The sequence below is a fragment of the Ochotona princeps genome, chromosome 16, assembly GCF_030435755.1.
Source record: "Ochotona princeps isolate mOchPri1 chromosome 16, mOchPri1.hap1, whole genome shotgun sequence".
NCBI classification, from domain to species: Eukaryota; Metazoa; Chordata; class Mammalia; order Lagomorpha; family Ochotonidae; genus Ochotona; species Ochotona princeps.
Window position 1 is genome coordinate 45,406,858 of NC_080847.1, and position 60,948 is coordinate 45,467,805.

Sequence of the window (60,948 nt, forward strand, 5' to 3'; positions counted from 1 at the left end):
TCTCTGTATTTCTGACTTTTGAATAAAAATAAAATTATAAAAAATAAGACCTGCCCCCACTTCCCATCAAGTTTCCTGCTAATGCATACCCTGGGAGGCTGTAGCTGATGGTCCAAGTACTTGGGTCCTTGTCACCCACATGGGAAATCCAAATTCCATTCGCAGCTCCTGGTTCCATACCTGGCTGCTGCAAACATTTGAAGAAATGAGCCAGCAAGTGGCATCTCGCCCTCTCTCTATCACTCTGCCTTTCAGATAATAAACAAGTCAATTTTTAAATTAAAAAAGAGGGCCTGGTGTTAGCCTAATGGCTAAGGTCCTCACCTTGCACACACCAGAATCCCGTATGAATGCTAGTTTGCGTGTCCCAGTGGCCCTGCTTCCCATCCAGCTCCCTGCTTGTTTCCTGGAAAAGCAGTCAAGGATGACTCAAATCCTTGGGACCCTGTGCCTGCATGAGAGACCCAGAAGAAGCTCCTGGCTCTTGGCTTTGGATTGGCTCAGCTCTGACCATTGTGGCCGCTTGGGGAGTGAACCAGCAGATGGACGGTCTTCCTCTCTGTCTCTCCTCATCTCTATATATCTGACATTACAATGAAACAAATATAAAAAATGAAATAAAAAGATATACACGTGATGGCAACATTCAACTCTGTAACATGAGAAATAGTTTAGCTTTTATTTGCATATGATGATTTTTTAACTTGCTTTTTCAGAAAAACAGAGACCAAGAAGAGGTTAGAAGCAAAGTCTGGCATAAATATCAACATCCCTCATGTGGAGACACAGCCAAAGGCAGGCTTTTCTTCTCTGCCAGAAATGTGTTTCTTATCTGCAGTGAGCAGGAGAGACCTCACCCTACAGATCAGCAGGAGACCCCGTTTCATACCTGCAGCCAATCTAACCTAAAGAGGGGTGACTCTGAAGATGCTAGTGTAGGGGGTGGAGTCAAGCAGGCAACACCAAAGTGACGGTGCAGGAGAGGGAAGACGAGGCAGAATATTGAGGGAAAGAAATCGCCAACAGATTCGTGGAAATTGATTGGCTCCTTTCACAGCAACTATCACTTCCGTGATTCCTGAGAAGGAATCACAGGGCTATTTCCAAGTGCATTTGATTGCTGTGTAGAATGGCCTCTAACGAGACACAGCTTCTAGCCAATTGGATTTCACACTGCTCAGTGCCAACCTGGCAATTTGTTTTTGCATTGAACACCGCAGTCTGTTAACCTGGTGAGTAACTACCCTGGATGAGCAGCCAGAATCCTTGTGTTTTTTGTTTTTGTTTTTGTTTTTGTTTTTGTTTGTTTGTTTGCTTAAAAGACAAGGGAAATGGGGTGATAATGATGGAGAAGATGACAAAGACAATGGGTCTAATGAGGTGACTACCTGGAAGACTTGTAGTCAGCAGGCTAATATGATCCAGACAAGGGGCCTTTAAAATATATATATGTATCTTCTGGATCATTCCAGGAAAGAAATCATTCCGTTTTTCCGTATTTCTCTGCCATTTGCTCTTGTGGGAAGTACTAGGCTCAGGATAATTTAGCATTCTAGGATGAATAAGACAATTTAGAAGTTTGGTCTAAAGCAGATTGAACCTGGGGTGAGGAGACGGGTAAGAATTTAAGAATAAAGGCACCAGACTTCCTTAATCTCAACTCCTGTGCCTGACACCAACAGTAAAATAAGATTTTTCCTTCTTAGGGGACAGGGAAAAAAAACAATCCTCCCCAGCAGAAACAATCTGTTTATCCTCTAGTTAATGCACATGAACTTGAAACCTTGGGCTGAGCCAAGAGTCCAAAGCCCAGAGTATGGTTACTGGAGCATAACCAGAGTCCATCATTTACTCAAAATGGTTTAGGGCCAGACCCAGCACGGTGGCCTAGTGGCTAAAGTCCTCATCTTGCACATACCAGGATCCCATGTGGGCACCATTTCATGTCCCGGCTGATCCACTTCCCTTCCAGCTCCCCGCCTGTGACCTGGGAAAGCAGATGAGGATGGCCCAAAGCCTCAGGTCCCTGAACCCATGCAGGAGACCCAGAAGAAGCCCCTGGCTTCAGATCAGCTTAGCTCCGATTGGTACAGCCACTTGGGGAGATCTTTCTCTCTGTATCTCTTTCTCTAATGTATCTGCCTTTCCAATAAAAATAAATAAATATTTTAAAAAAGAAGAAGTCTGGGGTCTCCCTGCCCATGTTCCTCCTGCCTCATTCCAGAACAGGCAAGAATGGGTTTGTGAGCTCTAACAGCAGAAAGTATTTAGTAACTTAAGTCTCTTCTCCTTCCACGATGGGACACTTACAGGGTGCAGTCGAACCCTTTTCCCCCAGGTCAGGAAGGACAATCCTGGGAACCAGACTCTGCAGAGGCTACACCTAGTTTTCTGAGTTTCAGCCACAGATTCTACTCCACTGAGCACTGCCCAGCGCTCATCAACACCATTGGACTACAAAAATGACATCGTGTAAGCTAGGCTCCAAAAACCAACTGAAATGACAATAATGAAAGGTTTGGGTTGCAATTATAACACATGTTTTTTGGCTCATTGTGGGAAAGCAAAAAAGGAGGGGTATGCTTCTTAGTTTAAAGAAGTCAGGACAGAAACGCGTGGGCATGCATATGCGCATGTGTTTGTAGATGTTATGTGCTTGAGTGTACATGACAACGTGTGTGTGTAACTTTCAGAGCACCAGAAGCCCAAATGTCCATTGATTTTCTGACAAGCTGCACGGTCCGCTTCAACTGCCAAAAACAGAAGAGTGGTGTCAGGAAGCTCAAGAAATACACACCAGTTCTTAATTCAACTCACACTGCAGCTGATTACAGTGGGGTGTCTGCTCCACTCAAGGTCAAGCTCTTCCCAGTGAGTGGCCCCTTAAGTCAAGCCAACAGCTGCATAGCTCATTGGTTTTACACCAACAAATACTTATTGAAAAGATGCTCTTTGGGGAGCCATGAATTGTTTTAACATGTTTTGCGATCCATTCTCTTAAGATTTTAAATGCGGTCACTTTCCGAAAGAGGATATTGCCCCTCCAAGAACTCAGAGTTTGCAAGCCTTTTGGGATTTCTTCGATGATGTGTGTGTGAACTGGTTCCTTAACTTATGAAGCAAGCACTAAGGTAGTGTGTGGCTCTGGGAAAATTAACTGACCAATCAGAACTATTTTGGAGCCCCGTATAGAGGACTAGGCCATGAACAACACAATCGGCACACAAAGGAACAGCCAGGAGGCAGGCCGATTCTGAAATACACAGACACACTCTTGTTAGTGCACTTCAAGGAACTTGTCTTGTTAGGCCATTTTATACAAATATTTTCCAACATTCAATCAGCCCTCTCAAATTGACACTGTCATCAACATCTAATCAATACCTCTTGTGAGGGAGGAATAAGTATCTTATCTAATGGTCAACTTATTTGAGATTTACAATGCTGGTTGCTATTACCAAAAGGCATTTCTCAGTTATTTACATTTAACTCTACATCACTTTAACATCTGTATCCACTGCATTTGGATAAAATGTGAATTTCTAATTTAATTTTGTTTTGGATTTCCTATGATATATCTATCTATGCCAATTGTCAAGGAAGAAAAGGCATTCAGTAATGATAGTTATGGAAAACACTTATCAAGCACTTTTAACATGCCAGGCTCTGGGCTTGAGCCATCGCTGGGACTGTCTACTTTAATCAGAAAGCAAGTCTATGAGACAGACATAGATTGGTGTCCCCATCTTATAGCTAAGGGACTAGAGCCGAGACATTAAGTGTCTCATGCTGGGGATTGGACCCAGGCAGTCTGACTTTAGAGTCCTGCTCCTAACCACTGCATGGCTCCACTTAGCAGCTTGAGTAATTCCCAAAAGAGAATTCCTGACGATTTCCTCCTACTCTGGAGTCAGCATTAATCAGAGGTCAATGGACATTAGCAAAAGGATGGATCTAAACTAAAACCCAGTCCTTGAATAAGGTTGAAGTCCCTTCTGCCGGCCATTCTTCTCCGCGCCTTGATTCCCTTCGAAGGCAGGCACCTCTTTCCCAGCGGCATCATGTGTGGTACTGTTCCATTCCCCACACAAAGCCCGTTCTCTGAGTAAGGGTTAAAGGAAAGGAGTGAGACACGCGAATATGGTAGCGCGTGTGGAGGAAGAGCGCCTGTGTCAAACTCAGCCCAGCACCTGCAAGGGTTTCCTAAAAGTTTCTGGGGGAAATGGAATGAAAACATAAGTTCATGTTGGTGCAAAAAATTTTTGAATCTATGAATATTTTTTTGCATAATTTTTTCTGTGAACTTCTCAACAACTACCTGGATAGATACTTGTGTTTTAATTTTGTTTTCCACAAACCTTTTGAAGTACCTCTGTATTCACTGCACATTTTGGAGTAAGGGTGAATTCCTTGTGCCTCAGTTACTCTAATCTGCATTGTGCGATGATAGTAATTCCTCTGCAACACGGGGTTAGGAAGGGGGTTGTAGGGAACAGCACCCGTTAAGCATGGAGTAAGTACCGACAGAGTGAGTACCCTCTTCTGTGACGACTCCTGATAACCCTTGGGGAGCCCATTCCCCCACTGCGCTTTGCTTATCTACATCTTCCTCTCCACTGTAACAGTCACTCACAGGCCTGGCTTCTGCCTCATTCATCTCAGGCTCCCAGCCCCCAAGACTTCTCAAACTGCAGTTGGCGCTCATGAACGCCTGCTGTTGGAACACATGATTGTGCTTGCTCCAGTCCCAGCTCACCGCACAGACAGGGCAACCGACTCCCCGAGGCCCCATGGCTGAGGTCATGGACTGGAGGAAGGCAGTGCTGGGAGGTGGACACAAGCTGCCTGACTTCTAACCCAGTGCCTGCACCCCACAGCAGAGGGCCTCGACATCTCCTTTACAGAACTGTTAGTGGGGCCCGGCGGCGTGGCCTAGCGGCTAAAGTCCTCGCCTTGAAAGCCCCAGGATCCCATATGGGTGCCGGTTCTAATCCCAGCAGCTCCACTTCCCATCCAGCTCCCTGCTTGTGGCCTGGGAAAGCAGTCGAGGACGGCCCAATGCATTGGGACCCTGCACCCGCGTGGGAGACCCGGAAGAGGTTCCTGGTTCCTGGCTTCGGATCGGCGCGCACCGGCCCGTTGTGGCTCACTTGGGAAGTGAATCATCGGATGGAAGATCTTCCTCTCTGTCTCTCCTCCTCTGTGTATATCTGGCTGTAATAAAATGAATAAATCTTTAAAAAAAAAAAAAAGAACTGTTAGTGACCTCAAACCAACAGGACCCCCAAATGTCATCCATATTATTAAGCCAGGGACACATTCAGAATCTGTTTTGCTAACTTCCATGTCAGCAATCACACAGACTTTTTAAATGTTACAAAAATATGGGCCTTAACACTGTCAATGTTTTGCATCTTAACATCTTATGTAATTACAGAATATTGCCATGATAATCTAATAGCAATTGACAAGATAAAATGCATGGTAATCATCTATTGTACCTGATATATGCAATACTGCATCACCTACTACACTGCCTTTTACACAACTACTTCATTACTTGGAAGCTCCCTGATAATGAATATGCTATTAAGCAGGTGTTTTTAATTTGCATGTTTCTCTCACAGTGATTCTTCAATAAATTTTTCTGACTTCCTTCATAAATAAGTTTCATTATTCCTCATTATTTTAAAAAACAACCACCTTCTCCTTTCTTGAAAGGACACCATATACTAGATGACCTTCCTATATAAAACCGTAAATGAAAAAGGACTAACCAATAAGAAAATAACCAGGCAACAAAGCACTAGGCATCAAAAAGAATATTTTACAACACAAAAGCCAAATGAGAATTTAGCTTGACTACATCGTGAAACACACCCCAGCTTTTGCACAATTTATCACTGACTTCTTCATTTTTTGTTGTTTTAAACATACCTTCAAGACATGCTGGATAACCAGTAAAAAGCATACACAATTCAAATGACATTTCAGATAAGTTTTATTGACTTAATGCTCTGATAATAAAATTATAACAATCAGTATTATTCTGATTTATTGCAATTTTTACTTTCACTTTGTAATGGACTTGGTGCATCACAGAATTGAATGTAATGTTGCTGCCACCTCAAGGTCAGTCCCTGGAAATGAGACGGCTCCCTTCAGTCTAACACACTACAGTAAGTAAGGAACGAAGCGCTTTATGGTTGACAAGACCACTTTGTGGTCACGTCACAGTAAATCTAAACTTTTATTTGCAATGAGACAATAGGCTCATATGAAATTTTCAATGAAGACATACTCCAGGAATGCGGGGATGGCCCTGCAAATTCCAGGTCTGTGAGGGGAAAGGCTTCTACTGCAAGTCTAGGGGAAGGACCATCAATCCATCAAGAGGCACTGAAGAGCCATCTGTATATTGGCACGGTATAATCCAGATACAGTGGTTTCCTTAGAAAGGGAAATAGTCCTGAGTGTATCTCCCCTGGATAGAGCTTACTTGGCTCTTTTCCTCTCGCTCTTCGATCTTCGCCAGTTGGTGACCTCCAGGAACCTGACACTCCTCCATCTGGATTGATCAAAACTCCCCCTAACATGAACAAACAGTTCACCGAGAAGGAAATGCCAGCAAACTCACTCACTTCAGGAGATACATGTTTTGCCTAACAGATTGTCAAAGATCAACTTTGGATAACACTAGTTTGGCAAGGTGGCACTGGAAATTAGAAAAGGGGGAAATGTGATGATATTTTCCAAATTTTAAAATGCCTATACCATCTGACCAGCTGTTGCATTCTAGGGGAAAAAAAATCAGATAGACACAGGCAGGTGCACAAAAATGTAGATACAAGGACATTTATGTCCCAAAAATCTGAGAAACAAACTCAATGTCCATCAGCAGCAAAACTCATACAGCAAATCGTGGTGAAGTCAGAAAATGGAATATGTGCCGCATTTGAAATCAACAAGGCAGTTTTATACATACCAATGTGGCTCCATTTCCAAGATCATATGGTTACGTGGGGGGAAAAAAAGCAATGTGCAAAACTGTGTATAGTATGCTTGGTATGTATGTATTTGCATAGAATCTCTTTGGAAACAAATACGACAAATCATGAGCACCAGCTCCTTTGTAGAGGACCTGGGGACCGATGACACGACTGGAGGGAACTTTTGCACAGACCTCCCGTTATTGTCTTGAATTTTTTAATGCAAAATCCAATTTATATATAAAAATACTAAAATGTAGACTTTAAAAAAAGAAATGTTTTTGGGCTCGGCGGCGTGGCCTAGTGGCTGGGGTCCTCGCCTTGATCCCATATGGCCGCTGGTTCTGGTCCCAGCAGCTCCACTTCCTCTCTGTCTCTCCTCCTCTCAGTATGTCTGACTTTGTAATAAAAATAAAATAAATCTTTAAAAAAAAAAAAGAAATGTTTTTGAGTTGTGATTCAAAAGGAAAGTCAATCATTAGGAAGATAAGACAAAGGAGGTCCCCAGGAGAGGATAGAGGACGAGATGGCAGTAAGGGGAAGAGAACCACCAGAGGCCGAGCTTCGCTGCGGGTGCTGCCCTGTTTCTGGAGGCCTCTGCTGCTTTTCTGTCCTGGTCCTCCTCTGACTTCCATTCGCCTTTCCACTTCCCTTCCTTGCTTGCCGAGTAGGCACTGCGCACTCCCTAGAGGAGCGCGCGAGTGGAGAGCAGCATTGCCATGAAGAGCCCCATCTGCCATCCGCCCTCTACTGGAAAGCAACTAGTATAGCTGCTTCTCTGTGTTTAGCGGCTTCTCTAAGCCGGGCGATATACAACGAAACTGCACTGGCCAGCCAGCATGTGGAAGCAATGCACTTGTGTTCTGGAGGTAGTCCGTGAGTTTGCAGAGGAATGGGGAACTCGGGACCCAGGGTCAGCTCGTACACACCGGATACCTGTGTATGCCATTTCAGTAAGAGGCAAGGAGGGGAACCAAGCACAGACGATAAAAGAGGCTCAGGGAAGGAAGTGTCTCCAGCTGCTCTCCATGCCACGTGTTTATTTGGTTTAATTCGCTTTCTCCCTTTTCTGCTCTTATTAAAACAAATCTCTTGCTATTTTTATAACTCCTTTCAATGACACATCATTAACAGTGAAGCCCAAATTCTATTTGACATTGCTTAATAATTCAAATTCCATCAAACATCCATCAAAATATTTTTATAAGCACCGATGCGCGGCATTTTAAAAGCATAAGTGTTTTCTCCTATCTGAAGACACACGTGGGGTTGTTGCGTTTGCCCTTGGTATTAATTTAAAACATTGCTACGTGGATCCAGGGACTTTTCCAAACTTCATCCACTTTGAAGACATACATCATATCAGTGATATTTAGAGGTTACTGAAAACGTCAGAAACCAACCAATGAACAGTTCTGGCCTTCCTGGGGTACCCTGGCAGACTTTCAGCACATGGAAATCACTCTCCATCTTTTTCATGGACACCTCGCAGGAGAAAATCAGCATACTAAGTCTGCCACCCCTCAAAGGAAAATGGTGCCATTTCCCTGTCCTGCCTGTCTCTGAGAACCATCCACTCTAAACTTCCACAACATGGATTTAGAGGTAAGCAGGGAAGAACAGGGAAGCAAAAATGCAGAACAATGAGGAGTTTGAGAAGTTTACATCCAATCAGGGGTAAGCCACAGACAAAAATATATATATATATATAAACTAATGCTGTTATTCCAAATACATTGGTATGAATCTAAGACTATTTTACTGAATAGTTTTGCCTCAAGTCCCTTTTTTCTGCCTTCTGTGTAATTACCTACAATCATCTCAAACATATAAATAGACACACTTCAAAATACCCCCACCTCAGTAGGCATTCCAGACTTGGTTGTGAGATGGTTCTCAAGAAATCCAGGACTTCCCAAGGATTCCAGTGAGTCATGAGCGAAAGGATTCACTATCCAGATCTGATCTTCAGTGAAGACCGGAGCTTCGGGGGCCTGCGTCACAGCAGAGTAGGTTAAGCCTTTACCCTATGGGTGCAATATGGACGCCAGTTCATGTCCCAGCTGCTCCACTTCCCATCCAGCTAATGCCCCTGGGAATGGCTCAAGTGCTTGGGTCCCTGCACCCATGTGGGAGACCAAGAAGAAGCTCCTGGCCCCTGGCTTCAGATCAACTCAGCTCTGGTCATTGTGTCCATTTAGGAAGTGAACCATTGGATGGACGATTTTTCTCTTTTTCACTCTCTGTAACTCTGCCTCTCCAATAAAAGTAAAATAAATCTTCAAAAAATAAAGACTGGAGCTTCAGGAAACTGACACCAGAATGGAACAAATAAGTATGGTGGCTGCCAAATTATGACTCATGGGAGAGTTGGAGATGGGATTAAGAGATAGGTTTCTCTAGACAGAACTTGGGATAGAGGAAAGAATTCCTCAGAAAAGAATTCAAGAAAGCTGCTCTGCAGGGAGGGACTGGCCTCATCTGCCAAAGAGACTGAGATAAGCCTGGTATGAATAACCCAACGGTTGCCATCTGATGCAGGATCTTCCGATTGACATCTCCAGCAGGGCACAAAAGCAGATTGCACAGAATTACTGCAACCATCGACGTTATGGGGTTTCAAAAATTTTTATGCCACGTTTGAGAGATTTACAGGAAATCTCCAGGCAGTTAAACAGAAAGGCTGAGCTTGTCTTTCAGTTGGCTCGAAGCCAGTCATTTGGAGGGTGGCTTTAATTCCTGGGATATGGAGTCATACAGTCAGGAAGCAGCCCTGACCCTGGTAAGGTCAGAGTCATGGCCAACTACCCTGGGCTCAATTTAGAGACATAACTATGGCAACGACTGTGCCCAATCGGTTATTAGAGGAGATTTATTGACGGATATGCTTGAATAGCAGAGCCATTAATTGCAATTACCAGACAAGACACTCTGTTCATCTCAGGGAACTGAATGCCAAAATGCCCTAACAACTTTAAAATCCCATTTTCTCCTAGGCTCTCTGCTGGTCTCATTGCACCTGCTGCAGTTTCCCAGTCCTGAACAGCAGAGGGGAAGGGACTGAGTTTGACATAGCACCAGCTGGAGAAAATGGTGGGGCTGGGCCCTGAGACATAAACGGTAGGAGCTTCACGGGACTCCCACACAGCTCCTATCCAAGTCCCTTCTCTGGGTCCCACCAACAGAGTCCGGAACTGCCTCCCACCTTCACCGCACCAGATCACGCCCATTCTTTTCTCCAGGATGTTCCAGGTCCTCACTTGGCTTCCAGGGCTTGGCATTGCTCAGTCCAGGCTCTCTTCATTTTGTGGGCCCTCCAGCCTGGAACATTTGCACCCCTGGATTTTATTCTTGTGATCCTTCTCCGAGTAGCTTCTCCTCCACACATCATTCTCTACAACGGGGACCCCCACCAGGTGCCTCTATCTCCTGTCTCCTCTTCGGGAGTTTCCCCCTAGCATTGAAATTATGCTAGGTCTGGGTCTGCCCGTTCACCTGTTCACCTCTGTCTCTTACTAGATCTTAAGTTTCACAAGAGCCAAGGTTTCATTTGAACTTTCCACCACTGTATTCCTAGCACCTGTGCAGTTCTGGGCACACAGCAGATACTCAAGAAATGTTTTTCTGAGTGAATGAGTGCACTCAACATATACTCAAACATCTGTATTTGAAAGTCAGAGTTATACAGAGAGAGGAATGGAGAGACAGAGATCTCCTACGCTCTGGCTTATTCTCTGAGTGGCCAAATGACCAGAGCTGGCCCAGTGTGGTAGCCCTCATGGCTAAAGTCCTTGCCTAGCACGCGCCTGGATCCCATTTGGAAGCACCCTGCCTGTGGCCTGGGAAAGCAGTCAAGGATGACCCAAAGCCTTGGGACCCCGCACCCATATGGGAGACCTGAAAGAAGCTCCTGGCTCCTGGGTTCAGAGCAGCTCAGCTCAGGCATTGCAGCCACTTGGGAAGTAAACCAATGGACAGATGAGCTTTCTGTCTGTCTCTTCTCTCCTCTCTGTATATCTGACTTTCCAATAAAAATAAACAAATCTTTTTTTAAAAAAATGACCAGAGCTGGGCCAGGCCAAAGCCAGGATCCAGGAACTTTATCTAGGTCTCCCTCATAGGTGGCAGGGGCCCAAGTACTTAAACTATCCTCTGCTGCTTTCCCAGGCCCATTAGCAGGGAGCTGGATCAGAAGTGGGGCAGCTTGGACATGACTGGTGCCCATAGAGGATGCTGGCATCGCAGGCAGCATCTTGACTTGCTGCCCCATGACAGCAGCCCTGATTCATGCATTTGCACTTGTAGTCTCTCTCTCTCTTCCAACTTCCCTAAAAAGCTGCAATTCTCTCCAAGATTCACAGCATCTTCTTCAGGATCAGGCACACCACCTGAAGTGCCTGAAAACGTGCGAGAATGGGGGCTTGTAAACTGTAAGCCCCATCTATGTGTCCACGTGGGCGAAAGAACACGTCCCACCACTTGTCAAGGAGCAGTCCTAGCTAACACGTGAAGAGTGCATTCTACAGAGACGCTCTTGCAAGCACTCCCCAGGCTGTCCGTTGCCAGCACTCTTACCATAACACTACACGGTGGGCAATGTCACTCTTTACGGGTTAGTGGGAAAAACTTGGATTATTCAATTGACACTGATTGAGCCAGGAAACAGACCCAAGCAGCCTGGCACCAGAATCTATGCTCTTCAGTTCTATGCTATACAACTTCTCTTGCTTTTGAAAACTGCCATGGGAACAACCAAAAAAAAATGTTCTAAAGAGAAAAAACTTGGGGCACTAACATTCTATTCCCTTGAGTTTTATTTTTTCCTTGCAAAGCAAAATGCCATTAACAAATCTCTGCTCCAAATTAAGATGTTTCTTGATAACCTTGGCCCTACTGATAGATAAAGCAAGAAGACTATTCTGAACCCAAGGTTAGTGAGGCAAGTGGTGTTTGGGAAAGTCCTTCCAAGCTGAGCGAACGTGTATCTTCCTTACAGCTGTGAGATGCAGCCCCCACTTCCTGGACGCTGACAAGGGTCTGCAGTGCAAGAATCCTGAGCTAAAATACATGAACTTCTTCATCAATTTAAACTTGGCCATTTTGCTGTATCATTTCATTGTTAAAATGTGAGCGTATCATTGATCAACAAGACAATTCGAGTTATTGGAACTCTTTACATTTGACACTTTTGTCCATGAGTTTCTACTAAGAATTCATTCCAATCACAAGTTCCTCGGTGGGTCCTGCAAAATACATAAGTGTAAGCATGTGATCCAGCATTCAATTCTTTGCTTTACAGAACTAGGTAGAATGATCTGATATGGTGGTGAAGACAAACTCCATGGCAGTCATTCATTCGTTCACTCACTATTTTTTTCTTAACATCTACTAATGCTAAGTACTATGTTGGCCCAAAATGGTGGATGATCTCACAGACACCAGAGTTAGACGGGGCTGATGGAAGCCAATGGCTACACAAACTGACCATAGCTACCCTAAACAGCTGTGAACAAAAGGTCATAAAATATTAAGAGACACTAAAAGGACATAGTCTGGCCACAAAGGTCAGGGGAGTCTTCCCAGAGAAACTATCTCCTTTGTTAAGACCTTAAGAGTCAGGGGTAATCATTTGGGGGTGACCAGGGAGAGGGAGTTTAGTGTTGCTGGGCAACCAAAATGTAGATGAGTAGGAATGGGCAGGTGTTATGGGACTGAGCCTGGGGGCAGGGTGGCCAGGGACATCAGACTGCAGAGCAAGGCTGTGTAAGGTCTGGGTCCTTATTAGAAACCAATGAAGACTTTTAGAGCTCTTCAGAAACACAAAGTTCAAGGACTGCTTGAAAGGTGGACTGGACCACCTGGTATCTATCAGTTCTGCACCATATAATTGCCAAGTCAGGAAACTGAACCGGCACACTAATGAGGGAAGAAGAACATTAACAGCAGGGAGTACCACAAGAAAGATTTCCTGGTCCATTTTAGGATAACCAGAAATAATCCAGGCATACATCTCCAATGTGGGACAACTAGGCCAGGTCTCACCAGCATGAGCTAATTCTATACAGATCTGCAAATATTCAGAAACTTCCCAAGCTGACAATGCCAAAAAGCATTACCTAATGCTCACAGTCACCTATTGAGATGTGGTCCATCTTGCATTACCTTTGCTAAAACAAACAAAAAAATTATAGTGTTAGCATCATCATTATGCAACAGTATGGGAGAGCACTAATTGTATTTTACCCCAAATCATAGGATTTTTATGTTGAAAGAAACCTGAACCATCACCTGAATCTTTGTGGATTGTTCCAGTATGTTCATAGAAGTTTTCATGATTAGTTTATTTCCTGTGAACAAGTAAGTCCAGTGTGCTCTAAATAAGCTATTTGGGCTTCATGACTGTGCAGCAGATTGAGCTTACAACACTAGCAGCTCATTTTCAGAGCACCAGTTGGAGTCCTGGCTGCTCTACTTCTGACCTAACTCCCTGCCAATGTACCTGGGAAGGTAACAGATGACCTTGGTATTTAGGTCCCTGACATCCACATGGAAAACCCAAATGCGGCTCCAGGTTCCTGGCTTCAGCTGGCTCCCAGTTCCTGGCTCCCAAGTCCCACTCATTTTGGCCATTTGAGGAATGAACCAGTGAATAGAAGATCTCAGACTCATTCATTCTCTCCCTGCCTTTCAAATGAACAAACAGATCTTTAAAAATAAACGAACTGCATGTTTTTGACAGACTGGACCCTTGTGCATTTTCTTTCAGCGTTCCCTCATTCCCACCACAAGGACACACACAGGTGTGCAAACACACACACGCGTTGAATACCCAGTAGGTGTTCAGTCAATACTGCTGGTGGACTGACAACAGACCAAAGGTCACCCCTAGTCTAACATTCAAAATCATAAAATCAGGAGGTTGGTCAAGTCTCCATGAAAATCCAACAAAAATGCAAGGTAGAGATAAGGAAACCTGCTTAACATTCGTCCACTGACTCCTCCAAGAATGGGGAAAACTAGACATAGCTGGAACCCAAGCCTCAGTGCTTCTCCATGCAAGGAAGGGCTTCTCCCAGCCATGGGAAGGAGTGGCTGTGGGGTAGACCAGAAAGCTGAGAAGGACACCACTGACAGGTATTAAGCAAAGTCATTAAGCAAACTGACAGGTGTTACAATTTTAGAAGGAGAATTATTTCCGTGGAAGCCAGTTCAGCCTTCCCCTTTCTTGAATCTGTCAGTGTTGTTCAGGTCACCAATGAAATCTACAGGGGCACTTGGGATTGTACTGTGTGTTGCTATTCCTAATTTTTTTCAAATGCACAGGATACATACCTAAGTTAAACCTGTAAAAACCAACCCCTAGGTGTCATTGTTGCTGCTGAAATATCAAATCTTCAGTCTTCAGGTTCTTAAATCTAACAGAGATAGCAGTGTTAATCCAAATAAGCCACTTAAATAATGCAAATTCAATTCACTTTCAATGTTTCAAAGCCAAGTCCAAAGTCTTCTGGACTTCTTAACCAAAATGTAACTAAATCTTAGGGTGTTAGCACGCATTCTGTTGCCAACAAAATTCGCATTTAAGAAAAACAGGCTGAAAACCCACAGAGTCATATGTGACATTACTAACATGCCCACATCAAATTCCACAACCCATGAGCTGATTATAGAGTGACTGGATTCTGACTCTTCTCCTCTTCTCCTTTGTCTTTGTATCCTCTGGCTTCCATGCTGGCCTCTGCCATTGGTGCCCCGGTACCTGGAGCCCAGGCCTATGACCTTTGCCAATAGCAACTTCCAAACAAGGGTACTCTGAAGAAACAGAGGTGCTTACCAGCCTTCAACTCCCCACACCCTCTCTTACAATTCATCGAATGTTAATCATTCTTTGATCACAGTAAACTTTACTCCACCTCTTTCTTCTATTTTATACCATCCCAGCCTGATCTTTGCAAACATAACCCTCTTTGAATCAAGCACAGAATTGCTGTGCATACATTGTGTCCTCAGATAGGTGTCAGGATCCCCATCTTATAGCTTAAGTAACTAATGCACAGAGAGATTAGGTCCCTTGTCCTGGATGACAGCTGCTGAGTACTGACAGGTTCTCACAATCGGGGGGAACCCAGTGTGCACCCGGGTTCCCCCTGAACACATTCCTAATTGAATGCTGTCTTTATTGCCTCTCCATAAGCCCCAGCACTCAAACTGTCTTCCCACAAAGGAATTTTTGTGAAGCTCCACCAAGGAGGCTCATGCCTGGGAACACATCTGCTTCCATGAAATCCCTTTACCACCCAATTCACAAGGTATAGCTACATTCAGGGTCCTGTTCTCATCAATGGGGGATATTAGGGAGCCAGACTGACAAGCTACATGGGCTTTTCTCAGGTTATTCCCTACCAGGGCAAATAGATGTTGGGATGATTGCACATGTGATTAGTGACAACAGTGTTATGTCCACAAAGATGTGTGAAATAACAAAACTCCAACACAAGGTGCTCCACCAGGAAGCCCTCAACAGATACAGGCTCCCTGTTTCTCTCTGGCCCAGCCCTGGCTCCAACATGGCCATCATTCTGCCTATTGCCCATGCCAGGCCAGGGGGATTCCCACCATTATCTGATTTCTCCATTAACAATGGTTCATCTTCTCCCATATGCCAGGCCGACTTACTCATGAGCCTATTCAGGATCTTAACACACATCAGCTGCTCCCAGAGCTCTGCCTCCATGTGACGACCCAAGAGTGAGAGATAAGGAAAACAAGTAGCTGCTAGAGGAGTCACCTTCTCACGAGGCTCACCTGGGCCCCTGCAGCCCTTCTCATGCTTGGTCCCAGCTCACAGAGTTTGGGTGGGCTATCCCACTTAACAATGTGGTGGAATTTACAGCAAGCCTGAGAAAGCATGCACACAGGAACGTGGGCCCTCTTAGGATGCTGTTGTATGCATTTTCCCCTTTTCCTCACTCAGGTTTCCTTCTCAAGGAAACAAGGATTCCCCAAAGGTCAAGCACTATAAATGCTCCCTGCACACGGTCTTCCAGAGCCCATGAGGAGCTCAAAGCTGGAGGATCTTAGAACGCTTGCTATCAATGGGTCTTTTGCTGGTGTCTTACAGGAGCAAGAAGTGGGATTCCCAGTTGACAATGATACTAGCAGCACCTCCTAGTCTATCACCTCAAAAAGGAGCTGTCAAATTAACAAATGACATATTTTTAGGTCACAGGATTATCCCTCAGCTAGGCTCTCTTGGTTTGATTAGCAGTCCCTTTCCCTCTTAGCGTCTTTCCTCGTCGTCTTCTCCTTCTTTTCATTTTCTTCCTCTGCCCCTCTCATCAATAAAGGTCACTGTTTTAAGGAAACCGCTGCTCTGGGAAGAATTTAACAGTCTCCTATTACAATTGCATTGTCTTATTCAGAAGCAGGTGGTATTACCTGTCAACCGGGTTCGGAGCATAGCAAATAGCTACTACCCCACTCCACCGCGCTACTTACTACCTGGCTCCTGGGCAGATAAAGTGGCAAACGGAAAGAGGCCTCAAAATCTCATTTTCATTCCCCTTGCAGAGAAGAGATTGCCTTTATTGACAGAGACGACTGAAAATTGCTTGAGCGTTCCAATAACCAGTCTGCGTCGAGGCAGAGAGACAGTCTGGCGGAGGCGCGCTCCCTGCTCCAGCGCGCAGCTCCGCCGAGCCACGCTGTGCTCCAGCCCAAGTCTGTGGCATATGCAGACTAGACTGTGAGGAGCCTCCTCGCGTCCTCAAAAGCAGCCCCTCTCCACCTCCACTCCCAGCCTGCTGGTGCATTTCCTGGATCCCTCCCATAAATCAACATGAATTCAGGGAATCCCTGCCAGAAACCAAACTCTCAGACAGATTCAAGGGCCTGGGGTCAGGCCTGGGTTAGCTGGGCAAGGCAAATGTCCTCCCGCCCACCGGGAGAGCTCTAGGATTGCATATTCCAACTAGGCCACTAGGTGTCCCCATCCTCGATTCCAAGTCCTGAGCGTAAGGCAGAGTTCTGGCTAGAACTCAAGACAATTCCATCAGCCCTCTAGCCTGCGCGTCTGCGATACTGGAGCTCCTCTGTTGGATTTTGCTCAACCCGTTAGCATCTCAGATGCAAAAACAGTGAGCAGCAAGTCTGACGAGGCCAGTGTTAACTAAGCAAACCCTAGCCCTCACACCCAGCTCCCCTGCTCTTCTTCCTGGTGATTGCCATTGTGTATCCGTTTGGTTTATTGCAATAAGCAGTAAATTAGTATGTGTGTCTTGCTACACCAGGGATTTAGATGTCGAAGGGCTGCTGAAATCATGTAAGTCTGTGGCTTTTAGCAAAGAATGAATGAATGACAGATGGATAATTTATGATGATTCCTGAGACCTAAACTATAATTACGAAGTATTTCTAGGTATATATTCAGGCTGCAAAATGTAAGGAGCCCAGAGTTAATGCTAATTTATTACTGACAGCTGTACATATAATAATATGCCATGTCTTTTAATCTTACATTCCGTCTGCCTTACATCAAGCAATCTTTTCATTCATTAATAAAATCAAGCCCCGCCATTATTCTTAATGATGAAGTCCCATTTTGAACTTGGAGGACTCCTGCAATTAAGTACCATATTTCCATACACCAGACATCTGAAGCTTTAAGAAAAGGGAGCCCTGAACTCCTTGTGTTACAAGTAAGGTGAAACATTAGAATGATGGAGCGCACCTGCTCACAGTCCTACGGGAGCTACCGAGAAGAATCGGGAACAAATTTTCAAGTTCATCTTCTGAGTTCACACTCCTACATCCTTTCCCTTTTAGCTCTCCTGCCTTCTCTTACCCTTCCTAAGTCTTTCCTTTTTTGAGACAGCGCATTTTTTTTAAAGGTCATGACAGCTAAAATTACAGGCCACATGTCTCATCCAATTTTCTGTGCTGTGCCAAAGATGTACATGATTAATCCCTTCAAAAGAAATCTAATCTAATCTTATTACTCCCAAGACAAGGTGTCCTCTGTGAGTATTGTGGCCAGAAGCAAGCTGGTCTTCCTCAGGTTTCCACTGGTTTGGTGTCTGTTCAGGTCACAACCAGCTATCACTCTGGCCACTTACCGACCGCACTGTCCTTGGCATTTCTAAAATGTAAACAGTGCCCTGGTTCGAGTTGTAAAGCACTAGATATTACCAGAGCCTGGTCACTTTAGGAGATACAGAGCCATAATAGTTGCAGAAAAAGTAAAACCTTTCACCTCAGCGGCTAATGAATGGCCCCAAAGTAGAATAATGAGGTGTGTGGAGATAGAGACGCAGTTATCTGGGTCATCTTTCATCTGGAGACAGAATCAGATCCCACTGAAGAGGTGCTAGGTAATTGAGTAAGCAGGTTTCCTATCTATAACACTAAATCTCACTATGATTGGTTAATTAAATCATGATGAATAACGCGCTGCAGCAGGTGTAAGGTGCTGAGTTTAAGTGAGAGTACCACAAGTTCAATGGAACAGCGTCTGAACGTCTCGCCATGCGCTGACTTTGAAATGCTAAATTTTCCGATGAGATTTAGTTGTACAGAAAGAGAAAGACTAAGGCTTTCTGATGCTGGCTCTTTCAAATGCTCTAGGCATTTCAGATTTGGCATCTGAAGACCTTCTCGGGTTCCAACAATGAAGGCCGAGAGCCAGCATTGTGGTACAGCAGAGTTAAGCTGTCTCTGGATACATCCATACTCTACATCAGGCCACAGGTTCAAGCCACTGCTCTGCTTCGGGTTCATCTCCCTGCTGATACAACAGGAAAGGCAACAGATGATGGCCTAAATACTTGGGCCCTTCCTGATGGAGTTCCAGGCTCCTCGCACTGGCCTGAAACCGACCTGGCTATTCTAGCCATTTGGGGGAGTGAACAGGCAGATGGGAGATCCCTCATTATCTCTGCCTGTCAAATAAATAAATAAATAAATAAATAAATAAATACACTTTTCTTAAATGAAGCCCCCGAGTCTTTTATTAATACCCCTTCCTTTCATGTAACTATTTGTTTCTTTTGGCTCTGCCTCTCACGGTTACTTCTGTGTAGGAAAGCACCAGCCACGGCTGTGTCACACTTCAGTAGCAGCTCCAAGCCTGAGAAATATCTTCACCTTCCAAACCCGCTGCCAGTCAGCAGGGGCCTGAGCTCATCACCATCACTCTAAGATGCAGGGGTCACCGTTTCAAACCCTGACAGTCATCAGTCCAAAAGAGAGAAGTGCCCTGGCAGGTCAATACTCTGAGTATGGAGGTCACGGCCCTCATTTCCACACACAATTCATTAGCCAACTCCAGCATTAGGCCGTTCAGCCGGGCCACACCAGGGCCAGGAAGTTCCAGCTAACCTCGTGCTGGAAGAAGCATGACAAACAACTGGTGAACCCCAGTCATGACTGCCACAGACAAAGGCACCTTCCTTCACTTGCTTGGAGTGTCCTCATGCCCTCTAGGTCATATTCTGTTTTGATTTTGCACATTCTCCTGGTCAAATCTCTCACTGATGTTCTATTTTCAGATTCATGGACATGACAGTTAAGATATTACCCCAAAAGCAACCAGCGCTGTGGTACCACAGGTTAAGCCACTGCTTGCTAGGCCAGCATCCCATATCAGATTATCTGTTTGGGATCAAGTGCAATTCAGTTCCCCTCTAATGGGCTTTGAAAGGCAACAGAAGATGGGCCAAGTACTTGGGTCCCTGGGACACACACAGGAGTCCAAGATGGAGTTCTTGGTTCCTGGATTCAGGCTGGTCCAGACATAGATGCTTCAACCGTTTGGGGAGTGAGCCAGTATACAGAATTTCTTTTTCTCTCTTCACAAACTACAATTGTTTGTGCTGGGAGTCCAAGGAAAAGAATGACATTTTCATACTTTTTATTATTCAACCTTTTGTGCTTACACCTTTTGTATTTCAGTGTTTTTCTCCTGCTCAGTTTCCTAAGTTTTGCCATGCCATCTTTTATCTGGACGTCACTTCTCCACTGGTTCACTTGGTGAGGCGTGGGAGGAATGTCAGAATTCTAATTTCCCTGGTTGTCCCATGTCCAAATTCTAGTGAGTTTCTATTTCCAAAACAGTGACTGTAAATTTTATTCTGCAAATTTGGGATATCTTCTATTGGATAACAGACAATCCACTACAACGTCCTCTGAAGAGATCTGGAAACCCTAAGGTGTGTCAACCTCAGTCCATCACCAGGAGTATGAAAAGAATCTTTAGCTTTGCCCACTCCCTCCTGTCCACGGCTTCTCTGCTGACTTAGAACCCAAGTACTGAGCTGCACAGTTCATTTTGTTTCATTTTTTTTTTTTAAGATTTATTTTTATTGGAAAGGCAGTTTTACAGAGAAAAGGAGAGACAGACGGATCTTCTGTCTGCTGGTTCCCTCCCCAAGTTGCCGCAATGGATCACATCCTAAGCCAAGAGCTTCTTCCGGGTCTCCCACACAGGTGCAGGGTCCCCAGGCTTTGGACCGGCCTCTACTGCTTTGCCAAGCCACAAGCAGGAAGCTGGATGGGAAGCAGAGCAGCCTGATTTGAACCGACACCCACATGGGATTCTGGTGTTTGGATGATGAGGACTTTAGCCACTAGGCTACTGTGCCAGGCCCTGCATTCGTTGTTAGTATACCCAGACTGCCTGTTACTCGTAGTAAAGTGGGGTAAAATGCCACACTCTGTATTTTCCCAGTTAGCAGGGGAGTCCAAAGAGGACTGCACACCCCGGTGTTTGTGAAACAGATCCAACCTGAGCTTAAGAGGGCTGAGGCTGTGTGACTAAGTCAGCTTACCAAGCTGGATCCTAAAAGGCCTGAAAATCGTCACATCTCTCAGACAAATACATAAGCAAGGCGCTCCTGAAGTGAAGCCACCGCCCTCCAGGTAACCAAGACCAAAAGAAAAAACACAAATTCCACAAGCACGGGAAGGAAACGCACACCAGTACCCATTGCTGAGTGTGGGTGGAGGGAGAAAGCTAGGCCCCAGATGATTCAGGCGGTGTGGGAAGACCCCATACTTCTGGACCCTGAAGACCCCTGAGAGGGTGACAGGGGGAGGGAAGCAGCCGTGAGAGCCGCCCACCCCGGACCCGGGAATCGCGGCCAGCAAACGTGATAACCTGCCAGGTGCCCGCCCAGCCTCAGCCGCCCCGGGATGCCCGTGGGCGGGGCCTGGGCATCGCCCCGCCCCCGCCGCCCGCCACTCGGGTCACCTGACCTGCCGCCGGCTCACGTGATCCGTCCCCTGCGCCGCCATTTTGGAGCTCCGAATGAGGAGGGGGAAAGCGGGGGGAAAAAGAGGGAAAAGAGCCGGGAGAGAGGTGGGCGAGGACGAGGGCGAGGGCACGGCCGGGTCCTAGCCGGCTAAAGGAGGCTCGCGGAAGCAGCAGCCGCCACCCGACCGCAGGTACCGCGCCCCGGGGCCGCCCCTCCGCCCGCTGTGAGCGCCGCCGCCGGCCATGTGCATCCTGCCCCTCAGGCCTCTGCCGGTGCTCGCTTCCTCCGGCCGGCCGACACCGTCCCGGGGCTCGCCACAGGCCCCCCTCCCGTCCCCCCAAGTAGCGTGTCCGCTTTCTGTCCGCTGCCGCCGCCCAGGGCAAGGGCTGCCGAGCTCCCGGCGTGGCCCGGGCGCTGGCCAGCTGCTGTCACCCGCTGCTCGGCCTGGGCGCCGTCGCCCCAGCTCGCTTCGGCCCTGCGGGGGCACAGGGCAAGCTGAGGAAACGGGGCACTTTGTCCCATCCTCTTCAATGACAAGAGCTGTTTCTGGAGGTGTCTGAAGCTGTTGCGGGGGTGGGGAGCAGGCGGGAAGCGCTGCATCTTTGACACCCTGGGGGTGGCGGGCGTCCGGAGTGAAGGGTTTGTGTGGAAGTCCTCTGTCTGTCTCCCCACCCCCAGGGTCCCTTGGCAGTCTGTTTCCTCATCCTGGCAGTGGGTCGTCGTTTGGCCATCCTCCGGCCTGCTGCCTCCCTCACCGTTGTCAGGCTTTTATGGATTTCTCACTTTCTTCGCTGCTGCCCTGACTCAGTGTCGGGGTTGCGTTATTGATTAAAAGAGAAAGCCGGGCTCTCTCCATTCCTTTCCCTCAATAGCTTGTTGAAAATTAACTTGAGGCCCACCAACAGTGCATCGGGCCCTGGCAGTGAAGTGTGTGAACTTCATCGCTCAGGTAGTCTGCCTTCTAGCCAAAACAAGTGAGCGTTCTTGGATCTTCTAGGGAGGGTAAAGCAGTGTGGCAGCTGGGTAGGGAGGAAGCCGCGCCAGAGGGTAGGTCGGCCAAGCCTGTGTGTCCTCTTTTCTTGCTGCCTTTCTGCTCACTGTGCTCATAAAAATCCGCCTAATCACTCACCCTTAGGGTTGTATTTTTGGTTGAGGTTAGAATAGTAATTTGCAGTTTATTTTTCCACGTTCATTAGGACATGATGCCAGCAAAACCAATAGTGCTTTGAGTCAATTATGTAAATTCTGAGGTAACACACAGAGTATACAATTACCCTGAGGAGTTTCCAGAGCTGCTTTTTTTGTTGTTGTTGTTTTGTTTTCCTAACTTGTGCACAATCCTCAAGACTGCTCACTAGGTAAATTCTATAAATTTGAATCACATAATTGGTTTGCATGTACGTTCCTTTGAGTTTCTTCTTGATGTGGGATACTGGGAAGTTTTACACTGCCTCTCTTCCCCTCCCAAAAGAAACAAAACGCATTACTGTGTTTCCCCCAGGAAAGGCAGTGTTTGATATACTGTGCTTTCATTCTTGGCCACAGCTGGATTTTGAAGATTGATCCAGGGGACTGTATTAATTTCAGGAATTGATTTGAAAGACACTGGCTCTGACAGTTAACAGCCATGTAACCTTGGGTAAGTCACTTCGATTACACTGAGTTTCCGTGTTTATACAATTGTATAGCGCCCACCCAGGCTGTCCCGAAGAGTTCTGAAGCACCTGCACATGCGTGGTGAAGGCCAGCAGTGAGGCGCTGATACTTCCCAGTATGGAGGCCTTACACATTTGTATTGGAGAAAGAGTGATTTCAGAATTATTACATTGGCCTTGAGTACTGTTGCTCCATCAGTTACTACTTTCCACCTGTGAGGTTCCTTATCTACAGAAAACCAGCGAGTGCTTCCAGGATTAGTATGAGTATTACATAAAATCTACACAGGCACTGCTCCTTGGACTTGGACTTCGAGGGCAAGGATTTCCTCTAACCACTTCTGTGATTTCCAACACCGCTTGGCACACTGGAGGTGCTTAATAAGTGAGAGTAAATCTGAGTGTTGGTTAATGTTAGTTAGACCTTATGTCTTATTTGCAGCTGCCAAATTAGAATATTGTCTAGGGCTAGATGCCAGCTAAGAAATTCTAGACTATGGAATTCATACATGCGATATTTATACTTGATTTTTTTCTTAGTGGCAATTCATAATTGTATTGCTAAGGAGATTTTAAAGGAGATGATAGCTGACAATCCTAAGGAGAATTGAGAAATAAATGTGTAAGCAGCTGGAAGCAGCTTCCAGGCCACTTAATGTTTGTAGTTCGCTTGGCATTTTGTATCTGTGGACCGGGAAGCCCATAGAGAGAGTGACTTGCCTAAGGTCACGCAGCTGACTGAAGGCATTTAGGGTTTATGCTGGAGCAAAAGAAAGCTTTGTATTTCAGAAAGATAATCAAATAATCAAGGAAGGTGCAGAATTAATCGGCAATTAGATTCTGTAGCACTTTTTTTTCCAAGTTGGAATAAAGCAAATTCTTGATCTAAAAGAGGAGGTTTGTTTCATACGATACTGTCTTCATGTGTACATGAAAATTACAGGCTTTTCTCCAAGCCAAATGAATTGTTCAGCTAGAGTTTTTTTAAATTATGTTAACAATACTGTAACTAAAAAAGACTAAGTAAATAACAAAAATAGGCCACATAGCAAATTAAAACACAATGAAGACAACTGAAATAATGTGGTCTTAACTTTTCTTACCAATGACATTAATTTAAAACATTTGGAATATTTCTGTCTTGGAAAAATGTAAGACTCTGAAAAACGTTGTAAGCCATCTGCACTTCAGGATACAAATGTATTTACTGTTTATTAGTAACAGTAAGTTTCAATTGATCTGATGTTATGTCTACAAATTCCAGACAAGAAATTTGTTTTGCTAATGCCCCTAGTCTTCACTCTTTCCTAGTAAGCCTTTGTATTCAGCTGTATTAATCTTCTCACTAACCCCAAACAACATGGCTATTTTCACTTCCAAAAATACAACAATTGTTAGTCTTGTCCTTGTGTCAACAACATTCCAAGGAAGCAAATGGCCCACTGCAGTGTAGGTGATGCACAGAGATAAAGAACGCGATTAAAAGATACATTTATTTGGAGTACAAAAAGTATCTGAAATTCTTACGGGTTTTTTATACAGACTGAGCCTTGTGAAGACCGCTCATAGAAGTCTCTTGCTGAACAGCCTGCCTAGAGAAAAGTGTCCTTCCGTTGAGAAGCTCTGCCAGTCCAGGATGATCTAGGCAACCAGGGCGGTTGTTCTACTGTCTCCTTGGTCATGGCTCTCAGTTGGTAGAAGTTATTGAGAAACAAGAAGCCAGGGCAGCCTAATGATATCATCCCTCTGGGAACCTCAGGCAGACTTGGGAGGAGGATATCATGAGGCCAGAGCCCATTCTTTGGGACCAGGACACATCTTACCTCTTTAAGAAGCCTTTACTTGCCTTCATAGCCCAAAGGAGCTCTTCCTGTTGGGATTTAATTCTTGGTCATTGCCTTTGTTCTGTTTTTATCTTGTATACTAACTGCAGTGTTTAAAACTGTGACTTCATTTGTTTTTTCTTGAAATTTATGTATTGAAAGGAAGAGCTAGAGAAGGAGACCGATACCTTCCATTCTCTGATTCCTGTCCCAAATCGCTATAATGTCCAGATCTGGGCCAAGCTGAAACCAGGATCCTGGAACTCCTTCCGGGGTCTCTCACTTGGGTGGCAAGGACCCGGACACTCAGGCCATCTTCTGTTGTCTTCTCAGGCACGTAAACAGGGCACTGGGCCAGAAGTGGAGCATCCAAGACTTGAACCATCACTGTTGGTGTTGCAGGCAGTGACGTTAACAGCTGGACCACAGTGCCAACCCCTACTTCATTATTTTTGACTTGTAAATGTATTTTCTTAGTCCATTCAATTTGATTTAAAACTATAAATACCGTGTATATTTTTCCATTCTTCCTGATAACTTTGCTCTGTGTCCTGTAGACAACAATACTTACATATTTATACAAAGAGTTAAAATTGGCACAGTGAACTTGCAGGTATTCATCACGCAACTTCCATTACAGAATCGGCCGTTCTTCCTGTGTCCTCACTTTCTGCCCACCACCTCCCTGCACCACCACCAAGATAATTGTTTATAATTTGTTGTATTGATCTCTTAGGGTTCAAGGAGAGTATATACATTATCATAATATCTACATTGTAATCGGCATTGGATTATTGGGAGTTTTTGTTCTTTGTTTTCTTCCCTTATTCTTTAGATGAGTTTTATTTTGCCTGCCATGCAGACTGATAGATGTCTGCATTAGTGATCTAAGTAAAATTTTCATGAGAATTTTAAGTTGGCTTTCAGAACCCCCTCCCCCACCCCACCACCCCACTGTGTATACGTTATTGTGAGTTATCTAACTTTTTTGTTGTTGTTGTTTCTAAACAGAGCCCTGTCTTGATGAGACTTATGTAGTGCGTTGATTGTTACATGTGGGCCCAGACTAGTTTTTCAGGTGTTTCTTGGTGTGTTTTATGTTGTCATATCTGCTTTATCGTTACCATTACTGTACTTAATTCCCAAATGTATGCATCCTCTAAAACGAGATACTTCCGTAAATGTTGAGGGAAAATTGCAGCATCTGCTGTGAATTCCCATTAGCTTTTAATGCCTGAGCAGACACAGCTTTCAAAAGGCTGAATATTTTGTCAGACTCTTGTGTACTAGTCCTTTTTTTTTGAGCTCAGATGAACTCCTCCTCCTCCTGTTCGTTTTCTTAAGTACATGCTGAAACGCTGAATGGAGGTAGTTCACATTCTCTGCCTCCTTTCTGTGGTGTCACTAAGTAGAAGAGAGGTGCATGGGTCACCTTCATAACCCTGTGGGTGTGTAAGGTCTGTTGAGAAAACATTCACAGTGTTAGCCCACCCCACCCCCCATGATCAGTCTACCTACATGAAGATTACATTTCATGGGAGAGGAGACCTTAGATCCACAGTAGTCCTACCTTTGTCTAAGAACTTGAATGTTTAGGGAATCCTGTTATTAAATGAATTTACATTTACCGTTGAGTTAATGAGTTAATGATCATAACAAAATCAGTAGTCAGATGAAGAGCTACAGCTCTTCTCGGCCTAAAAAAATAGAATTCTAACTGTCTTAGGAAATTAAAAAGTGTATTTCTGTCATAGCAGATTGTTTTTACTGTTGGTCTCCTCTTCAGGGACTTAACATTAAATGTAGAGTCTTAAAGAGACTTTGATTCTATCTATCAGAAAAATATGTAAAGGAACTAGTATTTTTGAAAGGGTGTTTAAAGGATAGAGTATCTGGCCTTTAGAGCTAGGATAGTAATCTCAATGGCAGAGGAATGCATTCCCTTACCAAGAGGGTAGGCACAGGCACTGAGCAAGGATAAGAACAAAACTGTTCCTTCAGAGGAGAGAATTGGGAGGGAAGGAGGGAGGAATTAGGACCAGAGAATCTGGAGTAGAGCGTTTGCGTTTTTCCCTGATGTGGACCTATTAGATACAGAAGGCTGGTTTGCCTGAAGGAACACAGTAAGTGGTATCCATTGTTGTCATATGGATGCTCTGGCCCGGTAGCAGATCAGGACACAGATGGGGTCTACCAGAACAGTTGTGGTATGATCCTGGCCACAGCCAAAGACCCATATTTATTGATTTAGCCATGTGGGAAAGAGGAGCCATGATTCACCACTTAAGTGAGAATTCGGGGCCTGCGACTAAAGTTTAAGAATAGTATGGTCTTTGGTCTGTAGCTAGTGCCACTAAAAATTCTGTTGGCATTTATTGGATGTTGTGGGTAAGATTCCAGAATGCACCTAAAATGTGGAAAAACAAAACTTGTTGCTGGATAAAAGCCTAAACTTAAAAATGTGATCCAAGTCAACAAATTAATCTCACTTAAAGCCAAAGGAAATGTTTGAAAGAAAAGTACTGCCAGGAAATATTAAAAAAAAAAAATTTCAAGCTTTAGGCAGAAAGGTTTATGACTATTTTATGTTTGGTGACTTCCTTAGCCATAGTGCATTATTGGAACCTATCGAGCACCCATCTGTAGACTCTCTTCATTTCTGGACTTGATATGTAAATGGGTTATTACATTTCTTCTCCCTGATGCCTCTCTTTCAGAGAAAAAAAAATACATACATGTGGGTATGAGAGATGGTTGACCACTAATATGACCTCTAGTACAAAACCACAGCATACTTTGTGGTTTAGCTCCAGGAAGATGAATCAAAGGAAGTAAAAGGAGGAACTGGCTCATTGGTTTTATTTAGTTTCTTTCTGTGGTACTTCCCAAAATTCACTTGTGCTCTTTATAGGAGGTTACATGGACTATATTTTTGCAATTCCAAATGTTTGGTGAGAAAGAAAGCAAATTTGTAGTTTGAATAATATAATCATAGTTACAGTTTATGCAAAAAGTAGTTTCTCAAGAATTTCATCAATCACATTGGCTGTATGGGATGATGCTTCACCCTAATTTAAAGTGGTTCCCCCAGCGAATAGAAGTCTGTCTTTGTTTTTGTTTTGGATGTTGTACAAAAGGGAGGGAGCACAGCTAGGGTGAAGAATGTAAGAAACAGAGGTAAGGAGTGTGAGAGGTCACTACCAAAGACAGAGATCTCCAGGCTCTGTCTCTATATTCGACTGTATTCCTGAAAGAAAGCTGAACTGTTTCAGTCTCCTGGAAATAGCTAGATATATTGCTATGGAGCTCCCAACTTAAGAAATCCTTAGATTGCCTGTGTTTCCTCAATTATCTCTCTGTAGTTATCCTGCAACCTGGCATTTCTTTCTATTTTACTTTATCCTTTATAGATATGGAAGACGGCAGCAGTGTTGCCATGTTGGTGCCAGATATTGGAGAACAAGAAGCTATATTGACTGCTGAAAGTGTCATCAGTTCCTCATTGGAAATTGACGATCAAAGAAAAGCTAAAGAAGATCCATTGATCCATGTTATCCAGAAGTTAAGCAAGATAGTGGAGAATGAAAAGTCACAAAAATGTCTCTTAATTGGAAAAAAACGGGCTCGTTCAAGTTCCACAACTCGCTCCCTTGAAACACAAGATCTGTGTGAGATTCCAGCCAAAGTAGCCCAGTCACCTGCTGCTGATATTAGAAAAGCTGAAATGTCACAAACAAACTTTACACCCGAGACTCTTACCCAAAGTGATGGCAAGGCTATGTCTTACCAGTGTAGCCTCTGTAAGTTCCTCTCATCATCTTTTTCTGTGTTGAAAGATCATATCAAGCAGCATGGTCAGCAGAATGAGGTGATATTAATGTGCTCAGAGTGCCATATTACATCAAAAAGCCAAGAAGAACTTGAAGCTCATGTGGTGAATGACCATGAAAATGATGCCGACGGTCACACCCAAAGCAAGACCCAGCAGTGCGTGAGTCCGTCGGCCTCCTTATGTCAGAGGAGCATAGAAAGAAAGGCTGAACCCATTCCTGATGTCCCAGTAAAGGTGGACAGTCCACAAACTCAGACCGTCCAGAGTGCACCCGTGGCAGAAATGGGAAGGAGGAAATGGTATGCGTATGAACAGTATGGCATGTATCGATGCTTGTTTTGTAGTTATACTTGTGGCCAGCAGAGAATGTTAAAAACTCATGCTTGGAAACATGCAGGGGAAGTTGACTGTTCCTATCCAATCTTTGAAAATGAAAACGAGCCCCTGGGTTTGCTGGATTCTTCGGTGACCACCACACCTGGTAGGGTCGACGCAGTAGTGATTGCTATCGGAGACAGTGAACTGAGTATCCACAATGGGCCGTCGGTACAAGTGCAGATTTGCAGCTCAGAAGCACTATCATCTTCATCTCCTTTAGACCAGGGTGCAGAAGGAAGAGTACACTTAAGTCGGTCAGTTACCCTTGACCCTAATGAGGAAGAAATGCTAGAGGTAATTTCTGACACAGAGGAGAATCTCATTGCTGATAGCCTGCTTTCCTCAGCACAGAAAATCATTAGCAGCAGCCCAAACAAAAAAGGGCATGTTAATGTGATTGTGGAACGTTTACCAGGAGCAGAAGAAAGCCTTTCCCAGAAACATTTCCTCATGAATTCTGACATTGAAGAGGGGAAGAACCTGAATCCAGCCGAGGCCCCAAGCGAGTGTGAAGGCACAGAGGACATGTACCATGCTGATAAATGTACTGTTGATATCGGGGGCTTGGTCATAGGCTGGGGTAATCCAGAGAAGAAAGAAGAGTTGATAAATAAAAGCCTGGCCACTGATGAGAATGCCCCACCAGGCCGCAGAAGAACAAATTCCGAGTCCCTCAGGCTACACTCCTTAGCTGCCGAAGCCCTGGTCACAATGCCTATACGAGCTGCAGAGCTAACCAGAGCCAACCTTGGGCACTATGGGGATATAAACCTCTTAAATCCAGACACTGGGCAAAGGCAAGTGGACAGTACATTGGCGGCATATTCAAAAATGATGTCACCGCTTAAAAACTCTGCAGATGGGTTGACTAGTTTTAACCAAAGCAACTCTACCTTGGTAGCACTCCCAGAAGGAAGACAGGAACTGTCCGATGGGCAAGTTAAGACAGGTATCAGTATGTCCTTACTCACTGTAATTGAAAAATTGAGAGAGAGAACAGACCAAAATGCTTCAGATGATGACATTTTGAAAGAGCTGCAAGACAATGCCCAATGCCAACCCAGCAGCGACGCGAGTTTGTCAGGCAACAACGTGGTGGAGTATATCCCCAGTGCCGAACGGCCCTACCGCTGCCGCCTGTGCCACTACACGAGTGGGAACAAGGGTTACATCAAGCAGCACTTGAGAGTCCATCGGCAGAGACAGCCCTACCAGTGTCCCATCTGTGAGCACATAGCTGATGACAGCAAAGACTTGGAGAGCCACATGGTCAACCACTGCAAAACAAGAATATACCAGTGCAAGCAGTGTGAAGAGTCTTTCCATTATAAGGTGAGCACTGGTTTGTGAAATCTGCTGATAAGACCCTAGAGTTAGGAAAGGTTTTATAGAAAAGGAACTGAAGCCCAGGAACGTTGACTCATTGGCCCCAAGGAGTACTAAAGTCGAGACTAGGCCTTTTAGAGTTTCTGTGGTAAAATTATTTCCCCTGCCTACTGCCTTCATGTGTTAATGTATCTTTTTAAAGGGTGGGTTTTCATTCGCAAGGAAGCGTGGGTGTGTTGAAACACGTATCTGTCACACGCAAGTTTACATCCTCAAGGCAAACAGTGTGTACTCATCCTCCATGGCCCCAGAATGCAGATGACTCACTCCAGCTGCTACACAGCCAACAGTGATTTGTAGCATTGCAGGAAGAAAAGTGGGCTATCTTGTGTTTATTGAAGAGCAGTACATTGGGTGTTGAGCCTTGAATACTGTTTAATGGGCATTTTAAGAACTTAGAAGGGTTATTTTGGCCATTGAATTTTCATTCTAGAGGCTGACTTTAAAGCCAGTACCCAATATGAAATGCTGTTCTGTTTAAAAAAAAAAAAAAAACTTACACTCACTGAATCATCAAATTAGAACCTTTCTCCTTCAGTGGTCTCAGTAACACGTTGAAAATGTTTTTAACATGTGTCCTAAAAGCTCACTGAGATGTAGGTGTTTTCTCCCCAGTGATCCAGCATTGGGATCCAGCCGATGGTAAGAGGTGATGAGGAAGGTAAAGAGTTGGCGTCTGGGACCTAGTGCTGCTTGTGCTACTCTCATGAAAATCCAAGTAGCATATCCAGATTGCAAAGAGAAGTTGCAAACATTTCCAGGAATTTCTTTTGCTGCTGTGGAAGTGGGAGGGTGGAAATCACTGAGCGGTTCCAGTTAAGGCTGTCTTAAACACTCAGCTGGTACATAAAGCACAAAACTTAGCAGAAATCCAGCAGTTACTGACTGGGTTTGTTGCATTATTCTGAACACTGCTGTTGGCCTGTCTTCATCTGCTGCTGATTGAGGAAGTCCACACCTGGGTACGGAAGCCGTTCCTGAGACAGTGGGAACTTCTTTCCAGAGAATACCAAGAGGAACTGCCTCTGATAAAATTGTGATAGCTCGGTGTATTTTCTAGAAATTTCCAATTTGTTTTTGTGGGGTGTTTTTTTGTTTTGTTTTGTTTTTGGTAGATTTATTTATTTATTTTTACTGGAAAGGCAGATACACAGAGAGAAGGAGAGACAGAAACATCTTCCATTCACTCCCCAAGTGGTCACAACGGCCGAAGCTGAGCAAGTCCAAAGCCAGGAGCCTGGAGCTTCTTCTGGATCTCCCATTGGGTGCAGGGTCCCTAGGCCTTGGGCAGTCCTCCACTGCTTTTCTAGACCACAAGCAGGGAGCTGGATGCAAGTAGATTAGGCAGGACATGAACCAGTGGCCATGTGGGATCCCAGCACGTGCAAGGCAAGGACTTTAACACTGCACCTGCCAATTTGTTAAATAACCCTTTGGTAGACTTGACTTTAAAACATTGCTAGTATGTTCTAGGCTGAACACCATGAAAGCAATTTAACCCTTTCCACGGCCTCCTAATAATTGGACTGTGCATGTTTATTACAAATTACATGTAAATTTCAATGTTTTTTAGAGTCAACTGAGAAATCATGAACGAGAACAACACAGCCTTCCAGACACCTTGTCGATAGCATCTTCTAATGAGCCAAGAATTTCCAGTGAAGCAACTGATGGAAAATGTGTTCAGGAAGGTAAACTGCTTTTCTTTTAGCAGGCTGTGGTAGCTAGTGTGTGAAATTGAAAGTGACTTAAGTTGTCATGGGGGTTATTTACAGGACCAAAGCATGTATTCTGGATCGTTATACTGTAGATGTGAATGGCCATTACCCTGTTTCTGAGGCAATCCCAAGTACTCAATGAAGTGAATTGCTAACCAGGTCCTACAAAGGGAGTGTAGACCAGCAGGAAGAGCCCAGCTTTCACTGTGCAGGTAGAGTTCAGTTGAATTGTGTGCCTCTGCTAAGATCCAGTCCACAAAGCCAACTCAAAAAACCCACCTCCTCTCACTTGCTGCACCAACTGACCTGCCAAGAGCTCAGCTTCTGCGTGGAGGCCCCACCTCGGACTAACCAGGCTTCCCACTGTAATCTGATTCTTACCCTCGTGTGACTGCTGGAGTTCAGCTACATTATTTTTTTTTAAGCACCCTCTTTTTATGTAGTAGTTAGGTACCAATAGACTGAGTTTCTGGTAATAGGAATATTAGAATCAAAAGATTTAATTAGAGTCCCCTGAGACGGCGGGTATCACATCCGGAGAATTAGGGATAAAGTGTAATAAGCTGTGCTTTCTTGCATCGACTCAGTGAAATTGATATACTTTAAATGTCTCAAGTGTGGCACACAGTGTTTATGGGAAATAAAACATACTGGGGTGACTTTCCTTTCTAGGTTCCCTAAGAATTAAAGTTAGAAACAACTGCAGGGTAAAATGTTTCACCATAATGTTTCATTAAATTATACCCCAGAAAGCATAACTGGTTCTGGAATGTTTCTGAAAGAACTGATTTTGACACCACTGTAGCACCAAAATTCCCTTGTCAAACAGATGTCATCCCTGTAAAACTCTCCAAAAACAAAAGGGGTTTATGACACAACATCTGTTTCTGCGATAGATGGCTGAGCTAAGACAATTTTGTTTCCTTTTTACAAAATAGTCCTAACTGCCTCCTTTTATTTTAATTCATTATGTTTCCATAGCCTCTTTAAAGGAGACATTATAACATTAGAAATGATTGGCCCATAAATCCCTAATGCAGGAATAAAGTAACTACTACTCAGCAGCACCACCTGCAGTTCATCCCCAGTCTGGAATGTCTCTTCTAGCACCATCTGAAAAAGCAAACATGTAAAACTGCCCAAGTAGGTTAACAGATTAAAGCTCACCATTTTAATAAAAGCAGCCAGTGTTAGCCTCTGCCCCTCCCCCGCCCCTTTCCTGGGGTTCACACTCTGTGGACTTCAGTTGTCTTCACGCTCGCCTCCTTTGCTCCATCTGATGTTTTTGTTGTTCTGTAATAGACGGGTAGCAATACAGATAGCTGCTGTCTTCCTGCATACCTGCAAGTGGATGAACACTTTATTAATCTGATATTAAATGTTTAGGGAAAGGAGCTTGGCCTGACAGTGCCCAGCCCTGGGTTCTGAGTCTGGCTTCCTGCTAGTGCCCATGCTGGGCAAGGGCAGAGGTAGCAGGAGTAAGTGGGCTGCTGTAGTGCATGCAGGAGGCCTGGATGAAGCTCTTAGCTCCCAGCTCAGGGCCCAGGCAGAAGCTTGTTGGGGCATTTGGGAAATGAGCTAACAGATGGACGCTTTGTTTCTCTGCCTCTCAAATTAATTTTAAAGACAAATTTTCCATGTTAGATATTTTTCTTAATCTGGTTGACAGACCAAAGAACAAATTTTTAACTCACGAGATAAAAATGACTCATACTTTATGAAACTTCTGTAATCCTTTAGTAAAATTTTTAAAGAAGGAAGGTATGAACCTCTGTGGTCCCTGGTCTCTGACCATTTATGATAGCACAGATATCTTGGGGCATGTTTCCCAACCTGAGATCCCTTGTAATTGTATTTCTACCAGACCTTCAGCTAAAAGGCAGAGCTTGCCTCTTGAACTTTGTACCGTACCAGGTACTGGCACTGTGAAGCAGGGCGTCCCTGCCCTTGAGGAACCCTGTGAATGAAGCAGAACTGGACTGATGAGTGTGTCGGCAAACACAGGTGCTATAATACAACCACCTGGCAAAGCAATTTGATCCAATGTATCTAGGGAAAATTTGTTATTTCTCAAAAAACTGACATTGCCAAGCACCTGGGATCCCATATGAACGAAACTGGATGATCCTGGCCCCGCCCCCCAGGGAACCTGCAGCTCAGTGATCAGGCAGTAGAAGGGAAAATGCGGGGCCAGGGGAAGCACGCTGTGAGGCTCTAGGACTTCTGCTTTGTGGACGAGAAAACAGGTACCTCGAGAGGAAGGATGGATTACTCCTGATCAGGTTGGTAGTCAGTGGCAGAACAAGGACTAAGCCCAAGTTTTTGAACTTTAAATCTAGTCTGCTTTCCATTGGAAGCAGTTGCTTGGAGTGGCACAGGCTCTGATTCTGTGCTATATTAAGTTTTTCCATCTGTCAGTTTTATTAGTTGTCATTGATCTGTAATATTTCTCACACAAAACCATTATCCAATATTTCACACTCCGTTTTTTCAGGATTTTTTTTAACGGTATTTGGAGCAGTGCCATTTATAATCAAGTCCAAGTTTTTAACCTACCAATTAAGAGCAGTACTTAGATTATAATTATGATTAGTGTGTGTATTAATGCTATAGCTCTATATCAGGAAATTAGGTCATTTTGTTCTGCCAGGCATTAGTTATTAGCAATAGAAATTTTAATTTTAGAAAGTTTAATTTTATCTTAAGGGTTTTCTTCTGTGCACCATGTCCTTGTGTTTTACCTAAGCCGTGTTCTGCCGTACTCTTGAGCCTTCCACCTTTGGTTCTGAATATAAAGCAGTCAGCCTGTGGGCTTTCTGCTAACAGGAAAAATAAAGTGTCAAATGTCTTCAGGCAACAATGCCTTCCTATGATCCAGTCATTGAACTTGTGTTATCACTCGAGTTCCATGGCCTGATATTGCAGAGGTGAGTCGTAACGTGGCCTGTTTCCATGGGATCTGTATTTCCTGCGTTTCAGAGAGCTGCATATTCATGTTACTCCTGACCTTTGCACCTGAGACCTGTATGCTTACAGGATATAATTATACTACATGGAGGAGCGCTTAATGTTTTGCAGGTGCTTTTCTTCCCAAACTCAATTGATGGCTCTCAGTTAGTCGAAACCTACACAGTAGAAAACCTCTAGGCTTTTTATGTTGTGTTTGCTATGCATGCTTCAAAGCCACAGTTGATAATGTCAGATTACAGCATAGTTTGTTGGCAAATCAATGTTTGCTTAAAATCATGTATCCAATATTGATTAAACAAGCATCTTCAGATCGGCGATGTCCACCTGATTTAACTGCTGTGTGGTCAGCAGGCAGCTTGGAGCAAGTTCAGTGTACTCCAGGCCAGGCTGTCTGTATCTCCAAGGCAGATGATGTTCAGTTTCTTGGTGCTGTGAGTCTGGATGCAGGGAAACCGGTGGAGCCACTTCACATTTGCTATATTTAAACAGTGAGGAAGCCTTGAATGAAGCAGTGACAATGTGTGATTCACTTACAATAGCATGTAAATGCTACCCTCTGACTGTCATCAATGAGTGACTCTGAAACTCTGAAATACTTTGTCTAGGGAATAAATCTTCAGTCCAGAAACAGTACAGATGTGACGTGTGTGATTACACAAGTACAACCTACGTTGGCGTCAGAAACCACAGACGAATCCATAACTCTGATAAGCCATACAGGTAAGTGTGATGATCCTAGAATTTTCATGCTTGAATTGAAATATTTCATAATGAGTAAATAAAATCCAAATTATTAGGACTTCACTGTTCTTGTTGAAGTGCAGGTTAAAAGCTAAGGAACTTTTCCTTAGCCTGTGAAGGAGTGTGAGCACTAAGCTTGAGTCTCAGTACAATAAGCATTTTCTCTAGTTGAAGCGCAGGAAGGTGTTTGTCAATTTTATGTTTTTATTTCATCTGGATCTAAGTTGCCATCGCAATTTTCTGTACTTTCGAGTACATTTCAGTAATTTGCTGATACTGTTAACTTCCAGGAAAATAACCTTTAAAACTTAGATAGTAAAATTCTTCATGAAGCATACTATTTTTTTTTAAGATTTGTTAATTTTTATTACAAAGTCAGATATACAGAGAGGAGAGACAGAGAGGAAGATCTTCTGTCCGATGATTCACTCCCCAAATGAGCTACAACGGCCGGTGCTGCGCAGATCCGAAGCCAGGAACTGGGAACCTCTTCCAGGTCTCCCACGCGGGTGCAGTGTCCCAAATTTTTGGGCCGTCGTCGACTGCTTTCCCAGGCCACAAGCAGGGAGCTGGATGGGAAGTGGGGCTGCCGGGATTAGAACTGGCGCCCATATGGGATCCCAGCGTGTTCAAGGCGAGGAATTTAGCCGCTAGGCCACGGTGCTGGGCCTGGAATATACTATTTTTCAAAATTAAGCTATTGTATAGAATAAAGCCATTTAATGTTGTTACTTGGTTTTTCATAAAAGCTAATTCTGATCTTTTCTTTCCCCCAGAAAATTTATCAGTTCTCAGTCAAAAATCATCTGATAAACAGAAATCATTTTTTTTTTCCAAAATGAAATTTTCCTGCTGGGGATCAAGTGTTGTCTGTGGGTCATTAATACAGAAGTGCAGTTTGCGCAGCTGTCACGTGGTTTGCTGTACTTGTAGCTGTGGTGAACTGTCAGATTCCCACGTCACCTTGGCTAGTGGTGCTGGGCTCTTCTTTGTCTGGGTCTTGTAGATTCGACAGAAGTAAGTGTGGAGCACTCGTTGTGTTATCTAAATGAAAGCATGATGGACTGTACATTGCAAGGTCATTGTTGGACCCTGTAGTGTGGCACCAGCGTATACAGATTCAGTTGTTGGTGCTGAACTTGCTAGGCAGGAGACTTAGTGATAGTCACCCTTCAGACAGGCATGTGCTTGCAAAGTCTTCAATCTTGCCTCATTGTATATTTTTTTCAAATATTTTCAAGACTGTAATCATTAAGAAAGATTTTTTTTTTCCCCAGAGCATAGTGAAGGCCATTATTAACAAAAACTCAGAGTCAGAAACTAGATAAGGCAAAACAGATGAACTGAATGCTTGTCATTCATGATTTCTGCTGAGAAGTGCTTCGGAGGACTTGATAGAAATGATATGTTTATGTGAGATGATACTTTGCCTTTGTATTGTGGCATATTTATCCTTAAATATAATGGTACAACCCTGGCAAATCCCTATGGATCCAGAACTGAACAGTTCACTTGTGACTGAGAAACACTGATTCAGCAAATGTTCTGTAGCAGGACCAGGCTGGGCTCTTTTACTGTCATAAGGAAAAGGCATCTCTACTGTCAGAGAGCTTGTAGACAAACAATAAACACGTAGACTGTCAAATACAAGTTAAACATCCCTAATCTGAAAATCCAATATTTCAAATTCAAATCATGAAACTTTCTGTGCACCAACAGGAGGCCACTAGTGAAAAATTCTGCAGTACAAGCACAGGCACACTTAAAAATGCTGCCTAAAATTACCTTCTGTGGTGTACTGTGGTGCCACGTGTTAAGCTGCCACCGGGAACATTATCCGGTGTCAGAGTGTCTGGGTGCAGGTCCCTTAGCTTCCTGCTAATGTGCACATGGGCCAGCAGATGATGGCTCAGTGCTAGAATTTCTGACCTACCAGGGAGACCCAGATGATGTTCCTGACTCCTAGCTGGGGCCTAGCCTATTGCAGCTGTTAGAGGCCAAATCTAGGAAGTAAACAAGCAGATGAACACTCTTTCTTCCTCCCTTCCTCCCTTCAAATAAATAACAAAATTCAAGCTATAGAAATTATATAAATAAAGTATATACGAAGCGAATAAATTTGGTTTTGAGTTGTATCCTTAGAGTTCCTTGTTGTATATATGCAAATATTTCAAAATCTAAAATACTCCAAAACGCATCTGATTCTTTTTTTTTTTTTAAGACAATTTTTATTGAAAAGGCAGATTTACAGAGAAAAGGAGAGACAGAAATTAGAACTGGTGCTGAGATGGGATGCTGACACTTGCAAGGCAAGGATTTAGCCACTGAGCCATCGTGCTGGACTTGATTCTGATTGTAAGGGATACTCAACCTGTATATAACTGTGGTAAATGTGTGAAAGAGGTTAACGGTTTTGATTTCTTGTTCTATAAAGACTTCACCGCTACCAGAGTAGATTAGTTTTACTACTTAGAAGCTTGTTTTGATAGCGTTTGGTGTCTTGGTGATGATTTCAAAGAATTTAGACTACTTCCAAAGAATTTAGTTGTTAGAGACTTCAGAGTGGCAACATCCTATGAGATCCCTAAGAATGGAGTAGTTCAAGTCTATTCCAATTTTGTGATTCCTTTTAACCTTCTTTAAATACCTAAGTCTGCCTCCTCCTTGTGTTATATAGCATTCGCAGTCTTGAAGCGTTCCGAGCATCTATCCCAGTCTGTGTATAAGATCTGCTCTTCCTGTCATGCATTGCTTGCTGTAAGCTGACATAAGCATACCCTTCACGATGACTGCTCTAATTTGAGGATCACAGTAGTTTTTCTGGCTTATTTTTCACATCTGCCTCATTCACTTATGGTACACCTGGTGTACTTGTACACTTGATCTTAGCCAAAAGGCCGAGAAGCGATGCCTGGTATACTTCTGGTCAAAGTTTGGGATTGGTTGGCTTTCTCAAAGTCTATACCCTATACATTTTGATTCTTTACATTTTCTTTTTAAAAAAATGTTCACAGTAGCAGTAATGCCTGCCTTGTTTGTTATACAGCTTCTGATTTTTGCACAAGGGCACAGAGGTTTGTTACATGTTTTAGCTTGCCTGTTATGTAATGGTTTTTTCTGTAGTGACAATTCCTGTTCCTTTCTCGTGCCTGTGGATGTATTTTTTTTATATCAGTCCTCCATTGAACCCATTTGTGTGATCTGGGCAAAGCTTAGGTGCAAGAGCCCTGGCTCTGGGAGCAAATACTTACGGTATTGAATCTGAGCTCTCTCATGCATGATATTTGTGACCCTGGGCTAACTCTTGCACCTCTCTATGCTTGGTTTTGTCATATGTAAATGAAGATAATTAAGACAGTGAGGTTTAAATGAAATGTCATGCCATATGAGATACTATAAGAAGCAGCTAATAGTTATTGGTCCTCATTCTTTCCTAATGATTTATTGACTAACCAAAAAGAAAAGAAACTGGACTGTTGATGTCCCCTCATTTGGGAAACAAAGGAGAATGACTGTTCCTGGGTAGGCAGGCAAAGCTTCTTTTACAAGGCAGAAATATTTTCACTGCTGAGGTTCCTGTGCCATGTCCAGCTGCTTAGGAAGCAGTGCAGTGTCTTGGAGCACCTTTGATTTAGAGTCCTGAGTCTGGGTCACACACCTGTGCCCAATCGCTGACTCTGAATATATTCTTCTTCTTTTTTTTTTTTTTTAAGATTTATTTCTTTTTGGGCCTGGCACAGAAGCCTAGCAGTTAAAGTCCTCGCCCTGCACACGCCAGAATCGTGTGTGGGCACCGGTTGTAATCCCGGTAGCCCCACTTCCCATCCAGTTCCCTGCTTGTGGCCTGGGAAAGCAGTCGAGGATGGCCCAAAGCCTTGGGACCCTGCACCCGCGTGGGAGGCCTGGAGGAAGCTCCTGGTCATTGCAACCACATGGGGAGTGAATCTCAGAAAGATGTTCGATCCGCTGGTTCTTTCCTGTGCTCAGGAAATTATAAGTCATCTCATAAACACTGGCCTTACTACAGAAAGGGAACCTCCTTTCTTTCCTGCTTGGGCAGAGAAAGATGAAATGGCACCAGCCTGTCTCAGTCCCTGCCTGCTAACTTTGTTTCTATACAATGAAAACAACATGCTAGTGTTATTTGTGCCACATATTTATAACATTGTGTTCAAAATTTCAGTGAAAGATTGCATTCAGGATTTTCGAATATTAGGCTTTCATTAGTTCAGTTTAATATTGCAGAACTAAATTGCCCTGATTTTCCTCCCTGATCTTTTTTTTTTAACAAAATGAGAGAACAAAACAATTTTTCTGAGGTTACCAAGTTTGTTCTGATCATGTGGCATTGAGTCAGGTTCTGGAGCTGAACCACGGTGAGAAGAAGCAGAGAGAAGTACAGCCTGTGGACTTGCTGGCTGCAGGGCCCAGTCTCCCAAGGGTTAGCTCCACAGCTTAGCTTGGTTCTCTAGGGGTAACAGGATGGGCAATCTTGGCCTGATACATTTAGCCCCTGGCTTGACGGCAAGTTCCCTCTTCCCTGCTTCCCCTTTTTTAAGATGCCTCAGGGGAGCTTAGGAGTTGCTTGAGCATGGGGAAATACTGGGAGGAACTACGCAGACTATAAAAGAGGCAGGCCAACTTCAAATAAATGGCATTCTCTTTACAAGAATGACCCAGTGCGTGTTGTCTTTTTTGTAACCCTAGTCCCTCCAGTAGACTCGCTTTACGCGGCTACGCGGGCGTTGCCGACAGCTGGCCCCGCTAGATGCTCTGGAAACCTGACTGGTAGTTATCTGCACACCTCAGTTTGTCTCTATAAAATGGCTCTTGCTGTATACATTATATGTATATATATATGTGTAAAGGTCGCAATGTTACTGAGCCTTTTCTTCATTAAGTAGAATGGCTGCCTAAATATGTTTGTTGAATTTTTCTGCAGATGTTCAAAAGGCACTTTTAGTGTGTTCATCTCAGAAATCAAAGTCCAGGCACTGCATTTGAATGATGCGTCTCCTAAGTGTCTCCTTCTCCTTCTTCCTCTCTCTCTATAGAAGCTAGCATCCTTCCTAAAAGTCACCTCAATCATAAATACACAATTTGGTGAATAACCATAAACTGAGTTCTTACTTTTAACGTAAACCACTGCCAGTGCCTTCTTGGGCCTTGTAATCCTTAACTGTCCCTTACTCGGTTTTAACTTCTAAAATTATGTCAGCTTTGCCTGTTTAGCTAAGTAGAGGTGGAATTACAAAATGCACATTCCTTTTTTATGTCTGTTTTTTCCTTCAGCATTGTTTTGCTTGTATAACAGTGTCGCACTAATGCATTTCCTTGCTAGGTGATATTCCATTATACGACTATAATAAAATACTTCTGTGTTTATTCTGTCCATATTTGTATTATGAGTAATGCCATTGTTAGCAGTTTTTTTGTCTTTCTTACATTTTTGGCTGGCAGGTATTAACTGAATTCATTTCCATTGAGTTTATATTTAGGAATCGGATTTCTGTACAGTTCTGAATATATGTGTGCAGTTCTGATAGGTAGTATCAACATTTCGTATCCTTGGCAGCAGTTTGTGTTTTTTACTCTTTCAGTTTTATCATTGATAGGTATGTAATAGTGTTATTGTGGTTTGGATTTGAGGTTATCTCCCTGGTAACTTCATCTGCCTCTGGACGATTGCCCATTTCTGTATTGGAACCGCCTTTCTGTTGTTCACAGGATGCCTTTATAGATTCTGAATACAAGCACTGTCTGTTGTATGTGTGGCTGATGTCTTCTCAGCTATCTTTGCTGTCTTAATGATGCCTTCCAATAAACAGAAATCTCTAGTTGTAGTTTTTGTGTTTTTTTTTTTTGTTTTGTTTTTTATTACAAAGGCAGATATACAGAGAGGAGGAGAGACAGAAAGGAAGATACTCTGTCTGATGGTTCACTCCCCAAGCAGCCACAATGGCTGAAGCTGAGCCAATCTGAAGCCAGGAGCCAGGAGCTTCCTCCATGTCTCCCACATGCGGGTGCAGGGTCCCAAGGCTTTGGGCCATCCTTACTGCTTTCCCAGGCCACAGGCAGGGAGCTGGATGGGAAGCGGAGCGACCGGGATTAGAACCGGCGGCCATATGGGATCCCGGGCATTCAAGGCGAGGACTTTAACCACTATGCTATCGCGCCAGGCCCTAGTTGTAGTTTTAATGTAGTGAATTTTATTAGCCTTTTTGTTTGTGGGTAGGATAGATAGGAAATGGTACAGAAGAAAAAAATGTGCTGGTTTTCATGGATGACACATCAGCTGGGTCATTACTATGCATTTAAGATATCTCAAGAACAGAATTTCAGGAAGATTTTAGCAGTAGGAATGACATTTTGGAAGGACAAGATATCAGTATGGCCCCTCAGATTACACAGTATCTATATAGACATATAGGAAATGATAATAAAGCTGGCATTTTTTGAGAGCACTTTGTGTAGCCAGGCAGTGTGATAAGCATGTGGCACGTGTCAGTCCACTTATTTCTTACAACAGTCCAGGGCTAAGATGTGGAGACAGAGACTGCCGTAGATTAATAACTTTCTCCAGGTCTCACAAGTGACAGAGCCAGAGCTCAGATCCTTGCTTCTAGCACCCAGTGCCATCCTGCTTTTATCTGCTATGCCAGGGAGACCCTTTCATGGAGTGTGTGCTAGACTGCTCCCACCCCAACTCAGTGATCAGTAACTATTTTGTCATACTCGGGGAAATCTGGACTAATAATTTGAAAACAGTACTATAGGGGTGTTTGTCTCTAAGGAAGATGTGAAAGCTAGAGGTGCCTTGGACAGCTCAGGGTGATGATAGCACCTGAGGGCTTTCTCATCTGTAGTGTGGTAAGTAATGCTAGCTGCTCACTGGGCCTCAGCTGGAACACGTGCAGGATGTCTCCCCTGGACTTGCCAGGTGTGTTAGTCCCTGAAGCAAGCTATTAGAAAAGGTAAAGGCTCTATTGCTTTTGATGACTTACTCTTCGAAATCATATACTATTCCTCCTACCACAGTTAGACTTAAGTTTCATTTGATGACTATAGTGAGTGGTGTTGGCATAGGGAAAAACTCAAGTCTTTGAAATGCTTGAATTTGCTTCAAGGAAAAGCAGTTTAGCATCTCAAATAATGTAAATTTTGAAGATAAAGGGGTTTTTTTTTCCTTAATATTGAACTTTATTTTTTTTTTCATTATTTTGTTTTGAAAATTTTACATAGTTGATTAGGGCACAAAGGGTCAAGGGCTACAGGAAAGTGAGTAAGACCATTGTTTCCACATTTCTCTCTCTCTTCTGTTTTTGGGGTAAGAGGGGAAATAAAAGGAAAACAGTTTAGCGTCTCAGATAATATAAATTTGGAAGGCAAAAGTGTTTTGAAGGAATGAGCTGAGGGAGTTCACACAGTGGCTTAAAGCCTTTTCAGATTTATCTCAAGATTTGAGTTTCCATTGCTCCTTTGAAGCATAACAAAAAAACCTGTTAGGAAGTTTCTGTTGAAATCTTTGTATATATTCAGATTATACTCGGGTCACCCTAAATCATGCAGGATATCCAGTTTCTTCCAGCTAACCCCTCAAAACAGTTGCCCCTAATTGAATGAGACCCAGAAACTAACCAGGTCAAGGCCAAGGTGATGGGGGTTCCTCACCAGCAGGGTCACCTCCTGGAGTCCTGACTCTGAAGTCACTGACGATTAGCACTGGGATTGACTCAGTGAATATCTACTGTTAATTTAAACTCATTTCTTCATTCCTGTTTTCTCCCCAACTTTGTAAATTTTGACAGATCAAAGCCTTAAAAATGGCTGCGTCCTACAGTCCAACTGTAGGGAGAAAGGAGACCAAGGATTCCCTGCAGGTTTACTGGAATGTTCTGTATCTTACCTGCAAGAACCAGTTCTTTTTTGTTATTCTTAGCTATTCCAGGGGAAAAGGAAGTTTATGCTCAAGAGTAGACTATACGAGATCCTCACTACAACACTGTTTGTGATGTTGAAGAGATCAAAAATGGTCTAACCGGTAGCATGATTAACTTATGACACATTCACAGGATGGAACATTATACCCTATTAAAAATGCGTGATTTTAACTTGGAAAAAATGCTCATGGAGCGTTATCAAAGATAGGATTAAAATCTATAGTATGATTCCACTTTGCGTCAGATGTTCACATGTACATTGAAAAAGGTTGGGGAGTTATGCAAATATTATTTTAAAATTTATCTTTGTACTGCCTCTGTATTCCATTTTTGTACAAGGAATGTAGCTTCCATCCATAAGCAGGGCACCCGTTTCATATGTTACAATACATGTAATAATAACCTGAACTCTCCCAGTGACATTAACGAAAGCATTGAATAAATAGTAAAAACGACTTTTAAATGTCTTACCTCCCTAGTTTCTGTCAGGGAGATTGATAAACTACAGAAGCAAAAATCAAAAGGAAATAACCTGTACCTGTTAATATGGATAAGTCACAGCAACATTGAGCTCAAGAAGCAGGTCACGGAGGAGTGCATGAAGTGTGACTGCATCTGTGTACTCAGAACCATGCCAGCAGCTGTTGTAGGGGAACGCAATGTAGAACTAAGAAAAAGCCAAAAAAGATCATACGGTATCAAATGGGAACATCGGTACCTCTTTCAGGGACAAAGGATATGAGATCTTAAAGAAGCACCCAAAGAACTATTAAAGGTAGTGGTGATGTAAGTCCATGTACACCCAGAGAACTGTTAAAGGTAGTGCTGATGTAAGTCCATGTACACCTTACAACTGCTCTGACATTATAACATGTTCTGTTACAGATGCAAATTAAACAAATTATGAAAACAGTAACTGGAGTTAAGTAGAATTTTGTGGATAGTTTTTCATTTGTTTTGAATGAGTACTACATGTGTGCACATATGAATTTTAGAAACCACCTGCCTGCTTTCCTCTTAAAATAGTTGTGATTTATCTTGGGAGCATGTTTCATGTCTAGCTTAATTCTTTCTAGTTAAAGTGTAGGACTTTTTATTCCATTGAGTTATCTATTCTGTACCTCAGGAGCATTATAAAGTTATCTTCATTTATATTGTGTACATTTCGTGTGTGTGTGTGTGTACAGATGAAAGTACTTGGAAACATCAGTGGAACTTCAGCTGGTGAGGTACAGCAAGTTGAACTATCGCTTTAAACACTTGTAACCCCTATCTGGATGTCTGGCTGCATTACTAATTTTTTTCTTTAGGATTTGTTTATTTTTCTTGAAAAGACAGATTTACAAAGAGGAGACGGGAAAATATCCTATCCCCTGGTTCCCTCTTCAAGTGATGACAATGGCTAGAGTTAACCTGATCCCAAGCCATGAACCAGGAACTTCTTCCGGGTCTCCCACGCTGGTACAGTGGTCCAAGGACATGGCCCATCCTCTGCTGCTTTCCCAGGCCACAAGCAGGGATCCAGATGGAATGTGGAGCAGCTAGGACACGAACCGGAGCCCATATGGAATCCCAGTGTGTGCAAGATGAGGATTTAGCCACTAGGCTACCGCGCAGGGCCCTTGTTTGGTTTTTGGCTTTGGGATTTTGTTTTGTAGGTTTGGTTTTTTTTTTTAAGATTGATTTATTTGTAGGGGCTCAGCATGATCGCTCAATGGCTAAATTATTTATTTTTATTGGAAAGGCAGATTAGATTTACACAGAGAAAGATTCTCTATCTGCTGGTTCATTCCCCAGATGGCCATAGTGACCAGAGCTGAGCCAATCCAAAGCCAGGAGCTAGCAGCTTCTTCTGAGTCTCCAATGTCAAGTGAAGACTCCGGGCTTTATGCTGCTTTCCCAGGCCATAAGAGGGAGCTGGATGGGAAGTGGAGCAGCTGGGACACAAACTGGCACCTATTTGGGATCCTGCACTTGCAAAGGGAGGAGTTAGCCAATTGAGCCAGTAAAATTTTTTTTAAGATTTATTTTCATTTTTTGTTTTTATTGCAAAGTCAGCTATACAGAGAGGAGGAGAGACAGAGAAGATCATCTTCCGTCCAATGATTCACTCCCCAAGTGACCACAACGGCCAGTGCTGAATGATCCAAGCCAGGAGCTTCTTCCAGGTCTCCCACACGTGTGCGGGGTCCCAAGACTTTGGGCCGTCCTTACTGCTTTCCCAGGCCACAGGCAGGGAGCTGGATGGGAAGTGGGGCCACCAGGATTAGAACCGGCGGCCATATGGGATCCCGGGGCGTTCAATGTGAGGACGTTAGGCACTAGGTCACCATGCCGGGTCTGAGCCAGTAAAATGTTTACAGTTATTGACAGCATACCTACACCAATTAGAAATTGCAGTTTGGGCCAAACTTTTGGAGGACTGCTTACATTGAAGTCAGAGTTGATGCGTTTCAGAAAACTAAAATACATGCAAATCAGAATTGGGCAAAACAGTGGCTGCACTTCCTCCCTAAGACAAACACACACTTTGTTGTTATGTATGTGTGTGCATCTCCCCCCTTCATTGCTATTTAAGTCTGTCTTTCCTCCTAGAATTTCAATGTTTTATAGGGGAAAGTTCTTGATCTATACAACGTATTGGCTGTCTGCCTTTATTGAGTTATTTTGCTATTTGTTCCAGTTTTTTTCTTTCTGTTGGATTATCAAGTTACATCACTCATCACTGTTATTTGCAGATGATCTTTTCACCCCCTCCCTTACGATCCTTGTAACTCTTATTTTTTGTTGTTGTCTAGTTATATTGGTTAATATCTACACAACACTAAACAGTAGTAGGAATAGTCAGCAACCTTGTTTTGTTATTGGGCGTAAAGGAAACTCTTCTAGTGTTTCTTCTTAACCCTTACATTAGTGTGGAGTTGAGATAGGTGCAGTTTATCATGCTGTAGTGCCACCAGACAACCTACAGTTCCCAGAACACCCTTACAAGAAAGAATTATCTAGCCCCAAGCATCCATAGTCCTGAGATTAAGTAACCTTTTTCTAGGCCCACTTTCAGTTCACAGAAAGTTTGAGATAGACGCTTGATAAACACTAGCATCAGAAAGACTATTCCATAATGTGAGGATTTTTGCAAGATAGTGTCCTGGTATCCATAGTATGAGGGCTTCGGGGCCTATTGTAGATTACAAGAGATACAAGAAATGTAACAGGACCAGCATTGTGTAAAGCTGCCGCCTGTGAAACCAGTATCCCATATGGGCACTGGTATATGGGTCTCATTGTTCCATTTGCTGTCAAGCTCCATGGTAATGTACCTTAGAAAGCAGTGGAGGATGGCCCAATTCCCACTTAGATGGGAGGCCTGCCCAAAGTTCCTGGCTCCCAGCTTCGACTCTGTCTTAGACAATGCCGCCACTTGGGAATTGAACCAGTGGGTGGACAATCTCTCTCTACCTCTGCCTTTCAAGTAAATTAGTAAGTCTTAAGGGGCGGGGGGGGAATACACATGTACCAACCAGATGCAGTACCTAGAGCTCTTTGGATCCTAATTTGAATAAAACATTGCAGAAAAATCAAGAAAATTTTCCTGGAAGAGTATGTGAAACAGGCTAGTCAAATAGCCAGCAGTTAATTATGGAAGCTTAATAAAGGGAATCCATTGTACTTTCCTGTAGAATCGTGTCTTTGTTCAAAGATGTACGCAGTCAAGAGGTCCATGATTTTTTTTTTAGTTTAAATTTCAGTAAGAGCAATAAAATGTAACATTCCTATTCTGACCCTTTCAGATTTTGAATCCTCATAACAACTTTCCTATTACTGACTTGTCTGTGCTCCTGGAATAGACACTCCCTGAAAAAGTAAACATGGACTTGCACTGGAACACAAGTTAGAGCGTGAGGACTACGTTCTCAGTGATCTTATCCCAGAGCTTAAGTCCCTGAGATTCGTTCACAGGAAGACGATAGTCTTCAAATTCATTTTTTTTAACACAAAACAGTAGAAAATTGGCGATGGAATTCTGCCAGTTCCATCAGGTTGTCATACTAGGCAGCCATTATGAAATATTTAGTATAAAAAGCTCAAGTGTATTCAAAGATAGCAATGGAAGAGTAGACTTATATATACACACACAGAGAGAGAGAGAATGGAAAATAGACCTCAAAATCGGGAGGGTTTTTTTGTTTATTTTTTTCATTTTCTCTGTCATCTCCCAGTCCTTCTAATTTCCACAGTCTTGCTGTTCAACTGGCATCAGATTGGTTTCTGATACACCAGATTCTCCAACAAACGTTCCATATCAGCAGTGACATCAAACAGATAGCTGGTGATGAGATTGCCATTCTCCTTCTGTGATTTTTTCCTCCCAGTAACCCAAAAAATGAGTCTAGCCATGAGCAGAATATCAGACGGCCACAAATTAGTGGCCATTCCAGAAATATCTGACCATTGGTCCTCCAGTCTGTAAGGTCAATAAAATCAGGACAGGTTGGAGAAGCTGTTAAAACATAGATCTTAGGGAGACATAGGACTGAACGGAACGTGGCGTCCTGGGCAGGATGCTGCACAGCTGTCCTAAGAGATGCTCCTTGGAGTATGTGTACGCACACATCTGACATCTGTGCATGTCCAGGTCTCTGCGTCCGTGAGGAATCTTCGCAGACATGGCTCATTTCCTTGACTAATATAATTAAGCAGTTCTGCATGTTTGAATTTCTTGAAAGTTCTATGAAAATTACTGATTCATTACCTTTATCTAGGCTGGTTTTTTTTTTTAATTTATTTTTATTCATTAATTACATTGTATTATGTGACACAGTTTCATAGGTATTTGGGTTCTCCCCACCCCTCCCCAAACCCTCCCACCATGGTGGATTCCTCCACCTTGTTGCATAACCACAGTTCAAGTTCAGTTGAGATTCCCCCATTGCAAGCATATACCAAACATAGAGTCCAGCATCTTATTGTCCAGTCAAGTTCAACGGCTTCTTAGGTATACCCTCTCTGGTCTGAAGGCAGAACCAGCAGAGTATCATCCCGATCAATTAAAAGCTCCAACATACCATCAGCAAAAATTTACATCATTATGGAATTAATTGACATAGTAATGAGTAACCAATATGTTAAAAATAAATGCGAGTTCTTAACCATCTTCTGTGACCACCTCATTGACATTTCAATTTTAGTTTATACACAACATATACATAACATAACATGTTATACATAACATCATATCATAAATTAAGGCAGACATGTGGTATTTAACCTTTTGGGATTGGCTCATTTCCCTTAGCATTATGGTTTCCAGTTTGGCCCATTTGGCCACAAAGAACTGCATTTTGTTTTTTTTAATAGCTGAGTAGTATTCCATGGAGTAGATGAACCATAACTTTATTATCCAATCCTCTGCTGATGGGCATTTTGGCTGCTTCCATGTTTTTGCAATTACTGATTGTGCTGCTATGAACATAGGAGTGCATGTTGGTTTCTCATAAAGCAAGTGTTCTGGATATATTCCTAGGAGTGCTATTGCTGGATCATACGGTATGTTGATTTTGAGTTGTTTAAATGTTCTCCATACTGATTTCCATAGAGGCTGTACCAGCCTGCAGCCCCACCATAGGCTGGTTTTTCTTGAGGTCAAAGACCCTTGGCCTGGTTCTCAGGACATGTAACAAAGAAATGCCTGCCTTGTGCTGTCATGAAGTTCAATTGGAGATGAGGCGAGAAAGCCTTTAGTCCCTGTCCATGTCCAGTTGTTGTGTTTCCTCTTTGGTTTCCTTCATGCTTCCTTGTTGATGACTGGGCTTCTTACCAACATAGCAAAACATTCACTTGAGTTTCCTGATTTATTACGTTGGCAGTTTCCTAAAAAGGTCAATGTAGGTTTACAATACAGACCAGCATGTATGCTCCCAGGTATTTTCCCAAGCCATGAAAACTTGCAGTCACACAAAAATCTGCACTTGTGTGTGTGTGTATCATCTTTCTTCACAGTTTAAAAAATAAAAACAGATTAACAACCAAGTTGTGTTTCCTTAGGTGAATAAAATAAACAAAGTATAGTATACTCATCCGTAGCATGGAATCTCATTCAGCAATTGGAGAAGAGCTATCCAGCAACATAAAGGATCTGAAAATACATACTGCTGTAATGCCAATTCTGTGACAGTCTGGAAAAGTAAAAGGATTGGTGGCTGCCATGGACTGAGGGCAGGACAAAGGCTGAAGAGGTGCAGCGCAGAGGACTTTAGGGTAGCCCAACTCCCCAGGACGAGGCTGTCATGATGGCTTTGTGGCATTTGCAAACTCCGGAATAGGTTCAGTTGCACAGCATGTTGAATGCTTATGTAAGCTGTGGGCTTCGATAATATTGGTTCATCAGTTACTACAAATATTACCATACTAATGCAAAATGATAATGGGAGGAAATAAAAGGAAATAAAGGGTATATGAAAACTTTATTATGTGACCAGGTGTGTGTTTTTGTTTTGTTGTTTGCTTTTTTTTTTTTTTTTGTGGTGAACTTAAAAGTATTCTAAAACTTGTCTACTTATTCTAACAATACAGCATTGTCAAATGCATATTTAATGGAATGTTCAGAAATTATTATTTCTTGTAGGGTTTCTATTTTTTATTAGAAGCATTTTAAGCATTATTAATAACCTGTTCTGTTTGTGAACTTGTTGAGTCTTCTCAACGCTGCTTCCATTGTGTGTGTGTGTGTTGAAAATGACTTATTTCCTTTGTTTTCTTGATTAACAAATAAAATGATATAGTATATTCATTTTGTGTTTTTCCTGAAGCAGTTACATAATTTAGAGCAAAGCTGTGCCCATTACTATATTAGGAATCTTCAATTACTGTAATCACTAAAGTGATATGGGATGTTTTTCTTGATTCTTTATATAAAATTCTTATGATATAAAATACCTTATTTAATTGATTGATTTCAGAACATCCATGCTAAGGCCTCAGAACCAGTGATGTCTTAGATTCTGTAAAATGTATGCAGTAGGGGCTGGTGCTGCGGTACAGTGAGTTATGCTGCCCTCTACAGCGCCAGCATCCCATACAGGTACCAGTCCAAGTCCCCGTTACTCTAGTCTGGATCCACCTCCCTGTTAATGTGCCTGGGAAAGCAGTGAAAGATGGCCCAAGTGCTCCAAGCCCTGTGCTCATGTGGGAGACCCAGTTAAAGCTCCTGGCTCCTAACTTAAGCCTGGCCCAGCCCAGGGCATTGGACCATATGGGGAGTGAACTGGTAAACGAAAGATATCTCTTTCTCTCTCTCTCTCTCTCTCTCTTCCTTTTCTTCTTCTCTCCCTCTTTGTAACTGACAAGATAAGACCTGTGGTGGTTGTCCCGGCCTCTGACGAAGTGTTGAGTTCTGCGTGCCTGTCTTGCAGATGCTCGCTGTGTGGCTATGTGTGCAGCCATCCTCCTTCTCTGAAGTCCCACATGTGGAAGCACGCAAGTGACCAGAACTACAACTACGAGCAAGTGAACAAAGCTATCAACGACGCCATTTCCCAGAGTGGCAGGTATCTCCTCTGCCCCGCTCCCTTCGTGGTCATAGGTGCATTAAAGCTGGGATTAAATCTGCCGCTCCTACTTTAGGATTCATTCACATTTGCTGTGTTCTGCTTTGTTTTGAAGGGTTCTAGGGAGAACCCCTGGAAAGACTCCAGTTAGTGAAGAGAGAGCTGACCCGGTCACTGGAAGCTCAGAAAATTTGGTGTCGTCTTCAGAGCTCATTTCCCAGGCCCCTGGTGAAGTTGTAGATCCCAACCAGAATGAGAAACTGAGCCCTACAAGTAATACCTCATATGGTTTAGAAAAAAACTCCAGTCTAGCCCCTCCTGGTATGGAGTATTGTGTTTTACTCTTCTGCTGTTGTATTTGTGGTTTTGAGTCAACCAGCAAAGAAAATCTTTTGGATCACATGAAAGAGCATGAGGGTGAGATTGTAAACATCATCTTAAATAAGGACCACAACACAACTGTAAACACGAGTTAAGGGGGGCAATCCCTCGGAGAGGAAGAAGGCAGAAGAGCATCTCTGTAAGCTACAGCCTCACCTTTGTTGTCAGGTAGCTGACCTCCCAGGCGCAGAAAGAGTTGGTCTGGTTTTCAGAAGTGACAGGTGCGACTTTGAAACGAAACCTGCTGTAAAGTGAATTCCAGGAGGGGAAGCCGTGAAGGGAAGCAGTGAAGGAGGAAGCAAAGCCGTGACCCTGTATCAGCTCATTATCAAAAGCTTATGTAGTATAGAAGTGCAAGAAGAGTTAAGAATGGGCTTTTCAAGGAACTGTTGTAAAATGTATGTTATCACGCGTGACAGTCTTCAGCAGAGCCTCGTTTCTTCATTCTCACATTTCACATGCCAGCTCTGGAATGACAGGCCTCTGGTGAGAAAAGGGAGGCAGCTCACACAGGGTTTCTTTCCCTGTCACCGACAGAGTCCGCAAGGAAACCACTTAAATCATTCCCAAAATAGGTAGGAATTGATCTACTCAATCTGAGATCTGTCCCTTATATCCCCAAAAAAAGAAAAAGAGACCTAAAATCCAAATCTAGATTGTCAGTTAAAAAGCAAATTATGGCCTTAAATTTACGGTGAATTTCTTGCAGAAAAGGAGGAAATGAATTCCCATGAGACTTGAAACAGATCTCAAGTTTGGAGAAATGGTCGATTGAGCACAGTACTGAAAAGGTTCTTCTCCGAGTGTTTGACAGGACTGCCCCCAGCTGCCCAGCCCTCCACCCTCTCGGCCATCTGAGGACTGCCCCCAGCTGCCCAGCCCTCCACCCTCTCGGCCATCTGAGGACTGCCCCCAGCTGCCCAACCCTCCTACCCTCTCGGCCATCTGAGGACTGCCCCCTAGCTGCCCAACCCTCCCAGCCTCTCGGCCATCTGAGGACTGCCCCCAGCTGCCCAACCCTCCCACCCTCTCGGCCATCTGAGGACTGCCCCCAGCTGCCCAACCCTCCCACCCTCTCGGCCATCTGAGGACTGCCCCCAGCTGCCCAGCCCTCCTACCCTCTCGGCCATCTGAGGACTGCCCCCAGCTGCCCAGCCCTCCTACCCTCTCGGCCATCTGAGGACTGCCCCCAGCTGCCCAACCCTCCCACCCTCTCGGCCATCTGAGGACTACCCCCAGCTGCCCAACCCTCCCACCCTCTCGGCCATCTGAGGACTGCCCCCAGCTGCCCAACCCTCCCACCCTCTCGGCCATCTGAGGACTGCCCCCAGCTGCCCAGCCCTCCATCCTCTCGGCCATCTGAGGACTGCCCCCAGCTGCCCAGCCCTCCCAGCCTCTCGGCCATCTGAGATCTCACTCTAATCCAAAAGAGGCTGCTGAAGCAACAGGATATGAAAACTTACTTTGGGTCATCAAGCCCGTAGAAAGGATTTGAACTCTTAAGAGTTGAATCAAGATGTAACTTTCAGAAGCCTTTTAAAATCAGTACTGCTGTTGAGATTTTTTTTTTCCCCTGAAGTTTTACTAGTTCAGTTTAACAGAAGAGGAATAACCAGATGTGACTAGAACATAGTAGAAATTCAGGTTCTTTATAAAAATGTGATCAGCACAAGCAAATTGAGTAAATCTGTAGGATTTCTACCTAAGAACTTACAGATGGGATTCACAGGGTGACACAGGCCGTGTGAAAGACCAACTGAAAGTGCTTCTGCCTTGACTTGCCGTCAGAGAAACAGGATCTCATTCATTTCACATGTTGTAGTGTAGTGCTAGCCACTTATTCAGGCATTGTTTTATTAAAGTCAGTTCTGCCTACAAGTCCACAGGCCCGTGCACCATTCAGTGCGCCAGTCGTTACGGTGCTATCCTGAGTTTGTGAGTAGTCTGAATGTCGATTCTTAACATCTAGGATTGAGGCTGCAACTCTGCTGAACTCAGAACATCCAACAAAATGTACTGAACGGGCTGCTCTCTATATAGACATATATTAGAAAAGAATTTTGTTTCCAAAGTCTGGTTTAAATTGAATTAATCATTTAAGGTAGTGTTAGGAACTGTGTCAATGGGGCCAGCTGTCTTGAAACATTATCTGATTTTCTTTTTAATTTTTTTAATCTTATCGATGATATTTATACAATTTATTTTGTCTTTACAGCTCTTTGATTTAGGTAGCTTTAACTTATTATAGGAAACAATCCATTTCTGATACATGCTTTCTGAAAAGATGACATGAATTTTATATATACTAAGTTCTACAAATCCACTGTATGTGGATTTAAATTCATTTACTCCTGTTTTCAGTATTGAAATATTTGTTTCATTTTAAATTCAAATGAAATATTTTAAATGTCACATTTTTATCACTTATATTGTTGCCACCCGTGTAGGCAAGTTTTTTCCTTGCCGATAACTGACTCAGTGGTGTTTTTGGGTTTTGTTTTGGTTTTGGTTTTGGTTTTTGGTTTTTGGTTTTTGTCTTTTTTCTTTCTCTTTTTTTTTTTTTTTTTTTTTTTTTTAAGAAAATCTGGTGTTTTTAAAGTTAACAACCTTACAGGAACTTTCTTTGCTAAATTTTCCTTGACTTTAATGTTATAAATCATTTGGATCCCAAAATTTCAATAGTTTGACTATTGAAATTACCCTCCGCCCATTTCCATGAACCTCTCCCATGTATTACTACTTGAGTCTCTCCATTTGGAATCACGGATTTAAGATTTCCCTAGCTCGTGGGGAAGAATTCACCCATAAGTTGGAAGCCTTTCAGCTTTCATTGGCTTCTGGCTTTTGAAGGTCCTTCAAAACTTTCTGCCTAGCTCGTAGGAGGAGCCAAATACCACAAATGTTCTACACCTTCCTTATTAATGTTTTGTAACAAGCCTTAAGTTAGCAGTGTCTCTACCAAGAACAATTGAGTTTTCTTAAAATAATAATGAAGATTAAATATGCAGTCGTAGTAGTAAAGAGATAGCTATCAAAATCATCAGTAGGAATTCACTTCATCGGAATGTCATCTTACTGCTGTTGGACCTTTTGGGATATGATGTTTGTCACAATTCCAAACACCTACAACTCTAGGACTTTGTAGTGGAAAGTCAATTTTTGTAAGGAAGCCCAACTGGATAAAGCAAAGATGGCGAGAGAAAAGTTGATTATTTTGATCATTATGAGAAATATTTTTCAGGGCTCTGACAATTCCCCCCTTTCTCTTAATGAGCCAGCACCTGGTTGGAGGCCCCGTGTTCCCCATCTGCTCTGGAGACCAAGTTCTGAGGCTGAGAGTGTGACTGTGGCAACGCTGACCGGAGCGCTGCTCCAGATCCTCTGTGCTCCCTAGGGTAGCTGTTGGTGGTTTCCCTGTCAGGAAGCGAATGGTAGGCATCCATGTTTACGTTGTATCTTCCCGCAGTGTACTTGGCTTGACGGAGACTGAGACGCGTTTCTATTGAGACTTAACTATATTTTTAGTTTTCATAGACACTTATTTAATCTTTTTTTATTGTACAGCAAGGTGCTCTAAGTAATATTCTATAAAATATATTTAATAGAAATTTGAGTTTGATATTCATGGACATGAATACATGTATTTTTTTAAGAAATGAGTATTGTGTAACACTATGGCATTGCTTCTATAGCCAAAGCATAAAGATTTCTGGAACACTGACATGTAAAGACTACAGTCAATTCTGACACTGTATCTTATTAAAATAGGATGATTTGCATTTTGTAAAATTATCCTGCACATCGAGCTGCATGCCTTAAAGCTGAACCTCTAGGACTGCGTTCCTGGTAGGACAGTTCATCTGTTCTGAACAGTGAGGCAAGGTCCGTAGCGCTTCTCTAACTACCTTTGGAAATACTGTACAATGTTAGAATAATTTATTTTGCTTTACACAAGTTTGTCATGTATGGACTTTAATATTGTATTTTGGTAATAAATTGTTTTGTTATAAACATTGGTCTCTAAGTTTTATTGGTAGTGATTCATATCCATTGCTATCCTGGAAATGTTGATTTGACAACTTCGCAAACTGGATTTTAATAACTGGATTTTAAAGAATTACAAGCCTCGCAGGGGGTAAGCCAAGTCTTATTTGCCTTTTGGTGGCTTATTACACTGTTGCTGACCAACATTAAACTGTGCGATGCCAAGACAAGTGAGAAAGCATAGTTGTTTTCATTTTTAAAAGTCCAGTGAATTTGAAGCTCTCTTCCTTGCTTTACAACTCTTCATTTTATTCTTCAGCTCACACACTTACATGATACTTAGCATTCTCTTACTGAAGGTCGAAGGTTGCAGTCCTGTACTCACTCTTTGGGTATGTGCGGCCTGTTCCTCACTCTTTGACAGTGAGGTCTGTTGCATCAGTAAGTGACATGCAACATCAGCTGACTGTGTCATTGTTCTGATTGTCGGTTTGTGCCCTAGAATCCTGGGTCACCTCTGCTTGAAGTGACCGAGGCCAAAAGCTGCAGTTCTTGTCCTGTGCCCCCTAGGGGCAGCATCATCACATCCCATCACTGTGTTGCTGAACTCCAAAATTAGCAGTGGGAAAAAGTGACATGGGAAGGTTGGATTCTGTGGTCCAGTCTGGAACCACGTGAGCTATTAGAAGTATGGCTAGTATGCCGTAAGTGTAAGATACACCCCAGTTGCTAAGACTTACTACCAAAAAAAAAAAGTTATCTCATTATTAGTGTTCTATGTTGATTGTATATTGAGATCATATTTTGGGTTAAATAAAACATTAAAAATAATTTCACCTGTATTTATGTTTTTCCTGTGGTTACTAAAGTATTTCCAGCTACATGGGTAGCGTATGGTATGTCTCTCTTGAACAGTGCTGGCATAGAAGATGGATTGGCCAACAATAGCCCTCATGTAAAATTCTGTTGAAACAGAGCCACACTCGCTTGTTTGTCACGAGTGGCCATTTTCAAGCTGTAATAGTGGCACTGAGTAATTGGGAGTGACAGAAACTGTATGGCCCACAAAGTTACCAGAACGAAGGACGCTTTTTATGATGTTTTTATTTGCTTATAACTAAATTGCATTGTTTCCTCTTCTGTCATTTTTATATGTCTTCTCCAGCTCTTACTCATACTTATGACTTCAGCCCAACTCACTGATTCATCATTTCAGTGTTTGAAGCCAAACACTGTAGCAGGTATGCGTCCATACTGAGTACCTGGGTTAGACGCCTCTGTCTGCTCCTGATTCCAACTTTGGCCTATGGCAGACTTCATCAGGCAGAGAGGGTGGCTCCTGCCACTCATTTGGAAGATCTGGATTGAGTTCCTGACTCCTGGCACTGGTCCCAGCCAGTGTACAAGCCAGTGGATAGAAGGTCTCTCTCTTATCTCTATCTCTCTACTCTGTAAATAAATATGGCACAAAATAAGGTGGATAGTGCTACTGTGTGAGAACTGTTTCCTCTCGACAACCTTACAATTTCAGTTTTCACAGCTTCACCCTTTCAGTGCCCAAGGCAGCTGCATACATAACCATGGTATTGGGTAACCACTATATACAGTCCACACCACTGGGCTGACCACTGACGAGTGGTCCAGGATATAAAGAATGTTAGATGCACCTCTTTGTAACGAGTAGCATGTGTGAGTCTAAAGCCAAATCCGTGAGGGAGAGGGAGGGTGTAGTTGGCTTTGGTATAGAGCTGTCGATTAAACTGGCAGAGCTAAAAAAAAGTCACAGTACTCTCCTGCGTACATGTCTTCCAAATCAATCAGCAAGGGTATAAAATGAGAACGTTTTTGGCCCCATAAATTCTTAGAGAAGTTTCTGTTTTTAATTGGTGCCATATGATACAGACTTACTTAGGTAGAGTGTTTTGCTGTATATCACAGGATCCAAATGCATATAAGATGCTTAAACCATTTCCAGAGTCCTACTTAGGCAGTAAAATCCAGTTCGAATAAGGGATTACAGATCTCATTTTTGTGTTAGTACGTTAATTAAAAAAAATTATGCTCTTAACTAGTTTTATCATTTGAATCACAAACTGATTATAAGAAAATGACAGGTTTTTTTTTTAATATACTGATTTTTTTAAGCAAAATTATTTGCCTTACAAATTGTGGCACAGAGGGTTAAGCCACTCATCTTCCATATCAGAAAGCTGAATCTAGTCCTATCTGATCTCAGCTCTCAGTCTGACTCCCTGCTAATATACCTGGGAGCAGGGATGATGACTAGGGCACTGTGCTCCTAACACGGAACGTGTGGTCTGAGTTCTTCACACACATGGGACATGTAGACTGACTTCCTGGCCCATAGCTTTGGCTAGGCCTAACCCTGTTTGTGCATTTGAGGAGTAAACCAGCAAATAGATTTACCTCTCTCCATTACTCTGCCATTCACATAAATGAAAAGATAGTATAGCTTTCTTTGAGTTAAGCAAATTAATTTTAGGTATCTAATATGAACTTTTTTAAAAGCTTATTTGAAAGATGAAGTTAGAGAAGGAAAAACAGAGGTCTTCTGTCTGCTGTTTCCCAAATGACCACAGTGGGTGGATCTGAGCCATTCTGGAGCCAGGAGCATCTTTGTGGTTTCCCACATAGGGGCAGGGACCTTATGCTGTTTTCCTAGTCCATGAACAAAGAGCTGGACTGGAAGTGGAGCAGCTGAGACATGAACTAGTGCCCATGTGGGCCACTGCCACATTCCAGGCAGAAGCTTAGTTCACAGTGTTGGCCATTTATTTATTTATTTATTTAAGATGATTTAAAAGGCACAGTTATGGAGAGAGAGAAAACTTCAAATGGCCACAGTGACTGGAACTGAGCCAGCTGAAACCAAGAGCTCTTTGCAGGTGGTGTAGGAACCCCAGCACTTGGGCCACCCTCAGCTGCTGTCCCAGACAATTAGCAGGGAACGGGATCAGAAGCGAAACAGTGAGCACTCCAGATGCCCATATGGGATGCCGGTATCACAGATAAGAGCTTAACTACACACAGGCTGGCGCCTGGTATACATTCTTAATGCCACATTGTAAAATTGTCAAATGCTGGTGCCTTTTTAGTTCCTAACTAAACCATAACTGCGAGAGTTTCTTTAACCAGGTATTTTATAAAATTCTATAACAGCAAAATTGAATGTTAGGTACTTATATGATAATACTAAGGTTCTTGAGTTTTATTTCTTATCAGAAAATAATAAATCTTTGGCCATGGTCTCAGACCCAACTATTTCATCTTTATGATTTCTCAACTTTGTTGTTTGTTGAAAGGTAAAACAAAAGAGTATATTTATCTATGTTTTTGCCACCAATACTAGTAATCCAAAGTGGTCTTGAACACTCTGTGATTGTAGCTGTGTACACAGTAGGAAACTATGACCTAACAAGAACTTAAACAAAATAAAACTCATTGCTCACTTCTCATTTCAGGCCTTTTATTCGCAGCCACTAACGTTATTTTAAGCCTTATTGTCACCACTGCACTCCACATCTCTGAATTTCATGTACTTGTCATGAATTTTAGTATTCATATTTCAGAAATGATGTGGCTGCTTTTTCCTGAAATAGGCCCATCAATCCACATCTTGCTCAATTTTTGTTTATCTCTACAGTCCTATTTAAATTCTGTATTTCCAACCACAAAAGGTGCTGGAAAATGCTATTTCAGGCTGTTTGAGAAGAAGTACAGGAGGTGGTGCACATCTTCATCTGTATCTCTGTTCCCCTAGAGCTAGCATTGTGGAAAAAGTCATACTGAAATATTAAACAACTGGAGAAGCCAGTGGTTTCAAAGTTATCTTCATTTTCCAAAACCACCTCTATAGGAAAGCGGAGGACACAGTTGGTGAGGCTGAACCTGGAGTGGTGGTGCTGGAGTCCATGCCCAGAGGACCACAGCCTGGTACAGCAACTCTTCTAGGAGACCCAACTGCACCCAGGCGCACATGGGCAACCCCAAGCACAGTGCATACACACACATGCTGATGAGTCAGGCTCTACTGTGCTGTCCAGTTGTTTTGTAGTAATGGAAGAGGGAATACATGAGAACCCTCCTAATGGGGAAGCAGCCACAGGGGCTGGCCTAAAGAAAGAGAGAAGCCTTGTGGTGGCCAGCCCGGCTGGTTTGGGAGCTAGGGATTGGCCTTACCCTGGGTAATTTCCCAAGACTCTTATTCTGTGTTCATTTCTCATGGAGTGTGTGTGTATGTTTATTAATTCCAAAATCAACAATATAAGACAGCTCCTGCTGTGTGTGTGTGTGTGTGTGTGTATTAATTCCAAAATCAACAATATAAGACCTAGCTACATGGATTCAATGAGTGTGTAAGAGTTCTTGTCAACTTCCGGCAGAATTCTGGATGGCACTTGCGTCCAGTCCTAGCAAATGGATGGGTTTTATGAAGATTACAGTCCTGTAGATAAAGGGCTTGGCAACACAGGAGCTTGAATGGTTGCTCCTCTTAACTCTGGGGAGAGAAAAATTAAACTGCCTTTGTAAAGCAGTGCTGTGAGTTATAACCTTGGAAAGAAATCTTCAGAGTACGTGGGTTTGTGTTAAAAGACAAGACTTAAGCCCTGAAAATACACCCAAAAAGACACACCTGTTTCATCAGTCCCTACAGCACTGTACACAATTCACATTTTACGTCTCAAAAAATGGCAGTCTAGGAAAAAGTGCTAAAACATCACCACTACACCATCATGTGCAGTTTATGTAATCATTGATACAGAATTCTTTTGCACCTATAAACTGCCAGGAAGGGCTTATTTTCACCTGCCATGTGGGATACAAGAAAAATGGAGGAAAAAATGGCCCTTTTCCCAAGTAAGCACAAGAGCTGGCTGCATTGGCAAAAATCAGGCCCTCAGAAAAGAGAATCATACTTAGAAGGTGCCACTGGCTAGATGAGAGTGAGTACTGTGCGTGAGGCTACTTGGGAAAAGCAGATCCAGGGGAAGGTATGAAGGACAAGATTCTGACAAGTCTGTTTCCTAACTGGGTCATGAGGGCGTCCTTCCGCAGAGCTCTAGGACACAGCAGTGATTCTGAAATGAACCCACAGCCCATCCAGATGCCAGCTTCTTCCTGTTGCCCTGCAGGCCCAGTAGGTAGTTTGTCCATAGGATCAGGCAGGAAAAAAACAAACATGGAAACAAAAGAAAATCAGCGCATTTATTTAATCCATTGATATGATTTGCCCTTAAGATTCAATGAGACGGGTACGGCACAATAGCCTAATGGCTAGAGTCCTCACCTTGCATGCCTGGGATCCCATATGGGCGCTGGTTCTAATCCCGGCAG

At 43.3% G+C, this 60,948-nt stretch overlaps 1 protein-coding gene across 3 annotated transcripts; it reads left to right on the top strand.

Annotated features, from left to right (window-relative positions):
- Window positions 1-21,003: 21,003 nt before the first annotated feature.
- Window positions 21,004-56,598, top strand: ZNF507 (zinc finger protein 507). Of its 3 annotated transcripts, XM_004595003.4 has the most exons (7): window positions 21,004-21,428; window positions 22,784-22,877; window positions 28,127-30,258; window positions 31,886-32,003; window positions 35,606-35,720; window positions 51,094-51,228; window positions 51,344-51,870. In XM_004595003.4, the coding sequence occupies exons 3-7, from the start codon at window positions 28,129-28,131 to the stop codon at window positions 51,702-51,704; spliced, it is 2,859 nt and encodes a 952-aa protein (XP_004595060.2). In that variant the 5' UTR covers window positions 21,004-21,428; window positions 22,784-22,877; window positions 28,127-28,128; the 3' UTR covers window positions 51,705-51,870. The 3 variants fall into 3 exon arrangements, with proteins under 3 accessions (XP_004595060.2, XP_004595059.2, XP_058530476.1); XM_004595002.4 differs by lacking the exon at window positions 22,784-22,877 and having other exon boundaries at window positions 21,006-21,428; XM_058674493.1 differs by lacking the exons at window positions 22,784-22,877; window positions 51,344-51,870 and adding an exon at window positions 56,096-56,598 and having other exon boundaries at window positions 21,010-21,428.
- Window positions 56,599-60,948: the final 4,350 nt, after the last annotated feature.

Bases quoted from the DNA above. Each gene is read 5' to 3' on its own strand.
- ZNF507 (XM_004595003.4), top strand. From the start codon at position 28,129: ATGGAAGACGGCAGCAGTGTTGCCATGTTGGTGCCAGATATTGGAGAA. The intron at 32,004-35,605 runs GTAAACTGCTTT...TACTTTGTCTAG, and splicing joins TGGAAAATGTGTTCAGGAAG to GGAATAAATCTTCAGTCCAG. The intron at 51,229-51,343 runs GTATCTCCTCTG...TTTGTTTTGAAG, and splicing joins GCCATTTCCCAGAGTGGCAG to GGTTCTAGGGAGAACCCCTG.